The 72,089-nt window shown below is 37.2% G+C and overlaps 1 pseudogene; it reads left to right on the forward strand.

The window, feature by feature from the left end:
• Nucleotides 1–23,757: 23,757 nt before the first annotated feature.
• Nucleotides 23,758–28,311, forward strand: LOC121477415 (annotated as a pseudogene).
• Nucleotides 28,312–72,089: the final 43,778 nt, after the last annotated feature.

Here is a 72,089-nt window from a genome sequence, read left to right on the forward strand (position 1 = left end):
ATATGCTTAACATGATTAAATAGTAAAAGTATAAAATAATGAATAGAAAGGTTATAAGTCTTCAGGATAGCGGTTACTTGGTGGCTGGGGGTGGGGGGGGGGGGAGTCGTTACTTCCAAGAATGGAAATGAGTTTGTAAGAGAGTCCACAGAACCTTTACCTAAAGTAACATTATTTTTTTTTTTAAGCTGATAAAGCCAGATGATAGATTTAACTAACCGGTGGTAGTTCAAGGCGCTTGTTTTATTTTCTCCAGAGATTTTGTGAGCTTTAAATAGATCATAATTGGGAGTGCCTGGGTATCTCAGTGGTTGAGAGTCTGCCTTTGGCTCAGGTGGTGATCCCGGGGTCCTAGGATCAAGTCCTGCATCAGGCTCCCAGTGAGGAGCCTGCTTCTCCCTCTGCCTATGTCTCTGCCTCTATCTCTGTCTCTCATGAATAAATGGATAAAATCTGTTAAATAAATAAATAAATCATAATTTAAAAAATTAACAAAATAATAAAATGCACTCTGTAGAATTTCTTCTAGTTATTGTAATTAGAAATCTCTTCTTGCTACTTTGAAAAAAATGAGAGAATTTTACTCGATGTTGTCATGAATTTCTATGCATTGTTAAATTCTTCTTTATTTATTTTCGAGAAGGAGAGAGTGAGAGTGAGGAGGGGGAGGAGCAGAGGGATAGAATCTCAAGCAGACTCCCCACTGAGCCAGAAACCCCACGCAGGGCTCAGTCTCATAACCCATGAGATCACGACCTGAGCTGAAACTAAGAGTTGTTCACTTAACTGACTGAGCCACCCAGACACCCCTGTTAAATTCCTATTTTTTCAAAAAAATGTTTGATGTGATAACAGATCCCCCTTTTGTCCTTAAAAAATATTTAAGCAGGTTGCCTTTTTTTCAGAAAATATATATTTATCTATTTCATTTATAATGAATAAGAGCACACTTGAAAATGCACATACATACACATACAGCCTCACATCTAATTAAAACACACATACATACAAACACGCATAGGCACACACATATGCTCATGCATATATTCATTCACACACACATACATGCTTCGAATTTCCCATATTGATGTGGTGTTACTGATCTTAATAAAATTGATTATCATCCTCTTATTTTTATACTTATCTGAGTTTCCTCATATTTAGCTGAAAATCACATTGTAAAACAGAAGTATGCTGAGGTCTATCTCTGGCATTGCTGGATTATGTACTCACAGTTCAAACAACATTGGCTTTTTTCACAATTCTACAAACGTTTGTGTACTTTGTATGAATCTAGAATCTCTTGGATCTGAAAGTTTTGGAGGTCACTTGAGTGGCCACTTTTTCTGGATAAGTGCTTTCTCTTCTAATCAATTTATTTCCTTTTAGCCATCCCTATAATCTACACTTACTACTCATTTTTAGCATTGACATACAGTTCCTTTTTAGGGTGGAAGTACATAAACTACCTCCAATGATTTATGACTTAGAAATTTGCATATGCTGCATTAGGAATCAGTTTTAATGACAATTTTCATGATACTGTTCCATTTATGGTTAATATAAAATATGGCAATAGTTCAATGTCTGTATGTAAACAAAATTTGAAACGTAACAGAAAATTAAAATATTGGAAAATGAGCTTTACTCCTTTTTTTAAATGGCCATCTAATAAGATCCATTTGTTGAACTTATTGTTGTTTCTAGTGATTAAGTTAAGTTTTAGTATTGCCTGAAGTGTTTCTCTTGTGGCAAATGATTGAGAAAATAATTATAATGGTCTATGTCTTTGACAGAGTCTATAAACACTGGGATGGCAGCACATGATTAAATTTATGTTTAGATTGTGGAAATCGTTGCGGCTTAAGAAGAGAACAAGCATATTGATCTTAAAGAGTGAAATAAGGCAAGATGAAAGGAATAATTAAATCTGCCAGTATTGGTGTTCCCATCCATAGCACTACAATTATACAAATTACATCTTTCCTCACCTTGCCCCTCCTTCATCTCCTCTTTAGGTTTAACTCAAGACCCCCTGAGCAGATGTCATGAAAAGGATTTTGTTTTCTTTTGCCTTGCTAAAGCCTGTTTTCAATATGAGAAAGACTCTGGGCTGGTTCCTAAATAAGGTTATCTTGTAATCCCTGTTTGGGATGGAAATGTGTACAGTGCTTAAACCTATTTCAGTCTTTGAGCATAGATCCTCTTTGGCCCTAAAACTCTATGAGTAATCTAGGTGTTTGGGAAGGTAATAATGAACTAGTTTGGACAAGAAGGGATTAATTTAATGCCAAGGCAGTCATTGAGCCACTGTATGGTAGGGGAGAAACAAATGAAGCTATGATCCTTCAAGATGGAAAAACTAAATCCTTATGGGTTCAAGCCAAGCCTTGTTTGAGATGAAAAACTCTGCATCCCTATTGGATTTCACCTAAATTGTCAAGGAGTGACTTAGAATGAATGTATAAGGAATTCTGAGAGTTTAATACTTTCTTTCCTAGAATTGCTTTTAATTGGAAAAATAACTAAATTTAGAGAGAATCACTATTCCTCCTAAGAGCCTCTGTACTTGAGACCTTCTGTTTGGATACTAGGATCTCACCTCCAACACTGTACTTGGCGCGCTCTTCGGGCTTTTGCTCTGATCATTACTTACCCCCTTATATTTGCTGATATGTTACATTCTCATTTTCCTTCCACCTGCTCAACATGGCAATCCAGTGCAATGTCTGTCTACTTCTACGTATAGGTCAACACATCAAGCTGTGATACCTGTGTTATGCTAAGTTAATATTAAGAATAGCCACACAAGCTTCATGTTTGCTCAAATCTCATAGCTTGATGACATTTTCCCTCTCCTCACTCTTATCTTGCATCTGGTGATATCTCCACTAGTCTCCTCCATCAATGAGTTTTTCTCAAAATGTAGTTCATGAAATACATTCCCTCCACATGTTCCATGAAAACTAAGCCATAGAAAAGCAAGTTTGAGAAGTACTACATAGTCTAGCCCTGTACTATCAAATGTGGTAGCCACTCACTATACAAGTCTGTTGAGCTCTTGAAATGTAGCTAGTCTAAATTGTGATGTGCTACAAGCTGAAAATACACACTGGATTTCAAACACATATGGGGGAGAGAATAGTGTAGAATATCTTATTAATAATTTTATATAGGTTGTATGTTTAAATGATATCATTTTGGATATATTGGATTAAGAAAATATGTGATTAAAACTAATTTTACCTCTTTCATTCTAATGTGACTTCTGGAAAATTAAAGAATACATCTGTGGCTCTCATTATATTTCCTTTGGATAACGCTGTTCTAGCCCCTTTTAGAAATCTACAATTTGTAAGTACACAGTAAAATTTCTGAAAGGTCTTATAGTAGGGATTCCTGTTTAATTTTGCTAAAACCAGGAGCACCTAGGTGGCTCGGTGGTTTAGTGTCTGCCTTTGGCTCAGGTGGTGATCCTGGGGTCCTGGGATCAAGTTCCACATTGGGATCCCTGCCGGGAGCCTGCTTCTCCCTCTGCCTATATCTCTGCCTCTCTCTGTGTGTCTCTCATGACTAAATGGATAAAATCTTAAAAAAAAACACAAACCTTTGTTAAAACCTGTCAACAGGTACATAAAGAAATGTTCATTACCACCAGTCATCAAAATCGAATCAAAACCACAATGAGATAACATCTCTCACCTATTAAAATGGCTATTACCAAAAGACGAGAGATACATGTTGGCAAGGTAGAAAAAGGAAACCCTTGTATACGTTGGTGGGAATGTAAATTGGTACAGTCATTATAGAAAACATTATGGAGTTTCTTCAAAAGCTTTAAAAATAAAATTACCATTGGATCCAGCAACCCTACTTCTGAGTATGTAGCTGAAAGAAATGAAATCACTCTCTCAAAGATATATGTGCAGCCCCTGTTTTCATTGCATTATTATTCACAATAGCCAAGACATAGAAACAGCCTAAGTGTTCATGGGCAGATGAATGAATTAAAAAGTTACATATATAATAGAATATTATGCAGCCAAAAAGAAGATCTTCCCATTTGTGACAACATGAATGGACCTTGAGTGCTAAGTGAAATAACTAGGACAAAGAAAGAGAAATACTGGCCTATCTCACTTATCGGTGAAATATAAACAAGCTGAACACACAGAAACAGTATACTGGTGGTCGCCAGGGGCTGGAAGAGTAGGAGAAATGAGAAGATGTTGGTCAAAGGGTACAAAATTCCAGTTATAAGATGAATAGGTTCTGGGGATTTCATTTACAGCATGATAACTATAGGTAACAATACTATATTGTATACTTGAAAATTGCCAAGAGAGTAGATCCTACATGCTCTTTTGGATGTGTTGGATGTGTTGGATGTGTTGACTAATCTTAGTGTGGATGTGTTGGATTGTGTTGGATGTGTTGGATGTGTTGGATGTGTTGGATGTGTTGGATGTGTTGACTAATCTTATTGTGGTAATCATTTAAAAATACAATCATGCATCAAATTATCACATTATACACCTTAAGTTTATACAATATCATATGTCAATTATATCTCAACAAATCATATATTCCTTGAACCTCTTTGAGCCCATTTTCATATAAGAACTATTTATGATCTTCAAGAACTAGTAGTTTTCAAAATCCACTTTGGAAAATATGGCATGAGGTACAAAATAGAAGAAATTTTATCCTTTTTTTTTTAACATATGGCATTCTTCCTGATTCTTAGTAAAAAAAAAAAAAAACATAAAGTATAGATTATATAGGAAAAATGTCTATTGCATCCAAATACCACAAATATTCCTGGTATCCCTGACAGTAATATAAATTAATTACTTGCATTTCCAGTGATTATTTTTTTCAATAAAGCTAACTGGAATTCAAATTCTTTAATTTTCAAAGGTTGTTCTCTGCCAAGAACATTAACCTTCATTCAGGATTTGGCAATATTAAGTATATACATAAATGTAATAATTTGATGGCATTAGAGAATAGATTTCCTATTATCTCCATAATCATGAGCAAGAACTTAAAACTTGGTCTGTAGCCATCCTGAATCATGGGAAAGAAGTCAGAAAATCAAGATCGTAGTACAGAGGACTACAAAGAGAACCAAAAGAAGCCCACCATTCTATTATGCTTATCTAAAGACTCTGATATTTGGAGGGTATCATACAAATATTTCAAGTAATAATAATGAAAAATAGCTAATTTGGGAGCATTTTTCATAACCCAGCACTTCATTGAGCACTTTATTGCTCTCACCTCACTTAATCCTCCTTGCAATAACTTCATTAGTTAGAGACATATTCTCTCCATTTTACATACAAGGAAATTGAAGTTTGGAAAGGTTAAGTAACTTGCTCAGGGTTTCATAGCCAATAACTTATGGAGCTCTGAATTCAGAGCCTACACTATTAACCACTAGGATATATTGTATGATGGTATGTGCATGCATAAACCTCCTTCCAGGACATATCCCAAGAACTGAAAGAGGACAAAGAGGAAAGAGTCCTTCCAATTTCTTTTTCTCCTTACAAAATTTGTGCAATACTGCCACAAATCTCTCTATATACAATGAGTAGGAGAGGTTAAAAATATTTGTTTGTACTCCTTGGAAATTTTTCTGGAGCCTCTTCCACTAATATAAGTAATATATATCTTCACAGTTTGCATTTTCCCAGTAGACCGGAGATCCTGAAAATTAGATGAGATACAAGGTTGATTTCAAAACTTGTAGTACTATGAATATGTCTTGTACTCTTGCACCTTACTGCTTTGGTAAATGCTGATCCCTTGGCTAAGAATGCCATTGTTTTTTGTTTTTTGTGTTTTTTGGGTCTTTTTCCCCCCTTAATTCATGCTTATTGCTCAAATCCCATCCCAGATGTCTCTGCCTTCAGGGATCCTTACTTTAATCATCCTGCAACCCAGGGTAACTTAAATGAGTTACCATCACCACCATGGACATCTTTAACCCAATATGTTTTCCTCTACTACAAAGCCTATCATACTTTTCCAAAATGTAATAGTTAGAATGTCTAGTAGTAGTCATTTGCTACCTGTATCTAAGCTCTTTTTCAATATTTAGGAAGTGCTTCACTTTATAAGACTTGATGGAAATCAGAGCTCTGTAATGAAGCAGTTTAACTGTGCTCATGGTGTCTTTGGAAGATTTAAATGTGCCTAGAGCAAGTTTCCCCGAAAATAAAATTTCAGGAAGGGTCCTCAGGATTTGAGAATGAAGCCACACTTATTTAGGAAAGGGAGTAGACTCTTTAGAGTTAGCTGTTACTCTTGTAACTAAACACATGATCATGTATTAACTAGTGACAGAATGATCTGAATAATTCATTGTAAACTGATTTTTATATAATACACTAGCCATAAAATCAGGCAGGCTTTTAATCACTGCATCATCAGGTTGCAGTGGTACCTAGAAGTTCTGGCTTAAGCAAGTCCTGAAAGCACAGTTATTTTACATGAGCATGAAGTTTTCATTTCAGTGCGACTAATCTTTACACATATTGAAACATCCTTCAACCTCTACCTATGGATCAGTTCCTAGACTAGTTGCCTGAGAAGGAAAACATGCCATCTGATTATTTACTTTTCTTTGAAGGAAATATGGCCTGAATGAGTCTCTTTATCCTTAGATAACAAAATTGGAATATTGGTGTTAAAGAGGTTTGATGAAGCATGGATAGAACTCTTGGAATAGGCTCAAAACAGGAGAACCTTGTTTTGAGGGTGAATATTGTCAAAAATATTCCTTAGGAAGGAAGCTTTTCAGTAATGAACTGGACAAGATGACTCTCTTTGTCAATGAATGTTGGCAAACCTCTTTCCATAGTCACCCCAACCCTTGCTCGATAGTCTCAAAAACAATGTAACCTTGGTGTCAAGGATGAAGATTTTATAGAAACTCACCATTATGGACCACAACTCTCCAAAGCTGAGCTATTTATATCCATTGATGAGTAATTAGTCAATAAGCAACAGGAACCAACATTGAGTGACACTGCCTCCTAACTTGGGATAATATCTCAGGGGAACCAGCCATCCAGAACTTTAATTATACTGGATCCTTACCATCATGGAAGAAATGGTAATTGGATATTTTTAGCTGGCGATGGTTTTGCATTTTCTGCTCACCATGCTTATATCGGCATCACCATCTTAGGAATCACAGAATGCCTTATTAAAAACATCACAGTGCCCTACAAACATGTTTCTAACTAAAGAGTACTCACTTTATAGGAAGAGAGGCAAAGACAATGGACTTAGAGCCACATTCTTTAAAAACTGCTGGACATGTAAAATGATGTGATGGCCTCCTAAAGATTCAAGCACTGCACCAGCAGCAAATTCTCTGAACTGTTGCCCAAGATATAATGCTAATTTTCCCATCACCCAAACAAACATATGGGTCTTGAAAACAAAGATTGTTAGTGGGAGAACCTCCTGATTGTATTAAACCTAGGGTCTAAGGATCCACTTGAAAATGTTTGCTTCTCTTGCCCTGTGACATTGGTTTAGAGTTCTCAATCTCTAATGAAGGGAGTTTTTCATCAGCAAATGGAGCATTTATCTTGGTTTGCTGCTACAAAATGCGAAAGGAGGGAGAATGGATAGGACCTGTAGAATGTCCCATAATTCTCTTTCCAGTGGTAAGATTTAATGGAAGATAATAGCAAATCTGTACTGCAGTACCATAAAGCTCCCAGATCCTTCAGTGATAGCACCTTAGTCAGAGAACCCTAACCAAGAGGTGGTGGCTGAAATCAAAAGGCAAACAGAATTGTTAATAAAAGAGAATAATCATGGCCAATCATTGCCTCTAAACCAGCTTCAAAGATAAAAGCTATAGCTCTTACCCATACTTATTTTTCTGTTCTGTGTTTTATGCAATTATAAATTTTAACTTATTTTCTTCTTTCTTTTTACATCTCCCTTTCCCCACTATCTTGTATAGGTATGCTAAGTGGTGGTGAGGCTTCCAATCTAGCCCATACATTACAGTGGGCCACATGACAGAACTAAAGGAATTTTTACTAGCATGAAAAATTGTGAGTTTTATCCCTCTTGGGGAGGAGGTAAGAGCGTTTGTGGAATTATAAAAGATTTTTGCATCATGTTAATAATGGGACTATTTTTTCAAGTTTAAGTGTTTATACTATAACTTGTCTACATGTTCCTGGAAACCTCATCTCCTAGAAAATCATTTTCAAATAATTACAGGGGCTTATCAGAAACAGTAGATTGAGACAAACACTCAAAACTCATGCAATTTTGTAACTAGAGCAATAACAAATACAATAACTATTCTAGTCCAGTACAAATACAATAACTATTCTAGTCCAGTTTTTAAAAGATGTTTAAATACCTAATAAATACTATGGAATATCTTGAATTTTATTATTAAGTGGGTTGTATATAAAGAAAGATTTGAGGCTACTATTCTATGGAGATAGAAGCGAAATACACAAAGATTGGAGAGAATCACACAATGAGCTTGTTGAGCAGAGCACATGCCCAAAATCAAGGAGGAAGAAGAGCATGAATGGGCACTGTATACAGTACTGTGCTCCTCCTCAGCTTACTGTGTTTAGCCGTGTAAGCATTCACTAGCTGTTACCTAATGTCACAAAACATTTGTATACTGAGAAAAATCACAAATGAACCAACACAACTTCTGTGTTAGATTGACATCATTCCCTTGCCAATCAATCACGTGAGCTCATTTTTTATAGACACACACAGTATCAGAATAGCTGTGTAAGTAAGGAAAGAAGAAAACATATTAATTGGAGGTAACCAAAGTAGGGACTGTAGTGAACATTTGTCACTATGGCTATCCTATATGCCCATACCCTTGTTAAATTTGGAGAATTCTGCTATAGAAGCTGAAAATATCAGAAATACTTCCCTGGCCTCTCTCTTACCCAGACTTGGGCACCTAACCCAGGCTCACCAGTTTATAGACCCATAGGAACTTTTAAACCAAGGCTATTAATGCAAAGAAGCAGAGGCTAGGAGGAGGTCTTCAGGGTGATGATGACAGCAACTGCAGTAAGATCAGGTCTGGAGTGGCTGCAGGGACAGAGGCAAAAGTGTCAGCCGCCACCAGGTGTTTTTCCAGGGCAAGCTGTAGGGTCTAATGCTTGTGCTGGCAGCACAGATGCCCTCACTGCTTCTATTGTGATATCATTTTGGACTTTGTCTCTGACTATTTAGACATGAATCTGATTCTTTTATTTTCTGGGTGATTTTTTGAGCTTCTTCATGTCCTTTCATGAAATTCTATTCCTGCTTAACTCATGTAGCGTAACTCCTGTAGCTTGTAGCTAAGAGCTCTGACTGTCAAAGTCAACTAGACTGTGAAAACTTCAGAGGATGGACTCTGCCTCTTATCACTGAACCCAGAGCGCATAACCTTAGACCTGGAAGGCAGGAATGCTCAATAAATGCTTCTTGTGTGAATAACTAAAGAAATGTGGTTGTGAGAAATATATTTGTCCTAAAAGCAATGAGATCCAAGTAATTAAAATAATAACAAATATATTAAAACTAGACTTGCATTAAAATGCTAATATGATCTTAATAGTAAATATTATAAATATTGTAATTATTAAGATATTATAAAATTATAAATGGGGTAATAAATAAATATTATAAATGGGAGTACTGCCATTTTATTTTAGATAATTATTTCATGTTAGACTTCTATTAAGAAAAGATAACTTGCCTACTCAGTTATGGTTTTCTCCCCTCTGCCTTGTGCTAAGGTAGTTAGTTACCTTCATTATGCTTTCGGCTGCTTAGTGTTTCCTGATGCCAACACTGGGAATTTTTACTAATTATTCAGACTATAACTTCTCTCAACTAAAAAACAGTGACTCACTCCAAATTGTATAGCATTCAGAGCAAAACATAGCTGATGTCTAAAGCTCTTTATACTTCAACTTTGCTTCTCATATTTTCAGAAAAGTAAAACAACTTTAAAAATATAGGAATTCATAACAATAACAGAATGAAGAGGAAGTTAAGAAATTATAGATTATAGAGTGTTGATATTTACATGCAGGATTTCCTTGTCTTTTAAGTTTAATGATTAATAATTAAGCAGATTTCATCCAAGGTATCTAATGGCTCCGGCAGCCCTTCCTCAGTATTCCAATCAGAAAAACTTGTAAGTGCATTTAGAGGCCAGCCTTTCTGATCTCTGGCCCAGAAGAGGTCAAGGTAAGAAGACAAGGTTAGAAGGGAATGTAAATGGAGTTGGGCTATAGGATATATGCCGACCTACTCTTTTTCATTGCAGCCAACAGCAAATGTCTAGATAGCCATTGATCAGCTTTTTGTTTCACAAAAAGGAAATTATTGTTATTTTTACTGCTTTAGTCTTGACAGAAGACAAAAGAGCAATTAGCAACACACTTTTAGCAACATACTTTTCTCTAAGCTTTTTTCTCCCCCCTCTCCAAAAAAGAGGTAAAAGCGATATAAAAGAGGAAATACATGTATAAATGAAACGTATTCATTTCGGATTTGGATTCAAAATTTGAGCATCACTTTGTTCCTACCAGCTTAGGCTGAATGGCATTTTAGTGAAGCAATTTCCCAGGCCTCGTTCTACATGTAAATGTCTTCGATTGCTACCCATCTATGAAAAATAGAGAAACAAAAGCAGAAAAAGGCCTACTGTCTCTTCAAATGGCTGACAATTTTCTACTATAGTTTTCATTTTTAAATGTTCTTATAGAGTCAGTTTCCATGCATTAACCTGGGAGAGCTATTACATTTGAATGAGTTCCATGCTGGCAAACTGCATTTTGGAGTCACCAAGGGTCTCTTGATGCTTTATCATCAGCTGACTAAATTAGTCTCCACGCCTAGGGTTTTACACTTGGATTGATGGGTGCATTACCTCACACTCTGGAACTCGAGGACTATTATAGGTTCTGAGGAATAATGTAGGACTCACACTAGCAGTAAAATAGGCCCCCAGGCCCACTTAGGCAGATACTCATACTGTGAGGCTCTTTCCTGGACTTTGGTCGGTTCTTCCCTGGACTTTGGTCGGTTCTTCAGATATGAAGGAATCTCAAGACGGTGAATTGGTTTGAAAGTCTTCCTAGACATCCAAGATCCAAACTCCAGCTTCTCTGTGCTTTACCTCTAATAGTTTCCACCTGCATCTGTCTTTGGAGCACTAGCCTTGGGTTACTGGAGGAGCTTTGCCTACAGGAACAGAGAATCAGAAGTTCCTACGTTCTTTCCTGAGAACACTTCTTAATGACCACTTGCTTGAGAATCCTTGTCAAAAGGCTTGCTGCTGAAGAATATGACCTAATACAGCTCATGGAGGAGTCAGAACTTGCTTGTGCCTAAAGGAGAGGTTACATTTGGAAGTGAAGAGGGAGAGGTTCTCTTCCCTCCACAGGCAGAATGAACAACATGAGAAAAGGACCAGCCTGCGGTCAGGGACTGGCATGGCGTGTTGGAGTACAATGAAGGAGAATATGGTTAGATTAAAATACTCTACAAGGAAAAGGAGGAAGTGTCCCTTCTCTTCATCGTTACATTCCCTATAAGAGTGAGCTTTTTAAAAACAGTATTTCCCTACCCAGAAGTCACAATGTAATTTGTTTTTTTCCTCTCAGAAAACCTGGGAGAGAAAATCATAAGTACTCATCTCAAGTTTAAAGATGTGCAAAATTAATCATCTTAGGAAACAGGGAGGAGAGAATTTCTTTTTGGCTCTAACTGCAATGTGGATTGCTATATACAGATGCAGAGTATATGGGTAAAAGGGATTCTAGAGGAGTAGGGCAGAGCAGAGACAGATCCTGGCAGAATGGCATTCCTTCCCTGCTGCAGCCAGACCAGTTTGTTCTCTAGGGTTCTTCAAAAGTTATTTTGTCTGCCACTCAGACAGTGAATCTGTGGGGTTTTTTTGTTTTTGTTTTTGTTTTTTTGGGATATCCCTTGGTGCCTAGCCTATTACTTTGCACATAGAATGGAAACATTTTTCCCCAAGTGATCTTGGACTTGGGCAAATTAAAACTCTAGATTTGTCATGCACATATCTGAGAGTAAATGCTTAAAAAAAAGTTAATTAAAAATATACACCAAAACCATAATCATTGTCTAATCCTTAGCATGGCTGCAAGAACCTTCATAATATAGCCCCATGCTACATTTCAAGCCTTCTGCTACTCTCCTCCATGTACATAACTGGTTAGTCCTTCACTGAGCTCCTTCCCGTTATTCAAAGACACACCATACTGCTTCATTCTCTTATGCTTTGTTCTGCTCCTTGAAATATCCTTCTACTTTTTCTCTGCCCCATAAACTTCTGCTCATATTTCAATACCTAACTCAAATTTGACATTCTTTATAAACTTATCCTACCTTTTCAGGAAGTTTATCATTTTTGTCTCTGTTTTGATCATACTTGGAGTATGCTTTCAATATAAGTGCTTAGAATATTACCTTCAAATGCAAACAAGTCCATGGGACTCTGGAGAAATGTGTTTATTTCATCTTTGTTTCTCTTCCCCACTGTCGTGCCTGGCACACTTATAGCTCTCCATAAATATCTGTGGATTTTGAAATGAATTGAATAAATTTGGATTAATAAGGAAAAACCAAATTACAAAAACTCTTGGATGATAAACTGACTTGAATTGTAGCTTAAATATAGGGTGGAACATTTGGAATTATTTGAGTAAGGGAATGAAAAACTGTGTTAAATGTCTGGTGAGATAATAAAACCATCACTATTTGCTGCCGCCTCCAGCCTCTCCTAACACCCAACCAGATTGTGCGTTATGTTTCCAGCAACATGAGCCAAGTGAGAGAATGCCCAAACTGATCAATACCATTGTGATTAGTTTAAACATTTCTTATTTAATATATTCACCAACATATTTGAGAAGAGAAGGGATTTCCTAAGAACTTAATGGTCAAGAACAAGGGGCTTAAAATGAGAAATTTAGATTAAAATAGTGACATTGCCTATTACAACTGTGAGACTTTGGCGAGTTATTTTTCATTAGTGAAATAAGGATAAAGGTATTGGTCTCTTACAGTTGTAAAGAATAGCGCTGTGCCTCAAAAATTAGGTTTTATAAAGAGTAATATTATTGCAATTTTCTCTGACAATTACTCTCCCCTTTTCATTAGGGAGCTTTTCCCCCAGGATGCCTCATTCAAAATATGCCAGCATTAAGTTATTCCATAGGTGGTTAAGAGGAGAATGGAAATTCCAGATTGAGGGACCAGCCATGTAGAGGCATAAGAGCACGTGGCATGTCTAGGTAGTGAGTATCATGGCTGTTTTCTGATCCTACCCTCACCCATCTTCTCACAGACTTAAGCACTGTCTAACCTAAGTTGGTAATCCTCAAACCTCAATGTCTCTTTGAAATATTATGGGCTTTCTGGACCTGGTTTAGTTATCAGAAAATGTTATCAGAAAATGTTTAGTTATCAGAAAATGAAACACTGACTGGTTTTCAGTTCTCCCTCTACCTTCTACTGCATAGATCTGACCATAGGTCCTCAGGTTCCCCTGGGCAGCAACATCCTGCTGGGTCCCTTTGTGACTTAGGTAACATCTAGGTGTCTGTGAACACCATAGGATCGTATGTGTTTCTTCTCTGAAGATTATAATCTCAGTACACAGAGTCTCATCTCTTCTATTTTAAATTTTGATTATCCACAGGGACTAATACTACAAAGCATAGCCAGGAATTTTAAAATCTGAGGGACTCTCAGACTCTTTCACATTAGGAAAGAAGCTCTAGCAGAGCCTAAACTTTTAGATTCCTCTTTCACTCTTTTCATATATTTTCCATTAACCTAAGGCTAAAGCTCTTGGTTGATAAGAAAACAGTCTTTTTCTGGTTCCTGAGGCTCTCCCTTTTTTATGCAAAATTTGTTTTCTATAAAAGCCCAGCAACATGGTAGGGTGGTTTCACATACTTCTGATCATAGAATTCACTTGTGATCATGGAAGTCTATCTCAATTTTTTCAACTCTTTTTCAGCATGCCCATTCTATACCACTAGGCTTGCACTTATCATTGCTAAAGGGGCCAACTTTACTTCCTAGACTCTCCATCTAGGATCTCCAACTTCTTCTGAGCAACATTGACATCAACCTACTCCTCAGTAAGTGGCCCCTCTGGACATTCAGTTCCTAATTCATTCTCCCTCTCTTCCTCTCCCTCTCCCTCTCTCTCTCTAACACACACACACACACACACACACACACCACTACACCTTCATACAAACACAAATATCAACCACATGGATTGATCCCCTGTATATAGCCTATGCTTCCCGTTCTATCATAACCATAGAGCAAGATTCATAATACTTTTCATACGAAAAGCTCTGTACTACTTGGGCTAATAAGAAATACATATTCAAAATCCATAGGGGTTATGGGAGTACCTATGGAGTAGTTGTAATATAACATGTATGCAGCACTTCACCAAAAATTTAATCATTAGATATTTCTATGTCTAGCCCCAAGGTCACTTGCTTGTCATACTATGATTACTTCTCTGTCTCACAATAGCTTCCATAGCTTCCATAGCTCCCTGGACCACAGTCATATGCACTTCCTTCCTTCCTGGCGTTCTATAGCAAGTACCATTTCTTACACATATGTTTTCTTCCTCCAAACAAGCTCTCTTTTAATAAAATCTTTAAGTTTGCAAAAGATCGTCTGGTTACTAGGATTGACCTGCCTTAGAAAACAGGTAAGGAGGGCACCTGGGTGGCTCAGTGGTTGAGCATCTGCCTTTGGCTTAGGTCGTGATCCTGGGGTCCTGGGATCAAGAACCACAGGGTTCCCGCAGGGAACCTGCTTCTCTCTCTGCCTCTTTCCACGTCTCTCAGGAATAAATAAAATCTTTTAAAAAGAGAAAAAGAAAACAGGTAAGGAATTATAAATTGCACATTTCTGTGCTAAAATTATTCTTTCCAATAACACAATGGCAGATGAATAAGATTTTAGTATACATGCAGATAAACTAACGGGTAAAGTAACAAGAGGTTCAGGGAGTTTATGTCAGCAAATCCCTGAGGTGTTTTTTTTTTTTTTCTCTCTCCCTCTCTTTCTCTCTCAATTTCTACATTTTCTCCAAATTTTCTCCAATTGACTTGATCACTTCCACTTACAAGTAGCTTCATAACATTCAATGACAATATGCCTAAAAGTGAATTTACATTTTTCACCCAGTCAGCTCTCATGATCAGCTTCCATTTATAACACTTCCATTTTCTATAGTCATTCAGGCTTGAAAGCTGACAATCTTTGGCTCACCTCTATTCTTTATTTTGTATATCTAACCTATCACTGGTTAATCATTCTTCCTAAATGTGTTTCAATATGAAGTCCTTTCCATTTTCACAATGCTTGGCTATTCAAAATCCTTAACACCTTCTGTCTGAGAATTATATACCCTATGAATGAGTATACCACCCCTTAATGCTAATTCTTGCTACTCACCATTGACCCATGGATTAATCTTTCTAAAAGATCACTTTCCTGGATGCAGTTCTCTGCTTAAAACTCTCCAGTGATTCCCCAGTGACTACTTGTTGAACAAGTAAGAGCAATTAGTATCACTAATTATTCTCCTATGACTCTGATTCAAACAAGCAAGGAGTGGGAGTGGAAGTAGGTCTGACTTATCACAGGCACCTTAAGGTATCAATATGTTGTCAACAAAATTAAATGTCTTCTAGAACTACTTAGCCCAACAAGAAGAAAAGGGGAAAAAAAGAATATCGGAGGGAGAAGGAAAAGGAGGGAGAAAGAGAAGAAAAGAAAGAGAGGGAGGAAAAATGGAAGAAAAAGGAAGATAAAAAAAAAAAAGAAGATAGAAAATGGATGAGAGGAAGAAACTCACCTAAGAATAATGCATAATTTCTTCTTTCCAGATTGCTTTTTTGCTTTCAACATCTGGATTTCTCTTTTCATGTAAGGCTAGTTTTTAATAGAAAACAAGTTTGTTCTAAGTCAAGGGAAAAAAGTAAAACTCATGAAACTAAATAAAAAACACATGATTTGCCTTGATTTTTATGCTTTCCTAGAAGATATTAAACCAAGATAGCTCTCTATTCCAATTTTCCAATTTAGAAAAGGAAAGTAGAAAAAATATCTTTGTGGCTTTCTCTCATAAAAGTCAGAACATCCTGTATATTTGAACCTTGCATGGCTCAGATCTGGCGCTTAACATTTTTCTTCTTTTAAGATTTTTTTTTCTGCCACCTTTGCTTATGTGATGATTAGTTTGCCAAAGAGAATATTGAGGCTGAGAAACGGTAGTCTATGTTTAGACTACAGTAAGGTGCTTTACTGGCACAACATATAGAAAATAAACAACGTTAAAACTGTTAAGCAAGTTTCTCAATTAATCTGTGCTTTTAAGAGTGAATACAGAAGCAAAACTGAGAGAATGAAATTAATGATAAAAGTATCCTTCAAAAAAAAAGTATCCTTCAACCAGAAATAACTCTGTTTTAAAGAAGAAGGAATAATAAGTAATAGCTGCTTCTAATTTTAATATTGAGTTTGGTTCTTTAAGTCACCCTGTAGAAAATCCATTGGGAGGTAGACCCTAATGTGAAAGAGTGGAGTTAAGGTCTTTTAATTAAATTTAAAGATTTTTCTACCCATGGGAAAGGGCATAATTAGCTGTTTTCTAATGCATTTGACCTGAAGATGCTTGAATCAGCAGATAATTGAATGTATTAAAAGAAGTCGCAAATTCTAATTATGAGACTTAGTTGTTGGAGTAGGAGAAAAAAGAAGTGATTCATTATTTATTCAAGAGAGTTTATACAAATGTAGAAAGAAGTAAAGAAACAGGCAATTACCAAATGTCTCAGGCCCAAGACTGTGCATCTTCACATGGTGACTCTTAGGAGGGGAATTGGGCAACTTAGAACTCCAGTCTAATTTGTTATTTCCACCCAAGATCTCAATCTGAATGCCAAATAAATCACCACTTATAGAGTGAAGTGCTCACAGCAGTAGAACGTACCAGCTGGACTGATGCCTGCATCACAGATTAACTGTGATATATTGGGCTTTGGTATGTTGCTGTAATGTTTCTGAGGGCACATACATCCAAATCTATAGGCTAACAAGCTGTGCTCAAATGGAGTGCTACTGAATAATTACTTGGGTCATAGGATGCTTACAGAATTTGAGTAAGGCATGATCTCCTTTCAAAGGAAAACAGTGGGGCAGCCCTGGTGGCTCAGTGGTTTAGTGCCACCTTCAGCCCAGGGCATGATCCTAGAGTCCCGGGATCGAGTCTCACGTCAGGCTCCCTGCATGGAGCCTGCATCTCCCTCTGCCTGTGTCTCTGCCTCTCTCTCTGTGTCTCTCATGAATAAACAAATAAAATCTTTAAAAATAATAAAGAAGAAATCTTCTTAAAAAATAAAATAAAGGAAAACAGTATTATAAATCCTGTGGGAAATTATTTTATCATATCACTTAAATATTGATACATGTTAAAACTATGAACTTAAATATATATTCTTACATGTACTAATTTGGGTACAACTTAAAAAACAAAACTGTCTATAAAATAAATACAAACAATAAACTAATAAAAGTCAAATTAAAAATTTGATGTGATAGATAATAGTGTTTTGTTGAAAATGAGTCTCCATTCAAAACCCAGATGCCCATGACACAGATTCTGTTGTGTTTGTTATGCCTAACTATTCTGTGTCTTGTGGTGATTCAATTCTTCATCACTCTTCCTTATTTAAACTAATGAAAAACTGATCTTTCTATTATATGCCATGATGATATTTGGCTTTCACTGGCATTAATAAATCATTTAAGTGTTAAGTCAACCTTTCATCTCTCTTATTGGTCCTATATAATTACTGTAGTAATATCACTCCGAATAAAACTAAAACAAACATAAATTCAGATGCTAAATATATTGTGTAAAGCAATATTTCATGATTTTGTTCCCTTAGCAGATACAGAGGGTATTGTTTCATTTCTATGCATTCATTATTTTGCTCTCTCAGCAGATACAGAGGGTATTGTTTCATTTCTATGCATTCATGCATTCATTTATTCAACAAATAATGCTTGCTATGTATTAGCCACTACAAACGATGATGATGATGATGATGATGATGATGACGATGACAGTGATGAGAGTGGTGATGATGAAGATTAGTGTTGCCCAATCTCTGGTCAAGAAAATAAAAAACCTTAAAATTAGATATTCAGTGATAAATCATATATCCAAAGAGCTATAATTTCAGGCTAAGTTAAAGCCAGTATAGAAGTGCATGAATATGGTTAAGAAGTTTGAAAGTAGCAAATCATATCTCATTGGAATGAGAAATATGGCTCAAAATTAGAAATGACTACAACAACAATAACAATGATGATGATGATGATGATGCTACTTTATACATACTATTGAGTTTCTATCAGTCACTGGTTAGTCATTATCTTATTTAATCTTCATAGCAACCTAATGAGATATCTATTATATTTAGCATTTTCTAAATAAAGTAATTGATACCTAGAAACACAAATTTAGTAGTGATAGAAGTAAGACTTTAAAACAGGCAGAATAATTCTAAAGTGTGTTTATATTTCTACATGAAACAGTTGGTATTTGAATTGGACATTTTTCATTATTAACAAAATGAATTGAGTACATACAATATATTGTATGGCCTGGGATGCCAAGTTAAGTAGTTCACATAATAATGGTCTTTAAGGGGATCCCTGGGTGGCGCAGCGGTTTGGCGCCTGCCTTTGGCCCAGGGCGCGATCCTGGAGACCCGGGATCGAATCCCACATCAGGCTCCCGGTGCATGGAGCCCTCTGCCTGTGTCTCTGCCTCTCTTTCTCTCTGTATGACTATCATAAATAAAAAAATAATAATAATGGTCTTTAATAAATTATATGTCACATATGTATATATTAAAAAACCATTAATAATAAAATATAGTGTTATGCATTTAATAATAGTATGATAAATTATATGTGTCAACTTGATTAGGTCACAGGGTACCCAGGTATTTGTTCAAATGACATTCTGAATGTTTCTATGAGTTGAAAAGCAAACTAAAAACTTGAAAGGCATCCAGTTTACTCATAGAAATATTTCCTAAGCTCCACTGCTGAATTCCACTGTGGGCATCTGGTTAGCTGGGCCATATTTTCTAGAAGAGAGAGTGAAATCTGCTGCTACTGCTACTTTTTCTTTCCAAATCCCACTGACCCTAGAGACATTTATCATATTTGAAAGCTCATTGCACAGGAAGCTAAAGAACTTGGGTGAGAATTTGTGAAAGGCAGATCCACATTCCTAAGGTCTTTAGAACTGAGAAGACTTACAGGAAAGACACTTAATACATATCTCATGAGGGACATGCCTAGAGTAGAGGATGAACAAGAATAGTGTGAGTCTTTCTAATCCTACAACCAAGTTTTGACCCAGCTTAATTTCTTGTTGAATTGAGATGATCTGATGTTCATCTTATCTGTGGAACATGGGAAGAGAGAAACCATCACTGGTGCAATATAACATCTCCAGATTCTCTAAGGCTCTTTGGTACACAATGTCTAGTACATAATTTTTAAAAATTAGAAATAAGAAGAGACTAGGAAATATCACAGGAAAAGAAGACAAATAACATCAAAAACATCATAAACAGAACCACATATGATCTAGATATTGGAGTTAACCCACAAAGACTTAAAAATAGCTTTGATTAATATGTTCAAAAAAAAGGACAAGGTGTACACAATAAATGAATGGATCAAGGGCTTCAGCATAAAATTGGCATCTATAGAAATAATTGAATGGATATTATGGAACTTTAAAATTTCTTAAATATATGTATCTGCAAGTAATAACTATGTTAGATGGATTTAACAGAAGATTAGAGACAGCAGGATTAGTAAAATGAAAAACACTGGACAGTAAGATAGACACATGGGAACATGTCAAAGGCACTGATAGTTGAAGGCCCAAAAGGAAAAAAAGTGAAAGAATGAGGCAGGAATGATATTTGAAGAGAAAATGATTGAATATTCTAATGAGGAATTCAAAGGCAGAAAGACATGCAGAATATCAAGGATAAAAAGAAAATCCTAAGAAGTGACACAGAGTTTTTAAAAACATTACTTTTGAAGTAGTAACTATACGAATGGCAACTAAATTCTCAACAGAATTAGTGCATACCAGGAACAATAGAATATCACTTCTAAGTGTGGAAAGGATAACTGCCAACTTAAGATTCTATATGTAATAAAAAATTTACTTCAAAAATGAAGGTAAAATAAAGCCATTTTTAGATAAAAATTCTTTTTCTTTTCCTTTGTGTGTGTGTGTGTGTGCTAGAGAACCCACACTAAAAGAAAATCTAAAGGGAATTCTTCAGACAAAAAATCATCCCAGTTGAAAACTTGACAAAGCAGAAAAGAAAGAAAAATATTATTGGGTCATTTTGAAGGAATATTAACTATACAAAATTATACTGTCTTTTCCAGTTGTAACACATGTAGAAATAAAATACTAAACAAAAATTACTTAAAAGAGAGAATAAATAGAGCTTAAAGGTCCTGAGGTTCAAGCATTATCAGGTTTGGGATAAAAGTAATAATTTGTATTAGATTTTAATAAGTCAAGAATGAATTATTATGTATTGGACATCTATTAATATAATATAAAACTAGTTTGTCAATAGAAGTGAAAATGCTGTTACCAGTTATTTCATAATTTTAATACAATTGAGAAAATATGAATGGTAATAGTTATACATGGGCCTAATCAGATACCTATTGGGCCTTAGATTATCAATTACATATTCAATTATATCTGAGAAGAATAAAATTTAAAAAGTCAAGGAAGTCTCAGTATATATCATTGGAAATTATCTCTAAAACGTAAGATGTAACGAGATTTTATAATGTAGTTAGCAATCTGGGAACAAAAGTACATCTCATCCTTTCAACATAGAGTCACCTTTCAATACACAACTTCCATGTGCAGATTCAAAGATCCACAAAAAAGCAGGGTACTCCCAGTAGTCAGGATCCCAAATGCATAATGAAAATAATAAATATAAGATTTTATAAAAGGGAGTATGCCATGCTAGAATTATCAAGGAAATCTTCAAGAAACAGGTAGAATCTAAAGTAGGCCCTAAAATATAAAAAACACATTTCATTTCTTGATAAAAATGTACTGCAAAGAAGAGAACAAAATGCATCTCCCATAACCTTTGGCTAGAAATGGAAAATGAAATAGAATACTAATAATAAAGATCTAAAAAATAATAAAAATCTAAATTTGGATATTTACCTCATAGTAATATTAGTTCTGAGAATGGGCAATTGGACAGGATGAATGACATGGGATGGAAGATAATTTTGTTTGGAAAAGAGACCTTCTTAAAGTTTCCTCTCACTCTATACTTTGCCGCAAATAGAGGATCCAAGTTGGGAAATCTACATGGATTCTTTCTCCTGAGAAACAAGAACATAAGAGAACTGAATACCAATTTGCAGAGTGAAATGATTAAAAGAGTAAAAAAGAAACCACACAGAGGTCCTCAAGTATCAGAGCTATGTCTTCACAAAATGGCTTTTTATTCTTGTAAAATTTTGAAAGTTAATTATCTTACTCAACCTGAGAAATAAAACTAGAATTATTTTAAGCAGTGATTCTTAATGTTGATGATTAATAAGAAAGCATACAATTGTTTTTAGGTGTCTTTATTTTTTCTAGTCTTGTCCTTAAAACACTATCACTATTCATTATAGATTGGCTCATAGTTCTAATATGTTGTTTTAACATGCAATTTTTTGTTGTACTTGTAAAAATTGTAAATGAAAGGAAGCATGAGTTCTAACACCAGTCTCAATTAACCATGGCTATAACCATATTCATTAATTTGAACCATGAATTTATTACGCAGTTATCACTATGCAACTGTTGATAATTTATCTAGATATAGTTTATGGATAAAAAATGATTCTATTTGTTTGCTTGGAAAAATCCAAACTATGAGGAAATATTCATTGTCCCTAATAATGCAATGCAAATACTATGGCTAGATGTGCAGCATGATAATATAAGTAAATAGGTGATTACTCATGATCCCCATGGCTTAAGGGCTGGGGAAATAAATCTAGAGGTAAGATATACATTGCTGAATTGGATCCTCCAGAGAACATATAACAACTCTAGCATAATTATGCAGTGAGACTTGGAGTGGCAGCTATGGAATAACTAGCACTTCCATTTTCAACATTTGGCTATCTTTAAACCTAACTTTCTCTTATACCAAATGTCTGAAAGTCTCTACAAAATGTTTAGCATATTTTAAATACAGTAACTTTACAAATACTTGATAATTTTAACTAACTTATAAACTTCAGATACACTTTGTAACTCCATGAAAACAGTTTTGTTCCTGAAACAAATCCTCTGTGGCTCTAAGTCTCCCTAATTATATCTGGTTTTGTTTTAGATCTCAACTAAATTTTTTAAAAATACTTTCATCATGTTTGAAGTAAAATAATTAATGAAATTTACACAAACAGTAATCTCTGAGGCATTGCTAACCAATCACCAGCACACAAAATGTTTCTTAGAAGTTGCATGACAACACATCATTCTAAATTTGGTTACTCCCAGAGAGTCTAAAGGAACATTATCAAAAGATATGGCTCAATGATTATGTAGCCTCAAGTAACTGAATAATTAAGTTATGATTTAACCCAATAATATCATTGTCTTAATTTACTGTATATTTTGCAGCTTTTCTTTCTATGTGGAGCATATAAGGTACAGGAAACAAATCTGAAGCAGTATTCCCTAAAGCATACTGTCCCAGACCTAAAAGCCCAATTCCTCCAAAATTCAGTATTTATACTGATAAGGTAAATCCAATATGCTGACATCCTCTATTTTAAAAAATCCTATAACTAAAGATCAATAAGCACATATGATAAATTACAAGATACCAAAATAGTAGTGCCAAGGTAAATTATTAAAGGAAGTTATGGATATTTGTAATATCAATACTCACTCTTGGGGGTTTTTTTTGCTAGCCTTGCACATTATTGAGTGATTGTTTTATGGCTAATGTGTTAACCCTAAATGTCCTGAAAAGTCATTAAGAATTGGCACTTACAACGTAATCAGTGGTACCTGGAATATCAGACGTAGTGTTACCAGAGAAATGGGACTCAAATATCAAGGGAACCAACAGTGAAACTAAATTCATATTGAACCAATGAACAGCTTCTATAGGGTTTATATGTTGCTCCTACCCAAGCTCAGGATTGTCCCTAAAGTCTACATGGGAAACAGTGAAGGACACCCAATTGCCAGGGTTACAGAAATGTGCCCAAGAGGAGTTAGGCATTTGCAAGAACCAAATCTATGAGTTCTCCACTCTTTCAACTGATCCCGTCCTCACCCCTTAGCCCTGATATGCTTCATTCTGCTCAATCCTTAGGTGAGAGTAGCAAGAAGTTGTAACTGCATAACAGAAACAAAATTATTAAAAATGAATAAAGATTCATAGCCTCAACCCCCTCTTGCCACCAGTTAGGAAAAATCCTGGCATTGCCTCTTTGGCATTTTCTTCTTCTCTGATTTTAATCACAGAGGTGAATGAATATTAAGAAGAATGTTCAGAATGAGTGATGGAAAAAGAGGTTTTGGAAAGGTTGAGGAGGTTGAAAGACACAGAAGAAAGGAATGGGGTGTGGAGACATGCGGTACAGAGGATGAAGGATTGGATATTCTTTGACATTCTGCAAGGGAGGAAGCAAGAAGTGACCACTGGAACTGTATGAAATTACTTTTGGTCACTTAACTGTGCTTCCTTAAATGTGAGACTTCACCAAGACTGGGATTTTCAGGCAAAGCCCCCCGCCATTAGCAAAACAATGGGAGATAAAGACAGAAGCAGAACCCTAATGTTCCCCTGACCAACAGCCACAGGATTGGGTAGAGCCTATGAGAACAACTGAGGAGAAATAGGTTGACTGGAGAATAGAATAAATATAAACAAAGAAAAATTCAAAATAATGACCAGTGTTCAGAAACCGGTCAGTTTTACATTGGGATTGGGACGATAATTATGCAAAATTTTTATACATTTTCCCCTTTTATATATCACTGAAACCATGGTGTACCTTAAAATTAATACATAATTTAATGTAGCTTTTTCCTTGTAAAGCTGTTATTGAATCAATGGTGAATCATAATCTACTGTAAGCTCCATGAATATAAGAGAACTATTTTGTATCATCATTATTATTAACTCTTTATTCAGCTCAAACTACTGTACACTATTGTGCACAAAGCTGTAACATAATAAATGCTCAACAAATATTTATTGAATGATATTTCCTAGAAATTTTTCATTTTAATGTGTGTCACATGGGTAAATCTGTTATAAATGTTACTGCATTTAATCCTTTCAGTACCCCTGCATTATAGATATTATCATGCTAATTTCACAGGTGCTGGAAACTGCATTCTCAGAGAGGTTAAGAAACTTGGTGAAAGTTCCAAATTTGGAAAGAGATGGAGCTGCTTTCAAATCCATGTCTAAGGCCTCAAAAACACAGTCTTAACGTTATACTATGTTGTTTCAAGAGAAGAATTCAGTAGACAAATTTAATGAAAGTTCAAAGGAGGAGAGAAACAAGCAGAATCCAAGAACAGAGTCTGAGTGGAAGGGTTATAGTTGGAGTCAGAGAGCAATGAGAAAAGATAAGGGACCACATGAGGAGCTGTCCCTGCCCTAAGCTAAATACCAGACAAAATGGGTCCCTGACTACTAAAAAAATCTGCATTGTCAACACCATTCTTTAACCATATAATACTCAATTCTATTCCTCCTGAGGAATGCACAACACCCCTACTCCAAATTTCAGATCTGTGTAAACTCACCAAGTAGAACTTACTATATAATTTAAGGCATTAATTTTTCAAATAGTGATTTATTGATCCAATGACCAAAATAAGTTCCCAAGAGTGTTTAACATACTCCAAAGGAGTAATTTGTTATACTGGAGGAAAGTAAACCTTCCTTCTCAATCACTGTGACTTACAGAGATACATACTTAGCATTTATATTATATGAGCTAAAAGTATTATGTTGAAGCTCACAGATGCCATTCACATAAACAAAGGGAATTGATGCCAGTCAACTCCTGCTAATGTACAATAAGCACAGAATAAGAAAGAGGACTATGGCCCATATTCAGTAGCCCCCTAGCCAGTTGTAAAGAGGCATCATCTAAAGTGGTAAGCAGTGATATCACTTCCTTCTGCACACTGTTCTGTTCTGCAATTTCATCCATTCCATGGGTCCTCCCCTTGTAAACTATGAGCCTTCTTTCTCCTGACTACAATGCATCCTACAGTTGATAACAAATTGCAGCTGTCCACTAGCTTATTACATCTTCTCAATGACCAAAATAAATCCATATTCATGTAAATGTGCCTTTTCCCTCGTAGAAGTTGAAATCGGTTACACATAGTTAATCATACTAGTGTTACCTCTACGGTCAGAAACCGTCATTAAGTCTCTCCTTAGCCTGCTTCCAAACTCAGTAATCCCAATGAGTTCAATTTTTCCCAATCAACCCTCTAATCATTTTCATTTTTATTCTCATTTCCTCTGGAACCTATCCAAATTCTCTATATCTCAGATCAATAATATGATTGAAATTAATCTCACCACAATAGCAGTTAAGACTAAAACCACATGAACTATACTGGGAGAATCACTTCATATTTCCAATGCTTGCCTTTTAGAGCTTGATGTGAAATGTGTTATTAACTTTGCTACTTCATAATATATGCCTTATTCCACTATATTTATAGAATCTAACTGAATCACATCAGCTCATGTTCAAGTTCTACTTACCGCCTCAAGATGGTGTTCTGGATTTTACTTATTTTTTTCCTGAGTGAATGATATTGAACATGTCAATTAAAATATTAAGCTTAACAATTTATCCAATTTCTAATGACATTTTATTTTTAATTTCAATAGGCCTAGTCTAAGTTATACTGTCCATATTGAAGTATGTTTATATATAATATATATACATATATAAAATATTACAATCCTTTAGAAAGGATTTCTAAGAGTAGCTAATCATAGAATCATGTAATCTTAGAGGTAGAAGAACATTATGTCAGATTCTGTTCCTTCAGAGGCACAAGACTAGTTGCCTTGATTTTCAGAAAAGGGAGATGGCAAATTCTGTGGTCATATGGTATACGTTCCATCCCACCATCAAGAATGTGAATTCTAATGAGCTTGACATAGATACTATCATAAGGAAATAACATAAAATACAAAGATTATTTAAAAGATGCATCAAAGATGCTCATCATAGAATAGACAGAGGAAATAATTATGAATGATAAATTATAATTATATTATTATAAATTGCCTAAATAAAATTGCCAACACTAAGAATATGATTAAATGCTTCTACTAGAATCAGTCATTTTTAACTTAACAGAGGGAAATAAATCCTCCATATATAATTTTAGTGTACCTTTTTTGATGAGTTTGCTTCCAGAACACAGATATCATGAAAACAACTGCTAAATCTAGGCCAAAACAGGGAAAGAAATTAACATCAACATCATTAGACATGTAGATCCAGGCAAGCCCACCACTATGGCCATCTGATCTACAAATGTGAGGAGACTGGAAAAAAAAATTGAAAAATTTGAGAAGGCTACTGACATGGGAGAGGGTTCCTTCAACTATGCCTGGGTTTTGGATAAGCTGAAAGCTGAATGTGAGCACGGGATCACCATTGATAACTCCATGTGGAAAATTGAGACCAGTAAGTATTATGCTTTTGTCATTGATGCCCCAGGATACAGGTACTTTATCAAAAACATGATTCTAGGTACATATCAGGCTGTGCCTAAAATTTTCTGCCTGATTGTTGTTGCTGGTGCTGGAAAATTTGAAGCAGGTATATCCGAAAATGGTCAGACCTATAAGCATGCCCTTCTGGCTTACACACTAGCTGTGAAACAACTAATTGTTGGTGTTAAAAAAAAAAAAATGGATCCCGGGACACTTGGGTGGCTCAGCGGATAAGAGTCTGCCTTCAGCCCAGGGTGTGGTCCTGGAGACCCGGGATCGAGTCCCACATCAGGATCCCTTGCATGGAGCCTGCTTCTCCCTCTGCCTGTGTCTCTGCCTCCTTCTCTCTGTATCTCTCATGAATAAATAAATAAAATCTTTAAAAAATAAATAAAATAAAATAAATGGATTCCACTGAGACATTCTTCATCCAGAGAAATATCAAGGAAATCATTAAGGTAATCAGCACCTATATTTGGAAAACTGGCTGCAGGCCAGACACAGTAGCATTTGAGCCAGTTTCTGGTTGGTATAGTGACAACATGCTGGAGCCAAGTACAAACATGGCTTGATTCAAGTGATGGAAAGTCACCAGTAAAGACGGCAATGCCAGTGGAACAATACTGCTTGAAGCTCTGGATTGCATTCTGCCACCAATCCATCCAATTGACAACCCTTAGGTTTGTTCTTCCAGGATGTCAACAGAATTGGTGATGTTGTTTACTGTCTCTGTGAGACTGTGTTCTCAAACATGGCATTATAGTCATTTTTGTTATCATCAATGTTACAACTGAAGAAAAGTCTGTTAAAATGTACCATGAAGTTTATTTTTTTAAAGATTTTATTTATTTATTCATAAGAGACATAGAAAGAGAGCAGAGACATAGAGGGAGAAGCTGGCTCCCCATGGGGAGCCCGACGTGGGACTCAATCCCAGGACTCCAGGATCAGGACCTGAGCTGAAGGCTCAACCACCAAGCCACCCAGGTACCCTGTATCATGAAGTTTAAATGAAGCTCTTCCTTGGGAGAGTGTGGAATTCAGTGTCCAGAATGTGTCTGTCAGAAATGTTCATCATTGCAGTTGGGTGGTGATAACAAAAATAACCCACCAATGAAAGTAACTGGCCTCACTGCTCAGGTGATTACCCTGAATCACCCACACCAAATCAGTGCTGGCTATGAACCTGTGCTGGATTGTCACGCAGCTCACGTTGCTTGCAAAGTTTGTTGAGCTGAAGGAGAAGATCAATCACCATTCTGGTAAGAAGCTGGAAAATGGCCTTAAATTTTTGAGATCTGGTGATGTTGTCATGGTTGATATGCTTTTTGGAAAGCTTATATGATGAGAGCTTCTCTATTCTCAGGATCATTTGGCCATTTGTTATTTCAAATGGACCATTGCTGTGGTTATCATCAAATCTGTGGAGAGAAAAGTTGCTGGAGCTGGTAAGGTCATCAAGTCTTCCCATAAAACTCAGTAGGCTAAATGAATATTATCTCTAATAACTGCCACCTCAGTCTTAATCAGTGGTGGAAGGTCTAGAACTGCTTGTCTCAATTGGCCAATTAAGTTAAATGGTAAAATCTCATTAATGATAAAAATGCAATGTAAAAACTTACAGGGAAAAGAGGATGTTTTATGTATCATTTGTTTTTTCTTTTCTATAGCAATTTTAAGTTAGCTTTTAAAATCAGTACATTTTAGTGGAAACCATTTGACCAAAAATCTGTCATAGAATTTTGAGACCTATTAAAAATAAAGTTTAATGAGAAAAAAATTCAGTGTAAAAACAAAATACAAAACTATACATATAAAATCATACCCCTAAATCAAAAGAAAATGAAGATATATAGATACCTGGATAAATATATACACATATGGAAATGTAGAAAAATGGCTATAGGTATTCAATCAATAGCAGTAATTGTCTCTTGATATTTACAGGTGATTTTTGTTTATTTCTTACCTAAAATTCCCTGTTTTCCCACTTGTATGTATGTGGCATTTTTTATTTATTTTATTTAGTTAGTTATAGTATAATTGACAAAAAATGTTAAGTCTCACGTGTAAAATTTAGTAATTTGACAAGTAAATACGTTATGCTATGTTCACCAGAAGTGTAGCTATACATCAGTATTACAATATTATTAACTGTATTCCTTATGCTGTACCTTTTATTCCCCTGACTTATTGGTTTCATAACTGGAAGCTGTATTTCCCTCTCCCCCCACCCATTTTGCTCAACTTCCCACCCTATTCCCCTCTGGCAACCATTAGTTCTATGTATCTATAGGTCTGATTCTGCTTTTTGCTTGTTTATTCATTTGTTTTTTTAGATTCTATTGCATCTGCATTACATCTTTAACTTGCAATTAAACTATTTTTATTTTGGAATTTTGTAAATCCACAAAATTAATCAAGTCTTCTTTTTGCAATCCTTAGCTTGATTGCTGGTAAGCCAAGGAATTTAATTTCATGGCTAACCCAAATCACCAACTTAAAATAATAAAATAAAACACACTCCACTCCCAAAATTGTATTTCTCCATGGGTGACATTAGTTCTCCCAAACTAATATCTGGGCCACAATAAAAGACAAAAAGATCTATAGAAAATCTTGGAAATATGAGGAAGGTGAGTTGGTTCAGGCATGGAAAAGTCTAAACTTAAAACAGAAAGTCCAGGAAAACTTCTGTACAATTCTGATTTCAAAGTAGAGGGTAAATAAAAATCACAGGAATTACAGTGGAGAAACCTGAAAAACATTATCTGAGTCAATTGGTCAAGATCAATATCATTAGTAGTAACTCATGTTGATTGCATGAGTGTGTGACTCTTGATATAATGTGATAAAAGTGGTACTTTACCTCTTTAGTCTTTTTCCTCCAAACCCATAACCTCAGTCTAATAAGACGAAAGCATCATACAAATCCCAGTTGAGAGACTTTCTTCAAAATACCTGACTAGTACTCCCCAAAACTGTCAAAGTCACTAAAAATAAGAAAAGTCTGAGAAACTGTCGCAACCAAGAGGAGCCTAAAGAAACATGATGGTTAAATGTAATGTATTCTGTATGGGGTCTAGAACACTAGAACAGAGAAAAGATAGTAAATAAGTAAATACAAATAAATAAGAAATCTGATATAGCATGGAATTTAGTTAATAATAATGTATCAATGTTGGTTCATTAGCTACATAATAGGTACCATAATGTAAGGTATTAACAAGAGAGAAAACTGGGTGTGGGATATATTGGAAGTCTCTATATTATTTTAATGACTTTTCTTTAAACCTAAATCTATTCAAAAATGGAAAGTCGATTTAAAAATTATACATACAGGGGATTCCTGGGTGGCTCAGCGGTTTAGCGCCTGCCTTTGGCCCAGGGCGTGATCCTAGAGTCCTGGGATTGAGTCCCAAGTCGGGCTTCCGGCGTGGAGCCTGCTTCTCCCTCCTCCTGTGTCTCTGCCTCTCTCTCTCTCTCTATGTCTATCATAAATAAATAAATCTTTAAAAAAAATTATACATACATACAAAGAAACCTTGTATGCACAGAGTATTCTACTAGTGCTGACATCATTGACACCCCTCCTCAACTACAAGCTCTTGAAACAAGGTACTGTTTTATCCACCTTTGTATTTCCTACAATGCTGAAAGCCTGTCTTTTATACAAGTACAGGATAAATGTCCACAAAATTGAAAGACAAGAAGATCCAATGTCTGGGGTCCTGCTAACTGCATAGTAATAAAGCAAAATTTTATGTTAAGATGCGCTTTTTCCACTCCTAGCAACTATTGCAGAATTTAATCTTACTTTGAGAGAAAGACTCATAATAGTGGCCTGAAATTGAAAGAAAGGCAAATAAACACAGATTAGTAGCCTCAGGACTACTGACTACATATAAGGAATCTCATAGAACCTATAGGTGTCTTCATTTACAAAATTACCTAACAATGCTGTTGCTTAAAGCTTGAAACTCAAAACAGGGAGACCATATCAAAGAAGAAAATACTTAAGACCTGAATTTTGAAGGTTGTTCTGAGAATTAGCTGAAAAAAATACACGTGAACGCCCTTTGAAAATCACCGCACAAATAGCAGTTCTTAAATTTCCTCAGGTGTGGAGCACCTGAAAGTCATAGTGCTCCTTGGAGATCACAATGAATACTAATGTGTTGAATTGCAGTAGAGGAACCATTTTAGTGGCAGAAAAGAGAACAATGTGATGCAGAATGAGATCACAACTATATGTACACGCAATACACACAAACATGCACAAATACACACACACACAAATGGTTAAACTCAGCTCAACGGTGCCTTAATGATTTCTTCCATTATTATTCATTTGATATTTTGTTCTTTCTTTTTTCTGTATCTGCTTGTTAATTGTACGTATGTCTTCAACACCAAACTATAAGCCAGCACATATGTCTTGCTAGTTCTCGTATATCATAGAGTTTGGCACATAATAGACACTTATTCAACACGTTTCTTGAGCACTTACTAGAAGTTGTGAAATAAGAGTTAAAGGCCAAGATTGCTGTTCTCATGGTGCTAACATGGTAATTCTAATAGGTTAAATGGGAAGAAAGTAGACCTGGGAAAGAGGGAATGGGAGTTGGAAAGGGAAACAGCAGTATAAAGCAGAGTGATTGCAACTGAGAAAATGAGATTTGAGAAAAAAATGGAAAGAAGTAATGGTTGCAGCCAAGCAGATATCTGGCAACAAACCATCCTGGGCAGAGAAATAGAGTATGACTTCTAGGGTACGAGTTTACCTGGCATGTTGAAAAAACAGCCAGCAGGCCAGAGTGCATGGAGCCTTGTGAATGAAAGGAAGAAGGGTAGGCAAAGTCAGAGAGGGCCAGGCCACATTGGGCCTCATAGGACATGATAGAGATTTGTACCTTACTCGGTAGTGAAATGGGGAACCATTGCTGAGTTTTTAGCAAAAGACATATCACCTGACCTACATTTTCAAAGGCTCACTCTGGCTCCTGGGTAGAAAATAGACTAGGTAGTATCAAAAGCAGAAGCAAACAGACCTCTTGGGAGGTCAGTGCCATAATCTTTGGTGGCTCAGACCAAAGCAGTAGGTGTGGCCATGATGAAAATTAGTTGAATGCTGGCTACGTCAAAGTAGAATCAATAGGATTTTATGATGGATTCAACAAATGGTTTAGATAGATAAATACTGGGCAATATTCATTTTTAGGCAAACACTATCATGTATCAAAATCTTAATAAACTATGGGCAAAGGAGCTTCAAATAAAACAAAATCATATCTGCTGTATTGACATTATGTCTATTACATTTCTATTATTTTGACAATGACTAATTATTGGTCTTTAGCCTTGGAATATTGGCACCTGGCTTGCAGACTCCGAGGGCTTTTGAGGGGCAAAGTTTGAGAACCATGAAGCTGCACAAAAGTGAGGAATGATGATGCTGATATTGAGATTACTTCTCATGGGATTCTGGGAGAGGCATCTAATCTGTTAAAAAAAGGATGTCATCATCTGACTGCAACCCGACGTTGCGGAAGTGCATCTGGAGCCATGCAGGTGGAAAGGTTCACAGTACTGAGTCCTGGATCTGACTCTGCTTACCAATCAATACCACTTTCTGGTGTTCATTATTTTGATAAAGTTATTAGCAAAGCAACAGTAAAAATTGAAGTGCTCCATAATCCTCAGCACCCACCATTAACTTCTGAAATATTATTGCACGTTAGCTTTTACTGTTACTTTACAAAAGCACTTACTGAAAGGCAGGGGAAGCCAAAAAAAAAAAAAAAAAAATCTGCTAATCTGCTGCTGGTAGTAAAGGGGAGGATGATCACCTCTTCACAGACTGTAAAAATTCCTCCCCCAGAGCAGTAGGGGGCACAGAGATCTTCTGAATCTCCCCCCCCCTTATTTCCCCCCCGCCCCCCGACTTGGCCAGAAATTGATAGATATCTTCTAGACTATATAGGGGACAGAACATGCCCCTCCAAAGATCAAGAAATGGGTGAGATGTGCTTCCTGCTTTCCTTCCTAATTCTTCCTGTGCCTTTCTTCTCTCTGCTTCCAGGCCTCCCAGGGATCCTAGCCTGCTCATAGAAAATGAAGGGAGATTAGCTGCACACATTTCACAGGCTCTCTGGTGAAGGGATGCTCACTACAGGCATGTGTTGCAGAATGTCACTTCATCCACCTCTCAGCTATCAGGTGGGGGCATTATTTTATTTACTCAGAAGATACCGGAAGCAGATTTCCTCAGAAGGAGGGGGAGGATTTTGGTGCTTGGGGTACATTCAATTTCCCCAAATCGGCCACCAGCAGCAGCAGCAGCAGCAGCAGCAGCATCATTGTCCTCTAATTCCCTGATTCTCAGTCATGCTGAGAATGTAAGGCCCCAGTTTTTCTCTTAACAAAATGGTATCGCTCTATATAAACTCTTCCTCACAGGGCCTTTCTGAAGACAAATGAAATAATGTCATCTGTTCAATACAAGCCTGTCCCCCCACAACTCAATGAAAGATGCTATGTGTTACGAGCAAGCTCTCCCGTCAGCTGAATTCAGGGACTGCAGCTCACAGTGCTTCCTATGTTTATTCACGGTGCTCTCACATGGGAAAGTAGGGGCCTGGGCATTTGCATTTCTCCTGTGGTTCCACTCTCCTGGCCAAGAAACGCATGAAGAAGGGGCTTCACTGGCCCAGAGCCCCTGCTGGGATTGCATTCACGCCCACCCCTCCCTGCCAGAGAAAGCCCCGCACAAGAAGGCTGGGCTCTCATGAGGGGGGCTGCCAGATTCAGGAAGACGCGGCTGTTTGTTCGGCACCACAGGACCCTGTGTGACACTCCACGGCCTGGGCGAGGGACTGTCACAGCGGCCTTTCACAATTCAAAGAGGAAAGGAAAATAGCCTGCCTTTGAGCGTCAGGGATGTGGGAGAGGCAGGCATCAAATCATGAATAAATAAATAAAAACACCAACAGCTGGGATATTTAAAACAGACAATCACTATAACAGCAAATGACAACCCTGCAGCCTGCAGAATCTGCTAATAAACTGTCTGCTGTGACTGTTATTAAAGATAAACTTATGAGCCATGATTATTCAACCATTAAACCTAAGTGGAAATCAAAGGAAGAACTGTGTCAGATGATATATTTGGTGCTGCGTGGCCTAGGAAAATTACTCATCAGATTTGAATCCTGATGTCTCTGTCCTCTAAGGATTGGCCCCTTGAAATTTTGGCACTGTTTATGCAGAAGCTTTCTTCTCTTTTTCCTTTAATTATAATTTTAGTTTGCTAATGTGTGACATTTTGTTTTCAATAAATTGCTGTGATAAACACATCTCATCTCATTATCCAGAGAATAATGGGAATGCCATTCAATTCAGCAAGGGCACAGCTACTAGAAGGCAAGACTGTAAGACCTTCCTCAGAGCCATCTGCTGATTGGAGCACCTTCGATGCTGAGAACCTTGTTTAAAAAAGCTACCAAGAAGTCTGGATGGTGGGTAGCTCTGTCGAGAGGTATTAGCTAACGTAACTTCACAAGAATCCAGCAGAAGTCAGCTGATTCCCGGTTCACTTGGATCTCAATCACTGTCATGGCTATTACAGTCAGTGACACGGTTAATAGGAAGAGTGGCTTATTTTGGCAGAAACAACATTATAGAATAAGATTATTATATGAGCGTGCCATTTTGAAGACATAAAAGGATGGCCCAGATTGAAAATAATCTTCAGTTAATGTCCTATATTATTATTATTATTATTATTATTATACACAGGATGCAGCAGAGCATAACAGTGGAATCTGAGCTATTCACTCTGGTAGGATTTTCAAAGGTTGCCTTTTAAATCTCTGTTTGATATTAATATTTCCTAAGAGCTTTGAATGAGGAATTTGAAGTAATCCTCAATAATCAGGGTAATAGTAATTTTATTTTTTAAATAAGAAACACAACACCAGCTACTAAATTTGTACAACCTAGAGAGATACAAAGTGTGTGATAGGTCAGGGGATAGAGAGACAAAAAACAAAAAACAAAAAACAAAAACAAAAACAAAAAACCTTCACCTTTTTTATATCCTGCAGTTTTGGTCTTGTTTTTGACCTTTCCACCTCACCCACCTGAGTCTCCATTTGATATCCCCCTTCCTCAGAGAGACTTGCTGTGGTTGGAGGTCCCCCTCCTCTGCACTCACATATGAAATAAATGTGCTTGCTGGGCACATATCACATATTCAGCAGATCTTGAAAGAATAAATTAATAAATGGCCTAAGCACTTAGGTACACGCCTAATTCTGAAATAATTCCAGGTTAAGGAATCAACTGGGGAAATAAATAAACATGGTATTTACAGCACATATGAAATAGAAGTCAAGAGGCAAACTACCAGCTCTCTCTAAGTACCATGAGGATGAACTAGGCCCATATAAACTAGGACTAAAAATGGACTAGGGATGCAAAATGTTGGTGCTGGAACTACTTGATCACATGAGTTACATTTATCCCGAATTCACAGAGGCCTTCAGGAAACTATAAGACAGTAATTCTCATACATGGTTGGACTTTAGAATCATCTGGAAAGGGTTTTTTTTTCTCCTTTTCAATTCAAATTCCCAGATCATTTCCCCAACCAGATAAAAATATCCAATGGAGGGCACCCATGAATCTCTGTTTATATTTGATAACAACTTCTGAATAGGTGACTTAGCCTCCACCTGAACCTTACCTACTCTGTGAGCCACTTTGTGAGAGGAATGAGTTCCTTGAAGTAGCTTTGCTGCCATTATTTTATCAAAACCAAGCTTAACCCAAACATCTACCTAGTAACATAACAAGTAATACACAGAACAATAGAACTCAATCATATGCTAAATCCCTGAATACCACAAAATAAAAATGGAGCTGAAATAAGCCTCTTTAGATTCAATAGGTAAATGCTACAGTATGATCTAGGAAATAACCAAAAGCTTATCTTTTATACAATGGGCATCTTGATAATGAAACTTTGCTCAGGAGAAGTAGAGCCACATGCTGCCTCTAAAGAGACTCTCCTGCTCCCAAAGACCCAGCAACAATCTAAAATGCTGTTTTCATTTTGTGATGTGAGAGCAGAATGTGCCTTGTTCTCATGACAGATGGGTTTCTTAAAAGTTGTGTAAACTTGGAGTTTTTTTAGGTAGTTGAGCTGACGAGCTCACTATTTAAAGAAAACATGAAATGAATTTTGTTTGCATTAAAAATATTTTTTAAGTTTTTATTTAAATTCTGTTTAGGTAACATACCATGTGCATTGAAAAAATATTTAGAGCTCCTAAACTACCTCTGAATGTGTGTTTTATCTGAGTTTTTAATACTTTAGAACTGTGTAATAACTAACTGTTAGTATGTGGGCTTAGACATTATGCTGTCCTCTGAGACACAAAACCACATGTAACAAAACTCTGCCATAACCTAGAAATCATTAGAAAACCAGTCATAGTGAAATTTTGGAAAAAAAAGGACACATCTGCTCTATCAGAAAACTATGTTTCTAAAAACATAATTTAATGGTTGATATTACACTCTAAGGTCAACAGTTTTTAATGTGGGTACATCATTATTTTAAAAATGGAAAAGATTATGATGTGCTATACTTGATACCAAATTTTCAGAAATATGCAAGTTCCTTACTGTGAGTCATGTCATTGAAACTTGCACTTACATGAAACTTTAATTTTCCAACTTTATTTGCATGATCCATTTAATTGTATCATCCTCATTAGAGAAAAAGACTTTTTAAAAATTATGTATGGGAAATTAAGCCATAAAGCAAATATCCACTATTATTTTTATCCCCATTTTACAGATAGAAAAAATAGACTCAGGGAAATTAAGAGTTCTGTCCAAGGTCACACAAGGAGTCAATGACAGAAATGGAAATTCAATTCACAATTTCTGGCTCCCAAGTCATTTTCATCAGACCATGAATACAAAGAAGCAGCTTGCAAATGTTAATGAACAATTCCCTTCGGCTCCATATAAAGTAGAGCCAAGAATGTCATTTCATAGGGACCAGAAATGAATTCTTGGCCCCAAATAGAATTGCCATATTTCTATCCAAAATTTAGCATATATTTAGACCAAAGCCAGCAATAATGGCATTTTCGCCAATAGTGGTTTAAAAAAAAAAAAAAAAACGAATAGAAAAAAAGAAAAAAGTTTCTCAACAAAGCTATCCTTTGCTTTGAGCAAGATATATGAGTCAGTTGGTCTTTGGGCAAAAGGAAATGAAAAATTCATCACCTGGGATGACTGTTCATATAAAAGGCCTTACAATCAAGAAGCAATTATAGTCTGTATGTGGTAAACCTTCATCTAAAACTATAAGTAAAATGATAAATATCAGATTCTTCTCACTGGGAATACCTTGGGAAAGTGGAATGGGGAGAGAGGCAGGAAAGATTTAAAACCTGCACCAGAGCAAGGCACTTTGCCAGGGGTATATGGTACATGACTTTGGAGAAAATGCTTATTCTCCTCCCCTTTATGTTTCTTTTCATACAGATCACTATGTGTTAGCATTGCAATCCTGGTCTCTCTATATCCCTTCATTCACTCTGCTCTCATTTAATGTGTTCAGAAAGAGAAACTGTGCAGGCATACCTAGTCTTCCTCTTTTTGTCTTTTGACAAAAGATCTGTCCACAAAGATCATGGACTTCTAATTGAACTCTACTATAGATAGGACCTCTCTATTCAGATGCCCTGTCCGCCCCCCTCTCTTTTTTTAGCATTCCAGAATAGCCCTATCCCCTTAATAGAGATGTCTCAGGTGAATTCTCTGAGAAGCAGACTCTGAAACAGAGATTAGTCTCAGGATTTAAGTAGGAATCCCCTTTTATAATTTGGAGACAAGACCAAATTTTTATGTCAATTGCTAAGGCCACCAAACTTACAAGAAATTAATCTATCTATATTTCTTATAATTGTTCACTTGGAAAATAGTATATTTAATCTAAAATTTAATGAAATAATTTAATAAAGGATAAGTAAGTATGTGTTCAAACATGCATAGTAACCATTAGAACACATTTGTGTCTGTGGTGCCAAGACAATTCGATACAAAAAGAATATAATCTATTCAAAAATGGTGCTGGGAAAACTAGATATCAACATGCAAAAGAATGAAGTTGGATCTCAACCTTACACCAATATACAAAACTTACATGAAAATGGATCAGAGATCTAAATATAAGAGCTAAAACTATAAAGATCCCAGAAGAAAATATAATCAATCTTTTCTACCTTAGGTGAGGCCATGGTTTCTTAGATGTGACACCAAAAGCACAATAAGAAGAAAAAAATAGATAAATTATACATCAGCAAAAATGCAAAACTTTTGTGCTTCAAAGGACATCATAGAGAAAGTGAGAATATAACCCACAGAACTGAGGCAAATATCTGTAAATCACATATCTGATAAGGGTACATGCAAAATATACAAGGAAATCATACAACTCAAAAATAAAAAGACAACTCAATTTTTAAAAATTAACAAATGATTTGGAAAGATTTATTGAAAGAAGATGCAAAATGGCAAAAATAAGCACATCCAAAGATACTTAACATTATTAGCATTAGAGAAATGCAAATAGAAACTATGACAAGGTAGTACTTTACATATACTAGGAAAACTAAAATAAAACCAGCAGCAATAGCAAGTGCTGGTAAAGATATGAAGAAAATTAAACCCTCATATATTGTGCATTATTGGTGGGACTATATAATAGTGCAGCCACTTTGGAAAATAGTGGAAAGTTCCTCAAAACGTTAAAGACAGAGTTACCATGACATAGTTCTCCACTCCTAGATATATACCCAAGAGAAATGAAACATATCCAAACAAAAATGTGTCCATGAATATTTTGAACAGCATCATTCATAATAGGGAAAAAGTGAAAACAAACCAATTATCTATTAACTGACGAATAGATAAGCAAATTGTGATACGTCAGGCCAATGAAATATTATTCAACTCTGAAAAGGAAGGAAGTACTGATACTTCTACAACATGGATGAACATTGAAAACATCATGTTAAGTGGAAGAAGGCAGACACGAAAGGCTACTGTGATTGTTAATTGCATGTGTCAACTTGACACGGCTAAAGGATGTCCAGATAGCTGGTAAAATATTTTTTCTGGATGTGTCTGAGAGGGAGTTCTGGAAGAGTTTGGCATTTGATTCAGTAGACAGAGTGACAAGACCCACCCCCACCAATGTGGGTAGGCATCCTCACTCAAATGGAACCAAAAACATTAAGAAAGGGTGACTCTCTTCTAAAGAGGGGATATCCATCTTCTTCTGCCCAACGTAAGTTGCTTTTAGCTCTTGATCCTCTGGATTCTGGAAGTAACACTATTGGCTGCCCTGGTTCTTGGGTCTTTGGACTTGTACTGAATTTTACCACTAGCTTGCTTGTTTGTAGGTAGCAGATTGTGGGAGGGATTTCTCAGCCCCCATTACCACATGAGTCAATTCCTATAATATGTTTCTTCTCATATATAAGCATATATACATCCTGTTCTGTTTCTCTGGAGAACCCTGACCAATACAGCCACATATTGTATAATTCTATTTATGTGAAATGTCCACATTAGGCAAAGCAATAGAGAATAGAGACAGAATATAGATTAATGGTTTCTTGGGACTGGGGTAGGAAGAATGGAGAAGTGATACCTACTGGGTATGGAGTTTCTTTTTAGGGTGATAAAATGTTCTAAAATTAAATATCGGTAACAATAACATAACAACTCTGTAAATGTGCTAAGACCTGCTGCATTGTACAATTTAAAAGAGTAAATCTTACGGTATGTGAATTATATTTCAATAAATGTTATAGAAATGTTTGTATTCACAAGCAGTTATAGAGTGTCATATATAGACACTCTGCTGAATATAGAGCACCTGTTGAATAGGACATTAATCATCAAGGAAAAAAATAATTTGCCCACATGCATTTAAGAAGACTAAGAATTCAAGAAAAGCTGATCAGAGAGATCTCCAAGGATTTTGCTGAAGACTCTGAGACCTAGGTCATTTGCACTCAAAAGTGACTTTGACATAGCCTCTGGTTTAGGGCAGACTGCATGGCAAAACAGCATATTTCGCATGAAAGGTGTACAAAAGCCTTAGTCTGGCATTCAGAGCCTCACAGCGTTACATCAATCTAACTCAAGCTTATCTATCAGTTTTCCTATTCAAAGTCTATTTAAAACTACTCGGTATTTCCCCCAAATCCATCTCATTCTTTACCACCTGCTTGTGCTCTTAAGATCCCTAAAATGCCCTACCACCTTATCTCACTCCTTACAGGTTGATTCTATCTTTCAAAATCCTCCTTAAATGTTGTCTTCTCTATGGAGCCATTGCTAATTTTCTCCAATTTTTTTTTTTTTGCTAATTTTCTCCAATTAAATGTACTTCTCTGATGCTTTGTTTCCGGGTTTACTCTGCCTTGTATTAGTTATCTATAAATTTGTATTATTTTGTCTCCTCCTAGGGCCATTGCAATGGATGTCCACTGAGTAAGTTTGTGAGAGCAGGGGCTATGTATCACTCCATCCAATGGCATCTTCAGCATTCACTACTAGTGGCAGAGATACAAATATTTGTTGATTTAAAGAGGCTATTTCACAGTTTTTCAATTTTATTTGTGGGTATAGAGATAAAACATGACTTTTGATTACTTGACATTTAAATAATTAGAACTTTACCCTGATAAAACTGTCCCTTTATACTGAATATTCTAACACAGAAACATCATACACATTTATATATTTATATTGTGATTTTATCTTAAAATTTAAAAAGATGAAAGATGAAATTTGTTTCCTAATATAGTAACATCCAATTTATTCAGCATCATAATGAAAGAGAATTTTCCAGGTGATAAAAGCTTACCTCTTCAAGTTCCAGAATTGAAAATAATTTTTATGTATTTAGGAGTGAATATTTTACTAAATTATACTGCATATATTAGAATATGGCAAGAGAACTACTTAATTGGAATATTTTTACCGTAAACTGCACTTTTATGGAGGAGTCATCCTCAAAACCATGATGTTATATTAAGCATGGAACCTCTATTATCAGCACCTAAGTTGACTAACGAACAAAGTAACTTTGAATTGAAAACTGAGGCAGGTCCGGTGAGCTGGATGCCCATGACCTATGTGTCCTTATATCCCAATTGCCATATATTTCTTCTTCATAGAATGTCATGTCTCTGAAAAGAGAGGCTGTGTCTTCCATTTCTGTGTCAATTTATTGTGTTCCCGTGTGTGCAGAACACCAGATATTGCTGGCTTTCATTTTGTAAAAAGAAATAGATTACCCATTAAAAGGAAAATCCTTCTTTTCAAAAGGTTGAATAAGAGAGTAGTTTTTTAAAACTTTAAATGAAAATCCAGCTGGTTAAACTAAAATCATTGAAAAGAAGCTTAATTAAGGAATATTTTTTGGCTCTAAGCCCACTATCTTTTCATTTGATTGTAAGTTAGATACAATTTTATTCACTTCAAGCTCCTGTCTTTCAGTATTTTATTCCACTGAGACCAGTAAATAAGTGTTAATGACCATGTTGAACTCTGTTTGATTACTTTCTCTACTTAAATTATCCATTTTGGTTGTATTATTGCCAGCCAGACTTTTGTTGTTGATGTTTTTATTGAATGATTGTGCAAGGAATGTTGATATCTTCATATATTGTTTTGACCCTTCACTAATCCTCTTTATCTTTCATTTCTTTCATCTTAAATATCTTCTTCTTCCCCCCACACTTTTATTATCCATCCATCAAAGCATACCCTTTTTTTTTTCTCTTGTAAAATAATGCAGACTTGGGTCCTTCAGGAATCTTTCCAGAGGATGTGTCTTCTTATATTTTAAGAGTCACATAAGCCAGGAGGACATTGAATTTCCATCATGGCAGAGTTTTATGTTCTTTGTTTTCCACAATGTTGTGTTGTTTTTTGAAGACAGAGGACAAAATTGGTGAGGTATGGAAACATTTGAAAGCAATGAACGACTGCTTGAGACCTTCTGGATAATTTAGGCTTTGTTAGTACAAAGCATTTGCTAATAAGTAAAGCAGCTGTCAAATAATGACAACAATCGAGACCTGATTCTCATGCCCACATTCTTTTCCTTACAATTCCAATAGCATTTCTACCTAAATTTATGACCTGGAGTCATACTCAAAATCCAGGTCCTTCATTGCTCTTACCTAGTCTTTTTTGAAATTTTATTTATTTATTCATGAGAGACATAGAAAGAGAGAGGCAGAAACACAGGCAGAGAGAGAAGCAGGCTCCCTTTGGGGAGCCAGATGCGGGACTCCATCCCTGGACCCCGGGACCACACCCTGAGCCAAAGGCAGCCGCCCAACCGCTGAGCCACCCAGGTGTCCCACCTAGCCTTTATTCATATGAAATATTCACATACTAATATATTTGAGCATGTGCTGTGTGGCTAAAACATGGAGATATAGTCATGAAAGTGTTGAAGCATATTCAGTAGGCTGAATAAAAAGAAAACATAGCATACAAGTGGGTTAGGTTAAAGAGAGGAAAATTCTCTATCTTTTGAGCTTGAGGTATTCAGAGATGGAATTAGCCAAAATGCAGATGAATATACAAATTTTAGGTGTGAATAGGATGAATAGGTATTAGCAGACATCTAATAGCTAACATTTATTGAGTACACATTTTACCACTATGTATTTTTTCTGCCCTCCCACCTTTATTTCCCTATGCACCAAAATACCTCTCACCTCTACTGCAAACCATACTCATCTCCTTCAGATAGCCTTTTATATAATCCCCTGCTTAACCCACTTCCATCTTACTCCCATTATAAATCAGCATGATTGCTCAATATGCATAAGCAATTCTGTGCAGATGTTGCTAGAAACAACTGTTTATCTGTTTCTCTAATTTTGTTTATAAAAGATCAGAGAATGGGGTTCTCTAGTTCATCACAGTTCCAGTTACTAGAGATAAGTAATATATATGTTGCATGAATGGCCAATTGTCTAGTAGTCGAATTTAATAATAGCCTCCAGCCTAAACTATACTGAAAATACTTTAATCTTTTTTTAATGATTCTGAAAGCACTTTAGGGTTTTGCAGAGTCTCAAGGTTATCATTATCATTGTCCTATATATGTAGAGAAGTAATAAAGAGTTCCAGTTCAGAGGTTATCAGATTGATCAGTTTTTACTGCATTTCTTTAGGTTTGCTTCACCTCCCCATTATATTGCATGATCTTTAAGAACCAGAATCATATATTCTATTTATTTTGCATTTCACATAGGATTTTATAAAATGGGTGCAAAATTCATATTTTTTATTATCTGTATTAGAGATCAGAGTGCACAGAGAGACCCTTATTTTAATAATTATCTATCCTTTCCTTATACTATATATGTCAGGACTTATTTTTCCATGCTAAAACTAGAAGAAAATACAAGCAGTGGCCACTCTGCCCTCTGCTACTGACAGTGACCCATAGTCTTTTGACTATACCTCTCTCACAAAGCATACATGTGCACATGTGTAAATACTGCAGGAGTCAGCATTTTTTACCAATACCAGCTTTCCTCGATTTACCAGCCACAAAAGTAAGCCATACACCTTTCTTGGGCAGTGAAATATGAGTGGAAGTGACAGGTGTCATTTCCTGGTAGAGTGTTTAATTCTGATGCTCTATTCTCTAGCTCTCTCTTCCTCTGTCATGACGATTCTCAAATCACCTGTTAATGTGAGATTGTCAGGAGACCACAGTAGCTAGAACAATAAACAAACATATGGAGGCACTCAGACCCACAGCAGACAATGCATGAGAGAGAAATAAAAATGTGTTGTGCAAAGCCACTTAGATTTGGGTGTTGTGGTTTGACCACTGCCTAACCTGATATAGCACTTACCTTATAAATGTTTATTATGTATTTATTTCCATAAACACTATATTGCTTGAAGGTAGGGACCATGTCTGAATATTTACTTGCCCTCAGTATTCTGCCAAGGTAAGTTTTTAGTAAATTGTCAAATAGTATTTGTAGAATGAATAAGTGAAAAGTAAATAATCTTTATTTTTATAACAAATATAATAATATTTTCCATCTGACCACTTTTTTACTCCTGTCTTTTCGAGTTAGAGCTTAGCCTGAGGAATATGAAGTTCTATTGTCTGTCAATCTGGTTTCTTCCAGCCGTCAAGTGAACATAAATTACCCCTAGGTAACAGTCCTCCCAAACCTAAAAGGTCTTCTCAGACCTATCTTGATTCACTTTGTACCTCTTTCTTTTTTTTTTTTTTTCCTGAGGCTAACTATCTCCTTTTTTTTTTTTTTTTTTTTTTTTTTTTTTTTTTTAACTATCTCCTTTTTAAGGATGTTGTCTGCACTATTGTTTAGGTTATTCCCCTCCAAGACTAGCTTCACAATAGATGACCGTTTTCTCAGCTCCTCCTGCCATCTTGACCCGTTCAACCAACCTGGTGGAACATCTCACAGGAAAAGGTTCACACTAACTCTATGTAGAAATAGTCTGGGGGAGCTGGATACACTTAATGTGGCAAAATTACATAGAAGTTTCTAAAGCTCTGATTTTATTTATTAAAGATCAGAGAATGGGGTACTAGTCCATCACAGTTTAATGTTTCTAAAGCTCTCATGTCTGAAGTTTCTAAAGCTCTCATGTCTCCTATTTTATAATTATTAATTTTCCTATTAAGTGATTCAAGGAAAACTTCTCAGGATTCTTCTGAAATCCAATATAAGTAATTTCAAGTGTAATCCAGGGTAGATTTGAGATAACCCCTACCCATCTCCTACCTAGCTAAGAAGGAAGGAACCAGGGAAAGGTCAATGCATTGGGCCAACATCAATTGATCCAGGTTATAAGACCAAATGTGTCACTTTCTCAGCTCAACAAGCCAGAAGTTCTTGAAAATCAGGCATTCCTTAAGCATACTAAGTAGACGCAGACAGGTGATATCATGTATTGGAAATAATAGAGGACTTGGAAATATAACAAAACTAGATTCAAATTTAAAATCTAACATTCCATGGCTGTGTGACACAGTGGAAAAACTGCTTATAGAAAACAAGGAGAATTTTTCCTTTTGAATTTGTTTGCTTCATACACACAGGCATACACACATGCACATGTAATATATGCACAAAACACATGATTTCAGTTGAACATATACATGATATATCTTTTTATTTGTTTTAGCATTTTGATTTCTCTCTGCATGGTTTTATAGTTCTTACTATACAAATCTTATACATATTTTGTTAAATTTATTCCCAAATATTTTATATTTTGATGCTATTACAAATGTTATTTTAAAATTTCAATTGTTGGACTAAATATTTCAACCAAAAGTAGGTATTGTCAGACTAGTTCAAAAACCAAAACCAATTATATTCTGTCTATAAAAAATGCACGGTAAATACAAGGACACAACAAGTTGAAAATAAAGGAAGAAAGCAAGTGTGTACTGTCAAGATAAGAATGTCAAGGTGGCTACATTAATATTAGACAAAATAAGGAAAGGAGAACTTTTTTAATAAATGATGTTGGAACAACTAGATATCCTTATAGGAAAAAAAGATCATCAATCCTTACCTCACAACATAAACAAAAACTACTAAAAATAGAATTAAATGTAAAACTAAAACTCTAAAACTTATACAAGAAATTATAGGGGAAAATCTATGGTATTAAAACAACATATTTAGATAACACTAAAAAATCATGAACCATAAATTGGATAAATTCAACTTCACAGAAATTAAAACCTTCTGTTTTTTTAATATGGTGGTTAAGAAACTGTAAGATAATGGAGCACCTGGGTGGCTCAGTTGGTTAAGCTCAGGTCATGATCTCTGGGTCCTAAGATCAGGCCCCACTTCAGGCTCCCAGCTGAGTCAGGGGCCTAGTTCTTCCTTTCCCTACTGTTGTTGCTCTCTCTCTCTCTCTCTCTCTCTCTCACTATCTCTCTCTCTCAAATAAATAAATTAAAATTTAAATTAAAAAAATAAATTGACAGACAAGCAAAAGGATGGAGATTTTATATATATGTATATATATAAATATGGAATTATATATAAAACATATATTTATTTATAAATATATACACACATATATGAAATGATGAATGGAGTGGTATCCAGAACATATAAAAAATTCTTTCAACTCAATAATAAGAAAACAAAAAATTAAAGATGGGTAAAAAATATTTGAACAGATACTTTAGATAAAAAGAAATTCAGATGGCCAATAAGCACAGGAAAATGTTCAACATCACCAGTGATAATGGAAATGCAAATTAAAACCAAAATGAAACACCACTGTCAACCTTTTTAAATGAATAATACTAAAAAGACTGATAATACTAAGCATTGATAAAGATATGGACCAACTAGAATTCTCATATAATTTTGGAAAGAATAAAAATAATAAACTACTTCTTAAAAAGTTTGGCAACGTCATCTAAGGTAACTTACTATATGATCCAGAAAGTCTCTTCCTATGTATTTCCTTTTTTTTTTTTTTTAAGATTTTGTTTATTTATTCGTGAGAGACACAGAGAGAGAGAGAGAGAGAGAGGCAGAGACACAGGCAGAGGGATAAGCAGGCTCCATGCAGGTAGCCTGACGTGGGACTGGATCCCGGGACTCCAAGATCATGCCCTGGGCTGAAGGCAGCACTAAATCACTGAGCCACCCGGGCTGCCCAAGTATTTTCTGAATAAAAATAAAAATATGTCTATACAAAGACACATGCAAGAATATTCATAGCAACTTATTTATAATTGGCAAAACTTGGAAACTACATAAGTGGCAATAAACTAAGTGATAGATAAACAAGTTGTGATACATTTACATAACAGAATAATATTCAAAGGAAGAATAAGTTTCTGATATATAAAATAAAATTATGAATCTTTAAAAAGAAAAATAATTCCTGAGTAAAAAAAGTCCAGATGCCAAAGAGTAAATACTCTATGATCTATTTTTTAAAAAGTATAGAAAACATAAAAATAACCTATATTGACATTAAATAGATTAGTGGTTGACTGGGGCCAAAGAGTGGAGAAATTGCCAGGGAAAAGACATAAGAGAGCTCTTCAAGAAATAAAGTCATGGAAAATATTCTATATCTTGATTGTAGGAGTTTATACCCAGTAAATAAGTTTGTGAAAACTCACCAAAATATAGTTAAAATATATGCATTTTATCATATACAAAGTGTACCTCTATAAAGTTAAAGAAATAAAAATAAATATTGATATTTTAGATATCAATAAGTTGAAATATCTAATCATATCCCTCTGAACTGAAGATGAGAATGAAGTGGTTCTTCATTACCTCTATTCATGAACTAGGAAAATATTTTTATCCCAAACCCACAACTTTGAGTCTGCTAGTCCAGAGGGCTTAGTTCCCAAAGGAAGAATGCTTGCACCAGAGAACACAGCCATGGCTCCATTAAAACTGGAAGTTAATACTGTCACCAGCTACTTTGAGCTCCTCAATGCTCAACAGACAAAGAAGGAAATAACCTTGTCAGCTGGAATGATTGATCTTGACTTTCAAGGGGCAAGTTGGACTGCTATTCTACAATGAGAATATGAATGAGTATGTTTGGAATACAGGTGATACCCTGAGGAACGTATTAATTGCAATAGTTACTATGTCTAAGCACTATGGCTGATCTTGGACACTTTCACTTTATAAGGCTCACTTTGTGGACCTGGGCAGCACCCAAACCTACAACTCCTCAATCTCTGCCCCCCGCCAGATCATTTTTCTTAGCTTCTCCAAGTCCTGGTCCAGACATCTGTGTAACACTGTGTCAAGATACACCAGCATTACTGAGGCTGAAAGTAGAGAAAAACAGGAGTTCCAGTGTGCCCTCGTGGGTTCCTGCTTCTCTTTCTCTCTCCACTGCACATCCAGCTTTCCTTCCTAATTGCCACCCAGCTGACCTAAAACTATACTCTACCATCATGATGCAAATGTAAAATTTTGATTAATTTAATTACATAGTGAAAGCATCTTTTTATATCTGGGAAGATATTTCACAGTTCTCTGATATCAATTATCATTTGAAAAGTTGGCATGCATTTCATGTTTTGCGATATAATCTGCGTGTAGAACAATTTTTAAAGTAAGAATTAGAGAAACAGAGTGTGTGGATGAGTAATTGAGTAATTGATAACTTCCTCTAAAGATGGGAGACAAGTGTCACTAGAGAAGAGTGGCAACCAAGCCAGGACTATGGTGAAACAAATAGATATCAAATCAAAAAGAAATATATATAAATGCTATGTAAATTAGTATTGCATTCACCATGTTGAGATAGCTAATGGCATTTACCAATACATGACCCAATGATTATTTGAGAAGATGTACTCAAAAAATACAGTTCAGACCAAAGTCCAAGGGAAAAAAAAGTTTCTTCTCAAAAACTGATATAATTTCTTTCTCCTTATTAAGAATAAAATTATATAATCAATCATATTTCCATTTCTTTTGCTCTGGCCACTTGGAAGCTCTAAGCTACTTGTTAAAAATTAATTTTAGGAAGTATTTTTCTACCTGTTATGTATTTTCCTGGTCTTTCTTGGGGCAATGAATTATATTTTTTCCAAATTATAATTTACAGCAGTCTTATAAGCTGCTAGAAGTATTTATTTTAAAAAATTGAAAAAGAGGGATCCCTGGGTGGTGCAGCGGTTTGGCGCCTGCCTTTGGCCCAGGGCGCGATCCTGGAGACCCAGGATCGAATCCCACGTCGGGCTCCCGGTGCATGGAGCCTGCTTCTCCCTCTGCCTATGTCTCTGCCTCTCTCTCTCTCTCTGATGACTATCATAAATAAATAAAAATTAAAAAAAAAATTGAAAAAGAAATTAATGCATGAATAGATAAATAAATGAAAAGCAAACAAATTTAGTAGATACTTCCCAAGTGAACATTTCAATATAAATGATAGATAGGATTCATACTGTTATTAATACTAAATATATATATGCTTACTTCATTTATTATTAGTTGAATCTGTCATTTAAGACTATTTTCTCTTATCTAAAATTATATTGGATGCTATATATATTTAGCACTCGATTTTTTTCTATGTCGACAGTCTACATCTCTTTCCTAAAAGAACATCATAGAATTGTTTCAACTAATATATTCTCTTCATGAAGGACAATTCTAAGCACAAATGGAAAACTTATGACGCAGTAGCCTTCTCCTAATTGGCAGGGAATTTAACATATTAATTTTTAGATATTACTCAGCTTTGGCTTATTACATGATACAGTTTAAGGCAGTATCTGAAATTGAAGAAAATATTAATATGTAATTAGGTCTTACAGTCAGTTCCTGTCAAGCCACGCATCATGGAGTTATCTGTTCCACTATGACAATACTTTCATGTTTTCCACATCGGTGTTACTTTAGCACATAAGATCTAATGAGGGCGATAGCACAGTCATTTCAGATTCCGCATGTCCCAGTGCCATTAACATTCATGCTAAATGAATGCCATTTCATTTAATAAGAAGTCCATTTCCTCTGTCCATTTACTGTCCCTTTAAGTGCCTATTTTCCTATCTAAACCTGCCACAAGGCATGCACGCAACCAGTAAATTGAGGATTTAAAAAGATCTTTACTTTGTATGCCTTGAACTGAATTGCTCTTTATTGGCAATCTAAAAGTAGATGGGATCTATGGCTGTGTCACACTCTCTGTCTTCTTTCCTCACCTCTTTGTAGCTTCCATAATGTTCCCACAAAGTGGCTTATTCAGTAATCTAATAATATTAGTATCAACCGTTCAGTCCCATTTATTTTTTTTTTGATGAATTATTTGGATTTTCTTTTTAAGAATGAATGTTTGGGCATCGTTCTTATGCCTGAAAGATTAATAGAGCCTTATTAATTTCAGGTAGATGTTATATTTAAGTGTTTGAATTTGAATGCCTTTTTATATTTAGATGATTGAAGCTCACAATAAGAAAGCACAAATTCTAAGAAATTATGTGGCTATTGAAGTGGAGCTGCCATTTCTCTAAAGTATAACACCCATTTGTTATAAGAATTTTTATTCAAGATGCTGAACTGCAAACACAGAGAATGAGATATTGGCAAAGGAGATGCTATAGAAAGAACAACAACAAAAAATCTTGATAGATTCCTTAATCATATAAGTCACTAGTGAACAATAAAGCACTGTTAAGATTGCTTTAGAAATTAGGTCTTGACCTGACTTTTTGAAAAATAGTACAAAGTAAATTGAAAACATAAATGGATATGTGTTTCTGAGAGAGGTTGGGAGAACTTCAGTATAATGAAGATGAAGGATGTTTGTTCTATCAAAGACAAACATTAAAATTAATGATACCAAGCCTAAAAAGGATGAATTATTCAATTTTAGAGTATATAGTATATATCCATGTCATAGGTATGTATACAAAGGGTGTATCTCTACTCATAAAATAATTTGACTAGGATGAGGAAAATCAGGCCAGGAAAAGATGCAGTTCATTCAGAGGTGCGTGTCACTGCCCTGCCAGTTTCAGGACACACAGGAGCTATGGTATGTCCATGACAGTTTGCAGACAGAGCAATGTTATCCTCTTGGGTCCTACCACACAGTGTGTTATTCTCCCCAGTCTTTGTTCTCCTTTTCTTCCCTTCACTGAGCTTTCTTTCCCTAATGCGGGCCCTCCTCCTTTTCAACCCTTTTCACTACCTGTCTGGTTCCAGATTTATGGACGTTTACTTTCAGAGCCAGCCAGAGACTGCTAAGCTAGCATCATGCTTATCCCTAGGCAAGACACTCTGGCCTTCCGTTCAGTTGTTAAGATTCAGCACTGCTCACCACTAGGGCTAACTTCTGCATTATTTATTATTGTTTTGACCATTTTTTTGCTTATTGTTATGTAACGTTTCAGAAGCCAAAGTGAAAACAACACCTGACCCCTTGGGTGCTGTCATCAACAGGTGCTAGGAGGAGCCAGGAGCTTCAGTAGCAGAAATAGAGTAGCCTGGGGACTCCAGCATGTGCATGAACTAGATTTACAATGAAAACATTAATTTAAAAAAAGAATAGTTTCAGTCAACTAACAAAAGTCACTGAATCTAAAGTGTCTATCTTGCAGGGTTACCTTAAGTATTTTAGATAACAATAAACTAGCATATACTAGGCCCCAGTAATTTGCATATATATTATATATATAATACTTCCTATTATAAAACTAAAATTATTATAGAAACATATACATAAGTATGCATATATGTAATATTAGTAGGATTTCTCTAATATATATACATATATATGTGTATATATAGTACATAAATACTATAATTGGTGATATTTTAAAAATACTTCAAATATAACAATGAGCTTTCCTCACAAAGCCACAGTCTCTGATACTCTAGCACTTTGCCTTCTTTCCTCCTTCTCCTCTCAGCCCATAGTACCTTCTGTATATTACATTTACTAAGAAAGCTACAAGTCTCTCAGGTCCCTCAATTCTTAGGAAGGAGGAGGAGACAGGGAAATCTCCACATTTTTAAATACATCCTGTGAAGAATAAGTATTTTTCAAAATATGTACCACCCCTTCCAGTCTGTTTTTACTCAACCTAAAGTGATACTAACCTAGATAAATTGGAGATAGGCATGTTTCCACTTAAAAAACCAGCTTTCACCCCTGACTATTCCTCGCTTAAAACACTGTTGTCTCTTTCTAGTTCTATTTCAATTTTCCCTCTGCCTTTATACCCTTAGGCAGATTGTGCTGCACCAGGTACAACCGTGCCCATGTCAGTTTGTGCCCCACTGGCTAAATTCCTTTGATGAAATAGCCCCATCATAAAACTGGAATAATCAGATAGAAGTTATCCTTGCTTTCCTTGCATTCATTGACGTGTTTATTTCCAAGCTAATTGTTCATTGTACCCCCTCTTCATCTTCTGTAAGAAGCCCCTTGTCCCTCAAATTCCCTGTATGTGTTTGAGTTTCCTGCTCAACTAACAACACTTCCAACGCTTTTTTTAGTTTAAAACTTTAATGCTTTTAACTATTTTTGGTACTTAATATACTGGGTGTCAGCATATTTGCACAGTTTGAAGGCCTACAAATAGACCTCAATAGTATAAAGATGGTTATGCAAATTGACTTGTTTAAGATAGTCTGTCTAGGATGACCTTGACATTTCTCAGACAAATAGGTATATTTCCACATATAAAAATCCTCTTCGGGACTCCTGGGTGGCTCAGTGGGTGAGCTTGAGTGTCTGCCCTTGGCTCAGGGCCTGAGTCCCGGTTGGAGTCTGCATCGGGCTTCCTGCATGGAGCCTACTTCTCCCTCTTCCTGTGTCTCTGCCTCTCTCTCTCTCTCTCTCTCAAGAATAAATAAATAAAATCTTTAAAAAAATCCTCTTAGATCCAGATAGAATCAGAAAAAGTAGGAAACTTGGCTATTTCAAATGAGAATTTTAGCTTCAGGAATTGAAGTTCTGTGTGTGTGTGTGTGTGTGTGTGTGTGTGTGTGTGTGAGAGAGAGAGAGAGAGAGAGAGAGAGAGATGTGGAAACAAGGCTCTAAAAGTTAAATAAGTTGCCTTGCCTTGGGTCAAATAATTAACACGTAGTGTAGTCAGAATTTGAACTGAGGGCCGTGTAGGGCCAAAACCCTCATTAATCCTATAAAATAGTATTTCTCCAGGGAACATCACAGAAAAGGTGATTATTTTCATCAAGAGGAGTCAAAAGTGGGAAAGGGGCTTTTAAGGAGGTACAATATTGACATTCACAAATGGAGAAAAAATATATTAAAAAACAGCACATGAGCACAAAAACCACCATGGAAACATTTGAGCCATGAATGAAGACTAGCAAACTATTGCTTGATTATTTTGTCTAATGTGAGGGAGAGAATTAGAGATCTGTTTGGAAAAGGAGGCTGGACAACCTGAAGGCCTTGAACCCCAGGCTGAGGAGTTTGGACTCCTTGCATGGGCCATGGGGCACTCGTGGAGGCATTTGAGAAGAAGGATGTATTTCAAGAAAAGTGACATGAAAGCATTCCACAAGGAAGAAACACTAGGGAAGGAGACTCAAGCTGGAGAGACAAGTTATCCAGTGATCAGAGTGCTTCCTGAATCATAGTGAGGGTTCTAATTTATGGGGTTGAGCCCTGGGAAAGAATGGAGAGAACAGCTGGAATATTAAGGGAGGATTAAACATGCTGTGGGAGATTATTCTGAAGGACCCACCCCACCTGTGTTTTTATCAATGGTTCATGATTTGCATACAAGGCCTCTTTAATATCCAGCAGTTATGAAAAAAATAAATACTGCAAATTTTGGATCAGAAAGCAATTGGGAAGTTTGGTTCAACACTCTGAAGAAATCTCACAATTCTAACTCAAAACCACTGGCACTAAAAGTAAATATTATTATCCTGGAAAGACAGGGTAAACTAAGAGAAAATGAAGTTGGCAGGTGAATCTACATAATTAGCTTCACATATTTTATGTTGAAATTTCATTATGAGGAAGAAAAAATAAAGCACAGAGGAGAACTTAAAGGACTATTTAATGAGATATTTAGTAGGATAAAGGAATTCAATCACTCTCCCTTAGGTTAGGGACTGTCCTCCAGCTAGTTACCTCTTTGCTTTTCTCTTGCCAGTAAAGATAAAAAAGTGTAAATAAAATTTAAAACAGGTATAAAGCAAATGCATACAATTTAGATAAAAAAAGATAACAGTATAAAACAAACAAGATAGCAAACTAAAAATTCAGACTAGATAAGATAAAAAGATAATAAAACAAAGATGAAAGAAGTTTAAATAAGTAAATATTGAATAAAAGAGTACACTAAGAAACTAGACTATTTAAGTTCAAAGAATTCAAATTTAAAAAAAAACAATCTTTTTAAAAGAATAGAGAAATAAAGTCCTCAGCGTTCAGAGTTAACCCTTGAGACACATTGAACTATCAATTTCCAGGAGTCAGGGTACCACACATATTCCTCCTGAGGCTGGACTTCACTCCAGAAGGTCCACCACTAGGAGTGGAGGACCCGGGGGCAAATGTACTCCTGTAAGGAAATCCTGAGAGATTTGTCCTTTAGAAAGGCTTTCAAAAAAAAAAAAAAAAAAAAGAAAGAAGGCTTTCATTTCTAACACCTGGCCTTCTTTACCTATTTGACAAACTGTTCCAATGGTACAACTCCAGCCAATTTTTCTACCTAGCTCCCACAAATTAGCAAAATCTTTCCTATACAAGATAAGAAAATGAACTGAGAATATTCAGTAGCTGGCTGAATGTGGGAAAACAAAGGAACGGAAGAAACAAAGAAGGTTCCAATGTTACAAATTTCCATCTAAGGCTATAGAAGGCACCAAGAGGTTTTAAAAAATGTGAGATACATTCCTCCTTATGTGTGAAGCTATCAATACTGAAAGGGAGCAGCTCACCGATAAATCACATGGAGACAAATCAGCAAGAACCACTATCAGAGAAATGTTTGTGCCTCTACTTAATTGGATTATTGAAAAGAATCAGACTTGATCAATCTGACTAACCTCGTAGAGTCACTGATGGCCAGTAGCTCAAAAATTCTGGTTAGTGGGACGCCTGGGTGGCTCAGCAGTTGAGAGTCTGCCTTTGGCTCAGGTCATGATTCCGGGGTCCTGGGATCAAGTCCTGCATCAGGTTCCCCAGGGAGCCTGCTTCTCCCTCTGCCTATGTCTCTGCCTCTCTGTATGTCTCTCATGAATAAATAAATAAAATCTTAAAAAATAATGGCTCTGCTATTTCCTAGCTGGGCAATCTCTGACAAGATACTTCAACCCTTATGAACTTCAAGTTCTTCATCTGTCAAATGGGGATAATGCTATAGGGTTGTTATGAGGAACCAAAGTATTAATCCATATAAAGCACTTAGAACTCTGCCTGGGATTTAAATGGTCTCAGTTAATATTTGCTAGCTATTACTATTATATATATATATATATATATATATATATATATATATATATATATATATTATGATAGTCACACAGAGAGAGAGAGAGAGAGAGGCAGAGACATAGGCAGAGGGAGAAGCAGGCTCCATGCACCGGGAGACCGACGTGGGAATAGATCCCGGGTCTCCAGGATCACGCCCTGGGCCAAAGGCAGGCGCCAAATCGCTGTGCCACCCAGGGATCCCTACTATTATTATTCTAATAGCATGGGCTGGATGTTTGGAAAAAATAATAGCCAGACTATCATGAATTCTTAAAAGAAACTTCAAAATACAGTGCAGCAACTGAGTAGCAGCTGTAAAACTAGGACAAATTTTAAAAATCTCAATCTTCAGACAAAATTTCTAACACCAACACCTAACCTTTCTTAAGAAAGTTTTGACAAAATGTCAGTTAAAGGGTACAGAAATAATAAGATCTAGCAATTATTACATACTTAGTATGAGCCAAGCACTGTTCTAAGTGTTTTACATTTATTAGTGACTCCTAATAATAATAATGAGTCAAGTACTACTATAGCCAACCCAGTTTCCTGAGGAAAAATATCACAGTTAAGCAACTTGCCTAGGGTCATACAACTAGTTTGTAGAGGAGCCAGGATCCAAACATAGGCATAGAGCTAGAGAGTCTGCTTATTTAACAACTAAACCCTCTAAAAGAATTCTGTTTTTCCAAGAAGTAACATTAAATTTCTCCTCTTCTCAGAAAATGACATTCATTCATTCATTCATTCATTCATCCATGAGAGACACAGAAAGTCAAAGACATAGGCAGAGGGAGAGGCAGGCTCCCTGTCTGTGGGGAGCCTGATCAGAACTCGATCCGAGAATGCTGGGATCACACCCTGAACCAAAGGCACATGCTCAATCACTGAGCCACCCAGGTGACTTGAAAGCCACATTTATTAAGTGGATAGTCTTCCCTATAACCTATTTTCCTTTGGGATTCTTTGATTGAAACTTTTGTTTCTATGACCTTTATTGTGTGAACCTTGGTTTCTTTCCCCCTCTCCCATTCTTTCTTCCTGGGTTGTGTGTGAGTCGCAAACAGAGAGACCTAAGTGAGAGCGAGAGCCAAATTTGGATTCAGGTTTATGTACCAAACAAGTGACCATTTTTATAGCAAAGCCTGTTAGATTGAAGTTTTGTTTACTTTGAAATGCTTTTGGATTACCCATATATACCTATATTTGGATTATGTGTTTATATATATATATATATATATATATATATATATATATGAAAAGTGTTTTTATGTAGTATATATACTATGCTACACAGTATAGCATATACTATATACATATATACATATAGTATATATACTATATATATGGGTTAAATAGCTTACATTTTTATATTTGGTTGTGGTTTTCATTATGCTAGCTGGATGTCCATGTTGTTACTGTTAAAGGTTTTAATAATCTCCATTGAATCATTCCAAAAAAATCCTAAAGAGTCCCTTTGTATCTGGGGATTTTGAAATATATGTATATTCTTCACTTAAAATTCATTAAACTTGTGTATATATAGTATATATTGAATATATATTAAAACTATATGTAATCACTCTTCATTGTTGATTGTTGAAAAAGATTATTCTGAAATCAAAATCATTCTGTTTACAATGTTTTCAGTATTGTTCAAAAACAAATTCTGAGTAGGCAACCACAAACTTCACTTGACATTTGTTTTTCTCTTATTTAATTGATATATAATTGACATATAACATTAAAGTATATGACATAATGGTTTAATATTTGTATATACTGCAAAATGATCACCAAAGTCTAATTAATATACGTTACTATGCATAGTTACATTTTTTTCTTGGAACGAGAACTTTTAAGGTCTATTCTTCTCTTTTTAATTGACATATCTAATAGTCCAACCCATTTGCCTTCCCTACTTCTCTTACCATCCCATTCTGTGGGTATCAAACTGTAAAACAAAACCCTCTGGAATAAAACCCTGGGGGAGATAATGGCCTCAAATTAGGCAACCAGCTATGAGCAAGATACCTTTGAGAAATGTAAAGAAAAACCAGATGAGTGGAGAATGCACCAATCTGGAATGAGACAAAATGGTGATGATATTACACAGAGGAGCTACAGCACAGAAATAGCAACAGAATATTTTAATTATCATCCCTGCACACTGATTTATGGAACCAGGGTTCCAGGGGCCCCACAGCATGAGTATCCCAAAGGCACAATGCAGCACTACCTAATCAATTCATGGATGACCCCACAGCATCAGTCAGTGGAGGTTAGTGGTCATTTAAAATTCACCGTGAAAGAAGAGCTTTTAAGGAAGCCCTTAATCAAATGTAATTAGTCTAGAGGGTGATAAAGGACCCATTTAGACATGCCTGTGTGGAGTAATATAAAGTAACTCTAAGTAGGGTTGGCCTTAGGGCATCTTATTTACCAAATCAAATTTAGTTTGATTTTATGCTTTGTTCAAAATGGCATCTGAGCAATTTCTTTCCATTACTTACGGAACCTGATCCTGGCCCATTGTGACAACCAAAAAAGTCCCTGTGGTTTATCTCTCCTCACTCTACCTTATAGTTGCAAAGAGAAGCACAGTCATTCTCACGGACATGTGTCATTGTCTTTCTGATTCATTATGATAAAAATAAATTTGAAAAATGCAGACTCACATGGAAAAAAGATCAACACTCATCAATAACTACTGTTATTATTGTGATATGTGGCCTTCCAGTTATTTTTTCTTTGTCTTTTTGTAGATTGATAATATCCTGAGCTTTCCTTTCCTGTACTTTTGATTTTGACCATTCCCTTAGTCAGAGAAATCCACATGACCTCCAGGAGAATTGGGGTTCCCAGGCAGGAAAGCAAAAGGATAGTAAACTAGCAAATTTTCGTCTGCTTGACCTATAAAAGCAGCAGTTACAATGCAAGCCGAAGAGCCAGATGGGAGGGACCCTGCACATGGACCCCTGCACATGCCCACAGGGCAGTCAAGTGAAGATCAAGAGACTGCTGAGAGGCCTCCGGTCCCGGCATCTCTGAGAAGCCGAGGCAAGGTCTACAGTCTTCTCAAGCAGTTATCATTCATCATATTTGCTGTTAGCCAGTCTTTAATTTGAGGGAAGGCCTCCCAATCACAGTAGAGAGCAGTAGAGTCCTCCCAGTCACAGCAGAGAGCAGCTAACCAACAGGATCCCCAAAAAGAAACAGGGAAGCATGTATTTTCAACCCCCCAGACAAGGATAAATAACTTGCATTTTTGTATTTGATTATGGTTTTTGTTAGGCTACCTGAATGTCCTTGCTGTCCCTGCGAAAAGGCTTTAATCTCCTTTGAGTTACTCAGGAAAACAAATCCTAAGGAGTCCCATTCGATCTGAGGTATTTTGAAATATATGCCTAGACCTAAGATCACTGGATTATGACTTTAATTAGCATGACAAAAATGACTCAGAACTTCATAGCTTTTTGCCACCATGATCATACTGTACCCAAGCCTATTCTGAGAGCAGCAAAGAAGATTTTGAATGTGTTTGACATATAGTAGAAAACAGTGGGCTGCCAAGGCATATGGTAAAGATAGATGTATGGTACATATGGAGAGGGTCAATGGCATCACTTTTTCAGCCCCAAGCCCCCCTGGGGAACATTCAGTTCAGTTCTCCTTTCAGCTCAGGCACATCAGTGCTTAGCATGAAGGAAGAAGAGCTTCCTCTACCCTGATCCATGTTGCTATAGCAATCACGTCCACCAGCTCCCATACGTGTCCCTGTAGGATTCTCGTGGGAGTGGAGGGGACTTGCCTATTGCAACTCTGCTGCTTCCCAGAGGGCTGGGCTGGCAACAAGTTGCTACCTAACTGAGAGAGAGCTTGCCTCTAGGGAGGTAAGCAAACTTTTTCTCTAGTTTGAAAAAGAGAGAGCCAGATTTTATTTTTCTGATTTGTACTGGGGAACAAATGCTACTTTTCCTACTTCATCAGTGTTGGAGGGATAGCACCAGGTTTCCAGGCTTGTCCATAGCCTACAGAGCATTGGAGTCTGAATTCAGAAATTCTCAAAGCCTACTTTCCAGTGGACATGTTGGAGTTTCCTGCCAGTTAGATCCATGGGTCCCATCTGTTATTTCCTTCTTTCACGTTCTATTCCTCTTTATAACTCTTAGACATGGCAGCTGACTAAATAACAAATCAAAGTATAGCCCTGGACCTACCACTGTCTCTCTGGGACTTATTTCTCATCAGTAAATGAGGGGTTGGACTAGGTAATTTCTAAGCTCCAAAGCTCCAAAATATCCTAGGATTATGCCACTAGCATTTTACTTGTACTGTTTTTTGTTTTTGTTTTTGTTTTGTTTTGTTTTCCAGAGCTGTTATCTTCCCTGGACCAGAATGGACCATACTCTTAAATGGTTCATGAGCCCCCAAACCTGGGGATTCTTCTATAATTTTAAACATCCAAAGAAAGAATTCATGAGCTATAGGAGGGGGCCAGTGCAGAAAACGCATGTCTGAGAGAGCATTATGGCAGTGTAAGCTAGGCCAGAGTAGAGGAGACAGCCTCTGGTTCACATGAGCGATCCAGTACAATGATGGGACACTGTGGGGTAGGGTGTTTCCTCAAGGCTCACAAAAAAGCCACTCCTTGTGCAATCATTCTCTATTTTCCAAGTCATTTTCTGATTTGAATCTGACTTTCCAATACTAAGAAAGAGGCTAGGCTACTCTAAGCAATGGAAGAGCGTATTTATATTATTTGTTAACATCTTCATTAAACACTATGGTTGGCTGAATACTGCCCCTCCCAAATACCCAAGCCCTGATTCCTGGACCCCACAAATGTTACTTTCTGTGGAAAAAAAAAGTGGCCTTGGAGATGTGACTAAGCTAAGGATCCTGAGATGAGGAGATGAGCCTTCTTTATCCGAGTGGATCTAAATGTCATCACAAGTGTACTTATATGAGGGAATTGGAGAAAGATTTGATACAGAAGAGGAGAACAACATGATAACCACAGGAGCAAGATGCTTATGCTGCTGGCTTCAAAGATGGAAGAAAGGGCCAGGAGCCAGAGAGGGCAATGGATGCCAGTGGCAGCCTCTGGAAGCTGGAAGAGATTAGGAACAGAGTCTATGTGCTGGATCCTCCAGAAAAAAACAGCCCTGCTGAAACCTTGACTTTGGCCCAGTGAACACAGTTGACCCAGCTTGGACTTTGACCTCCAGAATTGTAAAAGAATACATTTATATTGTCTTAAGTGAGTGAATTTGTGGCAACTTGTTATAACAGCAATAAGAAACTCATACAAACAGAAACCCTCTTGCAATGTTAGTATTAATGGTCCCCTGTCTAAAAGTTGAATTGCTTTTATTTACCTTAAAAACATTTTTACATTTTAAAAGTTAAAAAAATAAAAATCTAGTTTCTGGTCATGAGGTCCTTGGGTCACATATAGCAAAAATATTCTAGAAACCTCCTGCTCACCTCAGACAATGCCTTCAACTTTGATTTCTTTCAGTCTGCAGTAGGGTACAGTTTGCCCTGGAAAAAGGTATTGGTTGGTTGATTTTTGTATGTAACTGTAAGGAATCGAATATAGTTCAAGAAAAGTAAACCCAAAGAAAGTACCATTACATTATCTATTGGTAAAAATGCCACCTACTCTCATTCAAATGCAGACATTTCCCCTGACTTTGCCCTTATTAATCTTCTATAGGCATCAGTGCCACCCAACCCTGTCTGGACTTGCAGCTAGATTGGTATCTCTCAAAGTTTAAAATATGCATAATATGCATAGGAATCACCTTGTTAAATCTTGTTAAAATCTTGTTAAAATGCAAATTCTGATTCAGGTCTGAGGTGGGATCTGAAATTCTAAATTCTAATAAGCTCCCAAGTGATGCCAATGCTGCTGGTCTGCAGACCACACTTTAAGCACTATGGTGCTGAACTACATTCTGGAAGTTTTGGCCTAAGGTGTATTCAAATAGGCATTACCAATAATAACAAAATCTTGTGGCATTTTCAAGCCCTTGCAGAACTGGCTGGGAAATGCTTCCTCTAAATGTGTTGTTCCAGCTCACCTGCCCTGTATGCTAAATTCTCCATGTGTGCCTCGATCTACATAACACCCCTAGGTCCTGGCCTGTCCTTCTAAAGATTTTTTTCCTTAAAGCGTAAGCACTGACCTTGCAGGGACCTCTTATGCCCTCCTTGAATGTCAGGACTTTTCCAGTTCCCTGAAATCTGTACTTCAAATAGTCTTCTCTGTGCAGTTCACATGCATCCCTAGGTTGTTAACAGTATGCTCAGCCTTTCAAGCATTTTCTCTTGATCTGGATTTGTACCTAGACCTAGACTCACCAGGGCCCTGAGTCTCATGAGCAGTCATTGAAGCACCATCACCCCACAGGCTGCCTTGCCTTCATAGGCTCCCTGCAGTATCTCAGAGCCTATTTTCATCTCTTCCTGTTTTAAAACTGCCACTCCCTATTGCATCCCCTATCGATTTCAGTTTTTCGTCTGAATAATGACTCTGGTCTTTGGTTAATTTATGGACCACAGACAACTGGCATACCCTGCGCCTCCTAAAGGATCACATATTTCCTCCTTCACCTGCTTCTGGTTCTTGCTCTCAGCCTGCTTCCTGGGGCCTCTACCAAAGGTCTCTCCAGCTCTCTGCTGCCCTCTCCTGGTGTCCTCTAGCACTGTGAGCGCTTCAACCCCTGGAGGGCACAAAGCCACTCCTTGTGCACAAGGATGACTCCTTGTGTCATCACAGAGCCTGAATGACCTAAGGGCCCGAGGAAGCAGAGCAAACTAGTAAGATAAACTGGGCATCTACTACCTTTATCAGTGTTTTGTTTTTAAAGTAAGGATTTCAACAGAGATATCAAGGGAGAACATCCCTAACAGAACAAGCATAGAGGAAGCATCACTAAAGAGAACCCCAGTTTAACTAAATCAACGCAAGCTCCCCCTCCTGGCTGGAAGGATAGCAAGAAATCTTTTTCTCTGGGTCCCTAAATAAGAATCTCTGAGGGTAGCCCTGATTACTTACACTTTTAATAACCTCGCTCCGTGATTCCAGTGACTATCAAGAGTTCCTTGCTTAGACTAAGAGAAATGGGAATGAAAACGTGAGTCATAGTATGGAATATACTAAATGACATAATTTGTAGACAATTTTCTAATCCCCCCCCCCCCTTTTTTAAGAAGCTGTCCCCAGCCCACCTCCTATACACACATATAAGAGTATCTTGGTATTTACCTTCAATTTAAAGACCAGTTCCTCAACCACCCGACTGGGCCTCTTTCTCAGGCCTGACCCTGTCATCTCTATATTTGCTGAGCTTTTCCACCACGTGTGTCCTGCTCTGTGTCTTCAGTGTCAGCTCACAGAGGATAAATGACTCCTCCTCACTAGGCATGGCCCCTGCATCCCAGCAGTGCAGTCTCAGACCAGCTCAGGGAAGCCTCCTCCAGCTTAAAGTACTCCAAGGAGTGCATCTATCCACCGCCACCACCACCACAACCAGTGCCCCTGCTCCGTGGGCAGACTTAGGCCATGAAGGTTTGGGCTGGGAAGACACATGGAATTATACTAATGAGGGACACAACAAGATTCTCCGACATTGCCGACACCACTGATGTTGCTCCTATATTGTTCTGAGTCTATAAAAGCAATGGTTTCTCACCTCAGCCATGATCTTTCCTGTCCTTCATTTCTATCCCACTCAACGAAACCACTGTCCTTTCCCAAAAGACTTTCTGACCACCCCACTAGTCCAGGTCCCCTAGCACTTCCCCTGTGCACCATTATTTCCCACAAATATGCTATGGTTTTCTTCAAGGTGTGTACATCCTCTATCTTACTTCACTTTTTGTATGTGTAGTTGTTATATTGCAAGGTTATATTGCCATCTTCTTTATAGATCTTTATTACCTTGGAAATGAGCATCCCGGTGTCCAGTTAGAATCTGCTCATTGGATTTCCTCCAAGTGTCACTGACTCAATCCATGGAAATAAAAAACCTAAACTCTGCTAAGCATCTTTCTGGGGAACCTGACTAGCCCCCTCCACCCACTGAGTCACCAGGGCTTACCCAGTCTCTATTCTTCAGAGGCCAGACTCCACATTCCTTACTTCCTTCAGCACACACGATCATTTCAATTATCTAACCAACCTTAAGCTGCCTTTTCTCCTTCCCTGTTTACTCTGCTTAGCTAGAAGATCGCTGGCAAATTCAAATTTGCATTTTTAATCAGGCATTGCATCAGATTTTTGTTCTATTATTCTGAATTCCTCTTACATTTAAGCTACTGCTGGGTGTAGGGGTGACAGCATAAATGTAAATAAGAAAGTAATTTGCTTTTCTTCATCTTAAAAAAAAAAAAACCCGCCTAAACCTTAGAGAATCTCATATGAAGCAATATCGCTTTTTTTTTCCTTACATGGAAGTGCTAGTTATTTTTAAGGTAAAAACAAAGGTTCTCCTAGGGCAAAACCCTCCTGATTCCAAGCCCCCTCCAGGAACAAGCGTTATTTAAATTGAGTTAGAGCTTTTACCCAGGGTACACTTGGAGAAGGGATGAAAGGAGCGCACTTCCCTTTGTTCTTTTCTGCTCTGCTCCACAATGTTCCTCCCCTGAAATACTTGTCCAGCGTAGCTGTCCCTGATCTTGGAATGGAGTGTCTTGTCACACAGAGCTGTTACAGCCTTCCAGGCTTCTCTGGGACCTTTATTTCCTATGCAACTGGGTTCCCCCACTCTCAGTTGTCCGGCTTCCTCTATTACTGAAGTGAACCACACAACTGACTGAACATCCTCAAACATTTCCTGCATCAGGCTCTTTGTTGCCCTCTTTGAATGTTTGACACTGATATACCATCCTATGAACACCCAAAGTGAGCCCTTGTAGCTCCCAAGACTGATGGCCCTTGAATGATCTTAGGGTGAACCTGAGAATCTGATCATCTTAGATGGAATACAAATGATCTCTGCTCTTCAAATTAACTGAAAATATGAAGTGGACACCAAAACCATAAACAGAAAGGCAGTGGGATACCCAACAATGTAGGAAGTTGATGGGGTCTGCAGGGAGCCGCTCTGCAGGAGCTGAGAGAGGAGATGAATGTTAACACATAAACTCTACCCAGCTCTGCCAGTGACTAGTAACATTTCCTTGAGCCAAGTTATTTAGCCACTTATGCTCCATTTTTTTCCATCCAAAAAATGAATATACTATTACCTCTGGGCTATTATAGTAAGCAAATAACAAAAATAGTTAGCACTCATATTGTGTCAGGCACTGTGTTGAGTGTTACGTATATTTTATCTTTCAATCTTCATAGTATTCACAGGAGGTAGAGAGGTAGATTCTTTCCTTATCCCACTTTACAGATAGAAAGACCAGCATGATTGGCTATGGAGGCACTTTTTCCAAAATGGCAGTGCATCATATTTGACTAAAATATTGACTTAGAACCATAGAAAGTGAAGCCAAGCAAGAATAGCCATGTAGTGAATATATTACAGGAGAGATAAAGAGAACAAAGCCAACAGAACCAGGGCTTGAGTCAGCAGATCCTAAAAAGTTCGGGGAGGGAAGTGCCAGACAGTTGGGCAGATGGAAACTCAGAACAGGAAACTGTGGGAGGCATGTGCAGAAGGGCATGAGTATAGAGATGAAGAACACAGCTGCGGCCTCAGGCTTTGTTTGTTTGTTTGTTTGTTTGTTTAAGATTTTATTTATTCACGAGAGAGAGAGAGAGAGAGAGAGAGAGGAGGGAGGCAGAGACATAGGCAGAGGGAGAAGCAGGCTTCATGCAGGGAGCCCGACGTGGGACTCCATCCTGGGCCTCCAGGATCACGCCCTGAGCCAAAGGCAGAAGCTCAACCGCTGAGCCATCCAGGCATCCCAGGCCTCAGGCTTCCTATAGCTAAATCTTATTTTGGCCAATTATCAGCTTCCTTCATGCACTTGACCTTTATAAGATGGAGAAAACAAAGCCTACTTTGTTAGGTTATTATGGATAAAATGCTTACTAGAATGCCAGTATACAGTAAGTGCTCAATAAGGGCTAGTTGCTATTTATGGCTTAATCGTGTGACTCTACACAATTTATCTCTCAGCAGGGAAGATCAAGAGTCCCAGCACCAGCAAGCTATTGACATGTCAATGAAACCAGGTGGTAGGGTTATGACATTTGTAAGAATCCAAAGGAAATAGCAGATGGACAGAAGCACAGGTCAGAGATCCTAGAATGTAGGCTGACACATTAACAGACATTTGCAGATGGCCCCAAGGGTGACATTAGATTAGGAGGGAAAGTCCAGGGGAGGAAACTACAGTTCCCTTTCTTTTCTCTCCTTTTACTACATACACATACACACACACACACACACACACACACACGAGTGTGTACTTAAGTTTTCTCCTTCTATGACTGAACAGATTTGCTTCTCACCTCCTCCCCTGGGCTTTCACATTCCACACAGCGCTCTCACCTTTTCCTCTACTCCAGAACATGTCTGGATTGCTGCCTTGCAACCCTGGCAAAGCAGAAGGTCCCAAACAGCTGATAAACAACAAGCAGAGCCGCTTTGCTGGTGGACATTAGTGCCAATAATCAGTAGTTGCAATGGTGCAGAACGCTGGATGGGAACCATCTGGCTAGCAGGTAGGGTTTAATAGGACTGATTCTTTTTTTTTTTTTAAGATTTTATTTATTTATGATAAACACACACAGACACAGAGAGAGAGAGAGAGAGAGAGGCAGGCTCCATGCAGGGAGCCCCATGTGGGACTCGATCCCAGCACTCCAGGATCACCCCCTGGGCCAAAGGCAGGTGCTGAACTGATGAGCCACCCAGGGATCCCGGGACTGATTCTTTAAGCACAACTTAGCATGTCTCTGATGGCCCAAAGCTGACTAGCTCCCTCTGCTTCCCATTTCAGAACAGGGACAAAGACAATAAGGATTTGAAGATTTCTTGAAAATTAGTGTTGTCAGTGCAGTTATTTTTGTTAACTCCCCAGGTGTTTTTCTGTAGTATTTTGCAATAAAATCCTCAACAGAAAAAGGACACGCTGTTTATTTCAAACGTGTAAGGGAAGAGAGAGGGAGAGTGGGGCATTTTTATCTACTTCACATACTGTCTACTTGTTAAGGGAATTCCTTAGATCACCCCTAGCTTCACAAACCAAGGAGTGCTTGGTGACCTTGTCCCAGGACTTTGCTTACCTGAGGAAGAAGATGAAGGTGGATCTAAGGTGCAAAGGAGGAACTTTTCTGAATTCTAACAGGGAAGATGAAGTTAGTGGAACTTTCTCCAGGCGCAGCTCAAACTGGCTCCCAAATTGGGCTGTCTCTATTTTTCCTGCCAACTTTTTTTTTGTTTTTTTTGAATTCCAGATACAAGACACTAAAGTCCGGAAGAAATAGTTTCTCTTCAACCCAGATCTCCGCTGGATTGAAGCTGTACAGACAGCTAGAAATTTGCATCTCTATCACTCCTCTCTGATGCCTTCTTCAAAAACTCTTGGACTCATTGCCTCTGGCTGACTTCTTACATTTCAGCTGGAACTTCATTTTAGGAAAGACCATCGTTTCTTATGAACACCAAACTTTGTTCTTTAGGTGTATGTGCCTTTTTACCTTTGCTGGTGAACGATCTGTCAGTGACAGGAAGAGACTTCATTTTCCCTCCAGCTACGTTAAATCATTAGGAGCAACTTCAAATTTAGAAAACCCGGATTCCTTACCATTTTGAAAATGATTTATTTTTTTCCGTCTGTTCTGAGTAAAATCATTTTTTAAAGTCACTCAAAAGTTATATTAATTCAAAACTGTTTCCCCTGGTTTTATAGTTTTTAAACTATTTTGGATGAAATACACACCTCCAGGAGTTGGGAAGTCTTAAATATTAAGAGCAATTTTCTACCTCCCATAAGGGGAGAGCCCTAAGCCAGAGCGTTGCCTCTCTGACTTTGTGCCTAGAGGCCCAGAGGCCACCTTTATTCCCAGAATTACCTGTGATTGAGGTCTAGGCTGGAGTTAAGATTGCCTGTAAGAAGAGTACAGGGGTTAGGACCTTCTAGGGGCGAACTATTCTAGTGGGTTATGAACTGAGGAATCACAAGGCTCTCTGAGGGGACAAGATGAGTCTTCGGCCAACCACAAAAGGAAATCTTGCTCAGAGGTTTGGAAGGATCCCTTTCATGCTGATGAGTCCATTTGTATTCAACCTTTGATGAAGGCACATGGTGATTCAAAAATACAAATTATTGAATATTCAGTTACTTTAAACAGATGTGATCACTCCTTTCTCATCTAATTATTAAAAGATAACCTGAGGCACAGTAAAAAAAAAATTTTTAAAGATTTATTATTTACTTATGATAGACATAGAGAGAGAGACAGAGAGGTGCAGAGATACAGGAGGAGGGAGAAGCGGGCTCCATGCCGGGAGCCCCACGTGGGAGCCCGATGTGGGACTCGATCCTGGGACTTCAGGCCAAAGGTAGGTGCCAAACCGCTGAGCCACCCAGGGATCCTGGCACAGTAAAATTTTCAAGAGTTGACTTGAACTTGCATTGGTTCAAATCAGATAGCAGCAAACTGAAAGTGGTGAGGAGTGCTCCACCAGCAGGAGCTGAGAGAGAGGTTTCTATAGAGAAGAACTTTGGAAGCAAGTAAATTATTTGACTATAGTTTAAGCACTTGCCTTATTTGGGAAAGCCTAGTTGGCTGTTTTTAAGTGGTTGTTCTTAAGTGCACTGGTGCTAGCTGGCTTTTTGATTTGCTTACACAGGCCACTAAGGCATTAGAGCCACCTCAGCCTAATGGCCTCATTGTTTAATTACTTTAAAACTATATAGAGATGATGTGAAGCTCAGGGAGGCTTGTTGTGCCTATTTTTCAGTAATTAGAAAAGATAACTTTTTAAAATTGTGCCTTGAAACTGGTTCCCTTAAAATACCTTGACTTGCTTTGCTTTTGGAACTACCCACCAGAGTGAACCAACAGGGACCAAGCCTATGTGGAAACAGATGGAATATGACCAGTGATGAAGGGGAAGAAGAAGACAAAATAGGCAGCTCAGGGCAGGTCAGCCTGCCTGCATTTGCCCTTGCTAAATCATCTGTCAGAGGAGGATGTTCCCACTTCTTTAATTTTTATACCAACTCTCATTCCGAGCTCTTTTCCTACAGCTCTGACCACTTCTCAGTCTTCTTGAATGGTTCCTCTTCTTTTTCCCAGAACGTAAACAATGAAGTCCCCAGGATGGTGTTCTCTTTTTTTTTTTTTTTAATTAACTTTTATTGGTGTTTAATTTACCAACATACAGAAAAACACCCAGTGCTCATCCCGTCAAGTGTCCACCTCAGTGCCCGTCACCCATTCCCCTCCAACACCCGCCCTCCTCCCCTTCCACCACCCCTAGTTCGTTTCCCCGAGTTAGGAGTCTTTATGTTCTGTCTCCCTTCCTGATATTTCCCAACATTTCTTTTCCCTTCCTTTATATTCCCTTTCACTATTATTCATATTCCCCAAATGAATGAGAACATACACTGTTTGTCCTTCTCCGATTGACTTATTTCACTCAGCATAATACCCTCCAGTTCCATCCACGTTGAAGCAAATGGTGGGTATTTGTCGTTTCTAATTGCTGAGTAATATTCAGGATGGTGTTCTCATGTTGCTTCTTGCTCACTGTGCAGACTTCTTAAGGCAATCTTAAACACCGCAGGGATTGTTCTATCAAGCACACACCTGTCATTCCCAATTCTTTGTCTCTCAACCCTCTATCTAGACTAATATTTCTAATTCCTAGTAGAGATCTCCACCTAAATCATTTTAAAAGAACTCTTTCTCCAAACTCAAATTATCATTCTCCCTTAACATATTTCTTCTTCGTCGTCCTCAGTATTTGCTAAAGTATTTGTTCCCCAAAGTCTGTGAGCTCTTGACCCATTTGGGCACTTTTTCCCCCCTTTCCATCTCTAGAATTCTCAAATCTAACCCTTCACCTCTATTCCTACTTCCATGGTATAAGTTTTTATCTTTGTTATCTCTCACTTCAGATAGTATGAGATACCTCAGTGGCTACCTCAACAAGTTCCATGCTATAAAAAATATATATATAAATATAATATTATATATTATATCTTTATATAATTATTATATATATTATATATTATATATTATATATTATATATTATATATATCTTTAAAAAGAATAACTTTCAGTCTTTTGTTATAAGAGTAATGAAAGTAAACTGTTGGCATTTTAAAAAACAAAGATTAAAAATGAAAGGAAAAAACCACCTAAGATTCCACCACACAGAAATAACCCCTAGCTATTCTGATATTCATACGGAAAGAGATATATGCCTTAGGCTGCATTACCCCAGAAGTTGGTTCTGAGTGAAAGATTTGTGTATGAGGATTTTGGTTCGGAGAGGAGCACCCGTATGAGCCAAGGAATGTGAGGCAGGGAAAAAAAATAGAGCCATAATGGGCACAGTAAGGAACAAATTACTGGTATGGGCATTGGGGCTCCATTCTACCACAGAGGTCTGGGGAACATATAAAACATATTTGAGTTGCTTCACCCCAGAGGCAAGAAAGCCGGGGTATTTATCCACCAACTCATTTGTTCATATTTAGCTGCTTCTGAGAGGTTAACTCTCTGGAACTCTGACCTCTTCTGTACTTGAGCCAACCACACACTCCAGCAGCCTGAGAAAGCCTTTGGGCTGAGAGTGGCAGGTGCTATTAGCATATAGGGAATGGATGTTGCAGTAGGAAATTTAAACAGCAGCTGCTGCATACTCCTCTGCTTAAAATCTTTTGGTAGTTTTCCATGATTTATCCTCTAGCTCACAACCTCTGCCCTCTATCCTTGGAAAACTATCCTCTTCCTCTGAATCTCTGTCAGCCACACACACACTGTGTCACAGTCTCTCCCACCTCCACTCACCTGTTTGTGCATCACTCCCACCTGGGCTACATCCCTTACTAGGCTTAGCAAACATACCTTCTCCTGTAACACTCAGTTCATGATATACCTGTTCCCTGATCCCTTCCAGCAGTCACGTCTGTATGCTCTCACTGAACATTACATATCCTCCATTACAAACTTCTTTCGTATTTTTCTAAAAAAAAAATAAAAAGTATGTATAATTATAAAGTTGATACTTCTCAAATTTAAACAGGAAAAAAAATTAAGGACAAAAATGCAATGAAACTCCACCTGGAGGGCAGCCCGGGTGGCTCAGTGGTTTAGCGCCGCCTTCAGTCCAGGTTGTGATCCTGGAGACCTGGGATCAAGTCCCTTGACAGGCTCCCTGCATGGAGCTTCCTTCTCTCCCTCCCTCTGCCTGTGCCTCTGCCTCGTGCTCTCTCTCTCTCTGTGTGTCTCTCATGAATAAATAAATAAAATCTTTAAAAAAGAGAAAGAAACTCCACCTGGAGAAACATCTTTAGTATTTTGACAAACATCTTACCAGACAATTATTTATTTTTCCACAAACACACATGAATCACGTATTTTTATATAAATAGGACCATTCTCTACTATTTTTTTAGTCTACCGTATTTCCCCTTAACAGCATATCATACCCATTTCTCCAAGCCAGTAAATGTAGATCCATACCTTCATGTGTAATGTTTGATTGGAAATATGTACTCTCATTTATTTAAGTCTCTATTTGTGAGTCATTTCAGCTGTTTTTAATACTTTGCTATTATAAGCCTATAATTAAGAAATATGTTTTTTATCATGAATCAGAACATACTTGTATATAAACAAAAACTCACAGAATAATACTCTTAGAGTGTGGTATGTCTCATATCTTCTGTTCTATTTAATTTTTAGCATTATTTTAAATTAATATGCTATTGTATTTATTTCTTTAAACACAGAGGCAGTCCTCTAAATTGATTTCATGAGTCATGAATGGGTTGCGACCCAGGGTGTAAAACACTCATGGAGGGTACCAGCAGGACTGCTGAGGGTGCTGGTCCTGCTGCCATTTTTTTCCCTCACAGCTTCACTGTAAACGTACAACTATGAAACAATATCTTCTTCTCTTTTCTGCCTAAAGTTTTGTGTTTTAAACTCCAATCTCCACTCTCCATGAAGCCACCTACAAGCCTTTGTCACTGACAGAAATGGCTTCCAGTAATGAAGCTCCTAGCATAATGGTTCCATACATATACCAGTCAAAATTATGCCATTGTATGTACATACACACACACACACACACACACACACACACACACACACACACGGTGGTCCGGGAGAGGCAGAAACTGAAGCATGGGAGATAGAGTTCCTACTCATGAAGCAAGTACAATCTAATGGGAAAGAAAGAATACATCAATTTCAGAAAGCTTGAAACCCCAGCTACTCCTGAATCAGGGAGTGTGATTTGTGCTGAGGTCAGAGGCTTCAAGTCAGGCTTTCAAGGTCCAAGGTCAGGGAAACTTCCTCCTGCCTAGCACAGGTCCAGTTTTCTGTTATGTAGAATCTACCTCAATTTCCTGTCACCCCGAGGGTATGAAAGCTCATCCTCTATCAGGTGCTCTTTATGAGGACCAAGGGGCCTCCATGGGATGCTCCTTGCCACCTTCCCCACCAACCAGGTGAACTTCTAATGGGACCCTCTCCCCCTGGTTAGCAACTTCTCCACTCTCCCTTCTTACCTTGACCTACCCATCCACAATGGGTAGGTCAGAAGAGGCATCTGAAAGAGTTGTAAGGGTGACATCCCACATCCTTGCTGGTCCTATCCTCTAGCTTTCATTTTGAATGAGAGCCTATGGAAGCAGGGGTTACAGATGAATAACCCCTGGGCATCTATAGAGTCTCAAAAAGAGCAAAGATTCAGATCTTGGGTGCCTGCAGAGGAAGAGAAGCCCTGGAGGGAAAATACTGTCCCATTACAGGAGCTTTGAAAAATATTTTCAGTTGTTTTTATTTTTTTGCTGATTTCTGCATCTTCTTG

The sequence above is a fragment of the Vulpes lagopus genome, chromosome 2, assembly GCF_018345385.1.
Source record: "Vulpes lagopus strain Blue_001 chromosome 2, ASM1834538v1, whole genome shotgun sequence".
NCBI classification, from domain to species: domain Eukaryota; kingdom Metazoa; phylum Chordata; class Mammalia; order Carnivora; family Canidae; genus Vulpes; species Vulpes lagopus.